General features: G+C 42.4%; 2 protein-coding genes across 2 annotated transcripts; one reads left to right on the top strand and one right to left on the bottom strand.

Annotated features, from left to right (window-relative positions):
* Positions 1–4,893: 4,893 nt before the first annotated feature.
* On the bottom strand, positions 4,894–31,404 carry LOC306943441 (junctophilin-1-like). The gene is made up of 7 exons (XM_079529787.1): positions 30,761–31,404; positions 20,909–21,647; positions 14,387–14,505; positions 9,846–10,091; positions 9,064–9,500; positions 8,575–8,671; positions 4,894–6,762 (listed from the first exon to the last, which is right to left on the bottom strand). Exons 1-6 carry the CDS (start codon positions 31,137–31,139, stop codon positions 8,591–8,593), a joined length of 2,001 nt encoding a protein of 666 aa, XP_079385913.1. The 5' UTR covers positions 31,140–31,404; the 3' UTR covers positions 4,894–6,762; positions 8,575–8,590.
* Positions 31,405–49,430: 18,026 nt separating this feature from the next.
* On the top strand, positions 49,431–57,213 carry LOC306943262 (peptidase inhibitor 15-like). Its single transcript, XM_079529494.1, has 5 exons — positions 49,431–49,695; positions 52,338–52,456; positions 53,755–53,887; positions 55,013–55,128; positions 56,641–57,213. Exons 1-5 carry the CDS (start codon positions 49,489–49,491, stop codon positions 56,774–56,776), a joined length of 711 nt encoding a protein of 236 aa, XP_079385620.1. The 5' UTR covers positions 49,431–49,488; the 3' UTR covers positions 56,777–57,213.
* Positions 57,214–72,089: the final 14,876 nt, after the last annotated feature.

Below are 72,089 nucleotides of genomic sequence, written 5' to 3' on the forward strand. Positions count from 1 at the left end.
ACAGAACCAGATGATGGCACAATTTGATACCAGTAGAAAATAGCCATATACACAGCTGCACACATGCATTTTGGACAATAAAAATGAACTCTATGAGAGCCAGTTCCTAAGGCATACAGCAGCTTGAATCTTCTAGCTTGGCTGTAAAAAAAATAATATATAATACAAATAATAAATTAATAGGCCTACCAGTTGCACAGACATGGATTACCCACTTAAGCCCTATACTTTGTTGTATTCATATAGCAAAGAAATAGCTGATGTACAAGCTCATAATGTGTGGGCTTGTAGATATGCTATTTCTCTATTTTTGAAACGTGTTTTAAAAGAAATTCACAAAATGTATATTTGAACATTTGCCTAAAATAGGGAAGCCAGGATTCATGTGGTTTATAATCCTGATCCTATTCCGAAAACTATCCTTCAGTGAAAGTCTGCCCTCAACACCAGCTTTTAGGTCAATAGCTACTGTCAGCGTTATCTGCATCACTTCAACATTTACGGTATTCATTTCTGCTTTTTCCTCCTGTAGAAGATTTAAATGAGTGACTGTAGAATGAGTCCTAGCTTGTAACCTACGTCTAACCAAACGTTTATCATTACCCCAATCTCTTCTCAAAGCATTTCAAGATACAATCATTCATTAAAAAATAAGAACATAATCTTAACTTGAAATCAAATGTCCATTGCCGTTTTCTCCCGAACATGCTGCACCTAACCGTAATGTATTTCTTCCTCATGCTTCCTCACATCCTGCCTAAACATCTTCAGGTTACCTGTCTAAGATTAGACCTTTCTAAGAATAGCTGTCCAAAAGATCATCTTTGCTGTATTAGCTAGAGTCAACCAAAACGATCTTAACCAATACAGGCCCTCTGGCTCTGACATACCCACAGATAAAGATTTTAATTTGGAACTCCGAAAAGAAAACCCTCAAATCTAAACTTTCAAATAATTAATCTGACCAACATGACTATGCCATGCGAAAGGTTAAGAAACACTAAATTGTGTTACTACCTAAACATAAATAAACATGTTCATGATCATGTAATTTATTAATCCAAATAAATCTGTGGTATATTTTATGAAGGAAAACATTCTCACCAGTGTACATATCAGATGTACCTTGTTCAGATTTCACTTCAGGCAACGTGTGGATGATAATACATTCCAATCAATACGGTCTTTGCAACACAATCTAAATCCTAACCCAATACTCTGCTGTTTCTTTTACTGTATCACACATCCGTTTACAAGATCTCTAAGTCCTTTCCCACTCCTTAGCTTTTGCTGTGCTTTATGCCATTAATCGGAAAGGTCACATCCAGAACTTGACAGCTTTACCATAAATAGAAACGTATGGACTAGTGTTGTGCTCATGCTGTAGCACATTAACCATGCATGCACCTATACTGTAGAATGACCAATGCACCTATACTGTAGAATGACCAATGCACCTATACTGTAGAATGACCAATGTACCTATACTGTAGAATGACCAATGCACCTATACTGTAGAATGACCAATGCACCTATACTGTAGAATGACCAATGCACCTATACTGTAGAATGACCAATGCACCTATACTGTAGAATGACCAATGCACCTATACTGTAGAATGACCAATGCATCTACAGTATACTGTAGAATGACCAATGCACCTACAGTATACTGTAGAATGACCAATGCATCTACAGTATACTGTAGAATGACCAATGCACCTATACTGTAGAATGACCAATGCACCTATACTGTAGAATGACCAATGCACCTATACTGTAGAATGACCAATGCACCTATACTGTAGAATGACCAATGCACCTATACTGTAGAATGACCAATGCACCTATACTGTAGAATGACCAATGCACCCAGACTGAGCAAAGAAAGGCCACATCATTGTAAGCACAACATACAATTAATACGACTAGCTCAAGCAAGTGTGTAATGTTGATGTTGCCATTTTTTAAAAGGACACACAGGCCAATTTAAGGAATTACAGTATGTATACTGTAGTAGTTACAAGAGGGAGATGATGTTCCAAGATTACCATTTGTATCACTAGTGTAAACTGTAAGCACTGTATGGAATGACATTTAACAGTTAGCAATCCTATCATTTGTCCAACAGAGTACAGTGAATCCCAGTTCGAGCTCATAGTTCCCTGCCAAATATCAAAAGGATGAATTGAAAAGCATTGGGCAACTATCTCCAGGCAGAAAAGCTGTCTGATAGGGTTGGAACTAGGAATGGAACTTTGAAAGTGGTTAACTCTAATCATGTGCTGCATAGTTTGAACAGCCTAGGTCAGTCTGAAGCAATGGACAAATTATAGAAATGAGCCAAGAAATAAATAAGATGAAAAAGTTTAAACACTAGCATTTTCCTTCCACTAATAAACTGTCAATATAAATAAGATGGTTGATTACACAATCTCTATACAGTTCATAATTTAATCTGACATCCTAAATACAGGTTGACAACACAAAACTTCAACCAATATACGCATGCAAAACAAGACACTAAAAAGATAATACATGAAAGATAAATAAACTGTATGCTAGATCCAGCAAATAGGGTTAAAACGCATTTAAGACAATGATTTTTTTCTTCCTCTTAAGTAAACTATAATCCTCATTAAGTCTTCATATAATTTCTAAAAACATTCAGCCAAATACTTAAATAAAGTTAGTAGTGGGCAATTTCAAAGGCCAGTTCGTCATTTAAGTCGCCGGCTACCAACACTGGCTACTAAGAACATCTTAACAATTTCTCAAATCGAAACCATTCTTTTTGCACTGCAGTCACTCATGCAGGCACAAAATAAGATTTCTGGCATCACAGGTCCTCAACCTCCTCATTGTTATCTTTGCTTTGATTAGTGATAGCATACTGTATTATGAGTATGCCAAATCTGCATTTTAACATGCAGTTAGCATGAAATACTTAATTCAGTGTGAGAGTTGGGGAAGGCATTTGTAAATACATTCATAATATCAGAAATATTGAATTATGTTCGACCAGTGAAGAGGAAAATTTGTCATTCTATTGACAAATAGCATGCATGATGTACAAAATGGCTTTGTAGTTTTTTGTATTCCTTCCTTGTAAAAACTAGGTTTGTTTTTCCTGACCAATGAGTGTAAAATAACTGAACAAAGAAAAGCAAAATGACGCCCGAATCAACTCATGCACAAGGTAAATATCTAAAGTAAAAAAAACAAAAAAAAACAATGAAAGATTTTTTTAAATGAAAACCCTGTATTCTTGCCTCAAACGTTAACAATATGTGAACGAAATAATCATGAAGGCACCAATTTATTCACATTGTAATGGAGGCATTGGCTCATTAATGACTATGAATTCAAATATGAACAGTATATCTCAAAATAAATAAATAGAAGTGTTGGCATCTTATTGACAATAATGGGAAATTAACCATTAGACCATTGTTATACAGAACTGCTGTCATGTTTAAACTATTCAAATGTCCATGTCTTCTCATGAGAAGAGCTTTAAATAATAATTCTACTGCCGCCAATATTAAATAGCATTCATACATAAATATCTCAGTTAAACTTTCTAGCACAGCAAAATCTAACAAAATATAGCAAAAAATTATAATAAATCAAGTATTGTGATTAGAACAAAAGATTGTAAATACAGCAAAATATGCGTTGATGTCTTTATGGTGGCGAAAGTCATGTGTGATATATGATTGGAGCTACTTTGGCTTCTGTCAACAGGTGCCTGCAGTAGTTCGGAAAGCTGCACTATCAACCCGGCTTTGTTAAACAGAGGCTGCAACAAAGTGCAACATAAATGATCTGCAAGCTGTATCCAGATTGAGACAGTAACCCATAGCTACATACAGTAGACATACAAAGAGGTTTCCTTGATGTGGCTGTTAATGCACAGCATTCAATCATAATGGCCCTTGCGTTGTGTTTCTGAATAGTCCCTCATGTCCTTCCCTAAGATGGCTAGCACGGCTTAAAGAATGATTTACCGTTGGGACGTGTAGTCAAATTACTACTTGAAATCTATTCAGAAGTAATGAAATCTGTGATTGACTGTGTCTGATGGAACCAAATGAATTGTCCCTCCAACAAAAACAGATACACATGTCAGTCAAATCCGGGCAAAACAGAGCAATTGCTAAACACTAATGAGGAGGTTCACGGCATTCACGTTGGTTTCCGAGCTATTTTACCAAACGTTGCATATTTTGGTGCAAACATCTGAGCAACAGCTATTTCATATCACACATTATTGCACACAATATGTCAAGCTAAGTACCGAAGGTAGGCGTTGTGCTGTACTTACTGATTCACATGAGATTGCATAGTATCACATCATAGGGAGAGTGCCACTATCCTTGTACAGTACAAACCGCTAACTTGAAGGGACAGTGGGTATTTCCACACTTGAATGGCCTTTGGAGGTTACATTTAAGATGTTACTCGGTCAGAGAAAAGATCATCCTCAAAGGCATTACAAAGCTTTTACACAATGTTTAAGTGTAGAGTATACTGTACTGTACAGTATATGTGACACTAAACAATGGAGACAATGCTGTAGCTCCTTTGTTACTAGACAAGTTGTTACCATATGATCCATTACATATACAGCTACTCTATTACTTGGCTGGAACACATAGTTCTGAAACTCATTGCAGTGTCTTAAGCTCAATTTAGACTTGCATCTCACAGCACCATTGCTTACTCAAAATAACAGATGTTTTCACAAAGCAAGTAAAAATTAGGCATTAAAAATGTCCAGGAGGCCAAGGCACCTAAAAGGGTACAACGTGGTTATTTTGGTAAACATTTTAGCATCTAAACGTCCTCTCTCTCTGTGTGTGTGTGTGTGTGTGTGTGTGTGAGGTGTGTGTGTAAACATCCTGTCTAGTAGTGTCAAGTAGTATGTCATCAATGTGCTAACTTCCCTCTGTGTGTTAAGCATGTGCAGCAGGTGTATCTGGTTTGACCGTAATGTAACCTTCTTCTGATCAGTGTTTGGATCTAATGTATTGCGCCTCTTGTGCAGATCCAAATAAAATAATTCAAATACCACTTTAGCGTATCAAAGGAAAGCACTATGATATACCTGTAGTTGTCCAGTTCACTCACTCTTTCTAAAAGTGACAGTTATGATGTAAAGTAAACCATCTCAACTTTGGAATATTTAGCTTTTACCATTATCCTATTAACATTAAAACTGTATGCTGTATGTACTGTGTGCTATGGTATAATACAGTACTACAAAAAACAACATTTTAACCAGATGAGGTGTATAATGCTTTCATAATCCTGGGATGAAAGTTTATCCGAGCGGTTGTTAACAGGATACGTAAACCAACTCAGGAAAAACAAACAGAATAATTAAGTGTGCCAAATAAAACCATGCTCCTGCTGTGCGTGCCAACACACTGCATGTGGAACCAGTGAGCAAACTGAGCTGACAAATAAAAAAATAAACTGTAATCGAGCATTTTAAAGATCAAAGTTCATGCAAGCAGGGTCAAGTCAAACAGATTCTTCCATTCATTCATTACAAAAAAATGAGTTTGGTTCCAAAATGACAGGTGTGCCATTTGAAGAATTTACTCTTACAAAAATGATTGCTGTCATTAGCGTAATACCGACTATGGAATTTGCTTGCGTTAGCAGCAATATAATGAGCTATACACTACTGACACAAAATGTTGAGCACGTAATCATCTGTCATTTCCAAAATAACTAACGTCTAACATCAATTCATGTTTCAGAATCAAACCAAAAAAATAAAAAGATAAAATAGAGATTGTCTGAACTGCAACTGGCATTGTCTAAATCTGCAACTGACAAGTGCTATGACCCACAGACAGAGACAGGTAGATACAACATATATTGATAAACTGATAGAGCGAGATAGAGGCACTCTCCCAGGCCCATTACAGAGAACGAGAGAGACCACCCATATCACCTCGCATTCCTTCCTAGGCAGCCCCTCCCATTGGCCCTTCTGCCCGGGTACTACGTCAGTCAGTAAAATAGTAAGGCAGCTGTCGGCTTCCATCAGCTAAAAGTGCATCTCCGAACATATCCAATCCACCACCAGTACCACAGACACACACACGCGCACACACACACATGAACATGCACGCACGCACACACACAGACGTGTAGACGCAGACTAATGTGCACCTTACGAGTTGACGTAGATGCCATGACATTGGCACACATACACAAATATTATGTACTTTCCATCCCTTTTTTTCCTCCTTCCAGCCTCCCTCCTTCCTACCCACCCAACTCCACACACACCTATGCTTTTTTTTGTTCTTCTTCTTCTTCTTCTTTTTTTTTATTTCTTTTTTTTTCTTTTTTTAAAGCTTGCCTCTTCCCGACCAACGACTTGCTTGCTTCAGCTTTCACAGCCCTCTGGAGTGGAGTCACAAATCATGGCCCGTCCAATCAGACTCGACCTCAGGCACCGAAAGTCAATCAGTCAGTCCATGCGCGGGGGAGGTCTGGTGGTCTCATCTTTCTCTCTCTCTCTCCCTCTCTCTGCTTTCTTTTTCCTCTGTCACCCCCACCCCCCTCCCCCGTATGTGTTTTCCTCCTCTTCTTACCCCTCGTCCTCCTCCTCCTGTCTATTTTCAGTCCTCCATTTTTTGCCTGTGTCTGCCATTCTGACCGGCGCCATATTTAAAGGCCCCATTGGTTGACGTAACTGCTAAGAGTTGGGGGCCTAGGCTGCTAGCTTGGATGAGTCCACTGCAGAGAGAAGAGACAGGGGGGACAGGAGCACAATTATATTTAGCAAATGTTAGGGAAGGTCCAACAATTGAAAATCTGTAACGGAATTAATGGGAACTAACGCGAATCATCATCATCATCGTTATCAGAATATTGGGACCATCATATTTACCTATGCTGCTCAATGCCCATGCTCAAATATGTCAAATTGTTGTGTAGCTTATCTTTGGAGTGATATTTAGCATCACTTACCATTTACTGAAATGTCAAATAAAATATAATTCAACATAGTAATGTAATGAAATCAATATGAATGCACTGTGCGTGCAGAGGCCAGGGTGGTACTTTTACTGAATTCCTGTTAAATGCTAGCCTGGCTCCAGTCCTGAATCGCTACCCACACCCATTAAAAAATAAAAACCTATATGTTCTGGCGATCCAGGTCTGGTGACTCGGTCTATGGTGGGCCTAGTCTCGATCGAAAATCTGATCGCAGAAGCTGATTGGCTATCAGTCACTCGATGACGTCAAGCAACAAACATGGATGCCCCCACTGTGGTAACTTGCGACCGTATCGGTCTGGATCTGAATAATAGTGAAACTAAATGAAAATTCAGACTGCGTGTCAGGCTAGTTAAATGCTGGGAAATTATTTGCACAATATACGTACGGAACACTGTATGTACAGAGCATTGCATTTCCATGAATTTGGAAGCACACAGCGCATCACTTGTAGTCGGCTATTTTTGGTACTTTTGCACAAGGCTGTCATACGACGACATAACAAAATAGGGCATTCATTTATGAAGATTAAATATGGAGATGGTTTTCTGGTCCAACAGAAACGGAACCATCTCTGATTAATGTGGTTTATCAATACGTGGATCCAACAATGTGTATTCAACTAGCATTGACCTTTAGCAATAGTCAATGCTAGTTGAATATAAATTCATAAATCGATAAAATGATAAATGGATCATGAAACATTGAAATAGAAGTGAGCCGATTATAGCTGACACATGCTATTAATTAGTAATCAGTGAGAAGAGAAATGACTGTAAAAGTCACTGTGTAACAGTTTTATTTACATTATTTAAAGGTCACAACATCATAAAGACATCATGGATGTCCCTCTTATTATTATTACCAGTAAGACGCCTGAGGGCGACTAAAGCCGGCTGCCGGGCGTGGCTGCACTAATAACTTTGGGGCAGGCTCGTCTAGAGTTGAAATTTGAATGGACAGGTATCAGTCAAAAGGGAGACATCGAAGAGGAAGGATGGATGGGGAAGGATCAACATATGCAATGTCAGAACAGGTTCTGGAGATCTAAGGGTTTGAGGTCAGATGTAGAGTTGCTGGCCAATAGTGATGACATCAGGGAACTAAAGCTAAAAGGGTCTCCACATCTCCATCCCTGATGATGTAAGTAAGTAAGTAAATTTGATTTATAGAGCACATTTCACAGACATCATAGTCACAAAGTGCTTCACAACAATAAAAACAAAACATGTCAATGGTAGTAAAGTAAATAATAAGAATTAAAATAATAGGAATAAAGCAAAGAAAAAGACAAAAAAAGAAGGCACTGGTAAAAATCAAGAAATCAGTACAGCCCTATGTTGCAAAGGCCTGTCTAAAAAGGTGGGAGGCCACAGATTTCAGGTGATCCGGGAGGTTGTTCCATAACCTGGGGGCGACACTATGTCACATGATGTCACGAGACCTTGGCACCATATGCAGTATGCAATTATTATTATTATTATTATAATTATTAAAATACAAATGCATCTGTCTGCTTTTCACTACTGAAGAAAAAAATACCCTTACCTTCATTCAGATTAGGTCAGGTGAGAAAATGGACAAAAATGATTGCTAGTCCAACATTCAGCAGCATGACAAGAGCCACCAGGATAGAGTTGGGACCCTGGAAGTAGGAGAAGAGTTTAACATGATTAGGATTTTTCTTAGATTAGTGTGGATAATGCATATCGGTACATAGCCTACAGTAGTCATGGTCTCCCCAAGAAGCTTTCCAACTTACAAGACAATTTATCCCTCTGTCTGTACTTTTTAAATGACTTAATAGTATGTGGTCTACATGTACCTGGTGAGCCATCAGCACTTTCATTAAAAATTACATTTGGATAGTCCGAGCTGCTGCGAGTGCAAAACATGACCTACAGTATAAGGGCCTATTTAAGTTCAGGTAAACACTGAGGATTTTGCTGTGCAGGCACTTGTGGTCAACATACTGTATAACACACTGGTAATGTCCCCACATTGACTTTATAAAAATATGGTTGAGATGACACTCACTGACTCCTCCACCACAATATCGTTGGTGCTCATTTCCATGCTGGCTTTCTTGGTTTCCGCAAGGCTCATTTTTGGTTTGTGTGAATCTTGTTTTTTCAACGGCGCTTTGGCGCTCTCTTTAGCCGGAGCTGGTGAAGGCGCACACACACGGGGCGGTGCAGGCGACGCGCTCGGCGCCAGAAGCTTTGCGGATGGCGGTAAGCGAGCGAGGCACGACGGGTGGAAGTCCTCCTCCATGCCGCTTGGTTCCTCCGGCGGTGGTTGCTTGACAGTAGCAGTATTGACATAGTAGCTGTGGAACTGGGAGTGAATTTGCCCATTGCTGGGGACACTACTGTTTGTTGTGGCGGCAGGGGCGGCTGGTTTGGGCGCTGGAGGAGGCTCTGGTTTTCGCCCTTCCTGTTTGAGAGACAGCTTCGATGGCACCCTTGGTAGGCCTGCAACATAGAGCAAACAAAAAGAATGGAACAGGAAGGACAGAGGATGAGGAAAGAAGGAAATTGAGAAAAGATGAAAGGACATATATAAACAACATAAAAAACAAATAATATAAAATAATAATTCTAATAAAAAAATATTTTTTAGCAGAAAAATATTGCCCAACTGATTTGTCAGGCTGTGTAAAGTGGGCAAAGAGACAAAGATTGTTTGTTGCTGATGAATTGATGTTTTTGTCATCAGGTCAATGACATTTAGGATCACTTTAAGAGTAGTGTTGGAGATTTAGTTTTTCATTCCCCTCAGCAGATCATTTGACAGCAGACATCCCAGTTGAAGCCTACCTGCACTGTGGTTCTGGGCAGCAGGGGCCACAGTGGGTTTTGGGGCCACAACAGCAGGAGGTTCCTCGACAATGATTTCCTTCTTGGCAGCGGGAGGTGATGAAGTGGGGGTCTCAGATGGAGATGAGTCGGGTGTCGTGCCCTTGCGATAGAAATGGGGGCTCCCCGACGGAGATTTCTCCTTCTCCTCGGGAACCTCCTGCACCTCCAACGGCTCATTGTATTTCTGTCGTATGTAGTCGGGGCCTGGAATAACATGGAAGCACAGGCTTTCTCAAAGAAAATGTTTTGCTGGTGGCATTGTCATATTGTCAAGCACTGATGCTGTGCCCGTCAATCAGTATACACAACTTTGTGTGTGCAGTGACGGATCAACCCCTCCGAGGGCCCTGGAGCTACATCAAATGAAAGGGCCCCATGCTTGCGCGTGTAACACAATCAAGAGTGACACTTTTTGCCTTTGCGCGCCCAGTGAATGAACGCGTGCGTGTGCGTTCAGCGCACCGCCAGCACTATCGCCGCTGCTCCCATAGAGTTATATATAAGGCTGCTTATCAGACCGGATCTGCTATTTTCGAGTCTCCCCCCACCGAGTGGTTGAGAAACTGTTGGGTGACCAAAAACACTAGCAGGGGTTCCTGTGTTGCGTTACATTGAAATCGGTGACCTATGAATACGGTTTCGACAGAAGCAACAGCTGTACCTGCCGGCTACATTGATTCTGAGACCATTAAGCCAGCTGGCCAAAAGTAAGTTTATAACCCTGATAGTACACACGTTTACCATTCTTCCATCCATTCTTAGGTCATACTGTCATTACTGTCATACGGTCATTTAAGGCTAACTGTAATGTGATTAAACCTAACCCGTCCCTAATACCTGATATCATGTTTGTCTACCTGTCACTTTTAGCCTGAACCATAATTCAAGGTTTTATCCACTGTCAGTTAGTTCATGGTTAGGATGCCGGTATTGGCCTCCATGATTTCACAGTGGAGGCATTTGCCCGACCTCACTGAGCTTTCAAAGTGGCCCCTCTGCCCTCCCTCAGTTTATGAAACCTGTAAAAGGCTTCCAGGCATTCCCTGCATGCTCTGGGTCACTGATGAGGCCCCGCAGCAGTGCTATCCTACCACCGGACACCAGCCCTATAACACCCCGCCAACATCACTGATGAGGCCCCGCAGCAGTGCTATCCTACCACCGGACACCAGCCCTATAACACCCCGCCAACATCACTGATGAGGCCCCGCAGCAGTGCTATCCTACCACCGGACACCAGCCCTATAACACCCCGCCAACATCACTGATGAGGCCCCGCAGCAGTGCTATCCTACCACCGGACACCAGCCCTATAACACCCCGCCAACATCACTGATGAGGCCCCGCAGCAGTGCTATCCTACCACCGGACACCAGCCCTATAACACCCCGCCAACATCACTGATGAGGCCCCACAGCAGTGCTATCCTACCACCGGACACCAGCCCTATAACACCCCGCCAACATCACTGATGAGGCCCCGCAGCAGTGCTATCCTACCACCGGACACCAGCCCTATAACACCCCGCCAACATCACTGATGAGGCCCCGCAGCAGTGCTATCCTACCACCGGACACCAGCCCTATAACACCCCGCCAACATCACTGATATACCCCACAGTGCTTTTCAACCCTTTTCATATCAAGGCTCATTATTTATTCTGCATTTGAGCCACGGACCACCATTTGATGAGATTTAGCCTTGCAGACCCAAAATTAAAGAACATGTCCGCATTTCCATGCTGTATTGATTGATTGTAGGAGAGATATCAAACGTTGATCAAAATAACAATTCTTCTCCATTCTCTAATTGTGTAGACTTCTTGTAAATTAACTTAAGTAATACAGATGTTTAACAATAATAATATTTAACTCTTGAGAGTGTAAAATGAAACCAAATGGACCCGTAAAGCAAAAAAAAACGTGGGTTGAGGAGTCTTTCAGTTCACAAATCACCAGAACTCACCAAACTCGGAACTCACCAAAAACCGATAACAAACTCTCATTGCATCTTGGTAAAACGGAATCCATTCTTTTTGGGTCCAACCATTCCCTTCATAATCTCTAGCAAAGAAGAGGTTACATATCTAGGCTGTATCCTTGACAATAAACTGACAGGTGAAAGCGTGGCAACAAGGGCAATCACAAGAGTATATCAAAGGACAAAATACTTGGGCAGAATGTCCTCTTTTGTTATCAAAAGGGCTCTCAAGACTTTAGCTGGAGCCCTTATACTGCCCATTTTTTACTATGCTTGCACATCCTGGTTCTCTAACATCTCAATGGCACAGAAAACTAAGCTCCAAACCTCATAAAACAAACTAATTCAACTTCTTCTAGGCCTGGGGCCCATGACCCACTTTTGTTCAGGGCATTTTGATAGCATAGGCTGGCTCCGGGTAGAAGATAGAGTCAAGCAATTGAAAATGGGTCTGACATGCAAAATTATAAATACCGGTACAACTCTGCCCTCCATGCCTTCAATACCCATTTACTTGAATAATTACCTCAAAATAGTGAGCAACATCCGCAGCCACAATATTAGAGGGAGCGTGAACAATGATCTGGTGCCACCCACTTTTAAAACAAATACTGTATGTGTAAATTCATCTTCCACAACACTGCCACTCAAGTGTGGAATGCCCTGACCCCTTCCCCCAAAACAAGCAGATCACTGGCTTCCTTTAAAACAGGCCTGAAATTTCACCTGTCAGCAGGTCAAAGGGGGAGGAGGTGATCACCCCTACCTCTTTATCCCCCCTCCGACTTTCTTCTGCTCCAACCTGTATATAGATTCCATATTTGTGTGCATAGGACCCGAATGGTAACAAGACCGCAAGATCTTTCTTCGGTGGCCCGGATCACATGTTGGGCTCAGAACTTCAATGAGCCCACTATAGGGCCTGCTGGACACATTTGGCTCTCCACAATGCAGAGTTGGTTTTGAGAAAATGTCTTTCCAAGATAACTTGACAATACTCTTTATTAAACGCATGACGTAACGTAAATGTAAATTGTCAATTTGATCAATACAATCTCAATTGCCATGGTAAAAACTAATTGTAGGCCTATTTCAAAATGCTGATTTAGGACACATTAAGGTTCATGTTAAAAACATTAAGATTATACTGATAGCATCCTTAGGATTACCATAAAGTCTGTGGAGTGAAGGCAGATTCTTCTGAAGGATTTGGCCACATCTCCTTGACGTTGACTGGAGTCCCCCAAGGGTCTATACTCTACTCTATGCTATATATAGAGTAGACTCTATACTCTATACTCCCCCCCCCTTTCCCCCCTCTGAAGCAGCCAGCAGTCAAAAAGCAACCATCTACAATCTACAACAACAACTGATCTACAAGCTCACAAGACATAGGGTTCCAAGTAGCCTCGGTCCCAGCCTTTTTCATCTCCAAAGAGAAAAGCCTGATCACGAGTCTCACGACCTAAGGCAGAGAGTGCCTAGCCTAGCCAGAAGCGGGGCTTCCAGCGTTTGAACTTCCCCTGGAAGTTGTCACTTTTCCGCTTCCGCCAAATTCCAGCACTTCCGTTGAGGCACTCAACAGTGTAGGTCTTGCCCAGCGTGCGTTCCATGTGAGTAATTGTCAAACAGAGCAAAGCTATAGTCCACCACTTCCAACCCGGGTTTATGTGGAGCTACCAGGCAACATGCCAGTACCTTCATTGGAGCTCACAGATCTGGTTGCAGTGGCTCTTGCTGAGATATCTATTTTGTATTACAGTGAAGTGACCTTTAACATCTCAGCCTCTTGTTTTGGTAAAGTTCGATTTACACTGTATATTTTTCCAGTGGCAGTTTTCTTTATATAGGACACAGGGCTATTCCAAATGCGGCCCGCGGAGCGCCCCCCTAGTGGCCCTTGGAATAATAATAACATTTTTAAAAAAACGTATCAAACATTATCATAATGACAGTAATCCTAAATTATATTCTATCATATTCAAGGGCCTTTGGAGAGAAATTAGACAGACTCCTGCAGTGTGTGTCTGTGTGTGTGTGTGTGTGTGTGTGTGTGTGTGTGTGTGTGTGTGTGTGTGTGTGTTTTCAGCTAGTGCTCGTTGACGCTCGTTCTGTCAAATAGGTCTATTCTAAGATATAGCATATACTTGTATAGACATATATCACCCTGTGCTCATACTGTGCACAAATGTATTAGCCTACATAAATCTTGTGTGCGGCCCTCCACACACAATCATTCTACAGTTGTGGCCCCCAACCTAATCTAGTTGAATACCCCTGGGCTACATAATGTATTCTTACTATTCTATGCATGTACTGTATATGTTGTATGTACAGCATGCATGTGTACATGCATGTACAGTAAGTGTACAGCAGAGATGTGCAGATGTGCTGATGTCGCCTGCCTGAATCTGCATGTATAAATAAGAAAGCTAGCTCAACAAGATAGCAGAAGAAAAGGGGGAGATTATACAAAATAGAAAGAGTGGTCTACGTATGGCATGTGTTACTGTACGTACCTGGCTGGTGGAAGCTTGGGGAGAGCTCCCTGGACACGGCTCTGGCGATGTCTGAGTCCTGACCAGCAGACCCGGCTGCCTGGTCTGCAGTATCCCCTTTGACACGAGCATGGGCTGTCCTGTGAAAGACACGCACACACGCACACACACACGCACACGCACACACACACACACACACACACACACACACACACACACACACACACACACACACACACACACACACACACACACGTCATGTCCTGTCCTGTCCAACAGTAGCTGCCATTTATCTAACTGCAGGTGTTATAGACTAAGAGACAACACAGCCATGATGAGACAGTATTTGTTTGGAAATGTAGCAGAGTGGAAGCAGAAACTAAAAAGGTTTGTTATGTGCAATTTGCGCCAACATTAACCATTTCCTAAATGCAAATCCAGTCCAGCCCAGTTTATTTATTTACAAATGCATTTTTTACCAACTATTAACACCTGGGGTTCTATGTGGGAATTAACCCAAATATCTACCGCTCATTCTGAAGGGAATCCTTCCATGGCCAGGGGATATATTGGGCTTATTAGCTTCTTCAGGCACCAGCATGTGTCCTACCAAACACCAGGGTTAAAAGATCTCAATGGAGAAGTAGGGAGGGGAAAAAGAACCTGACAGTGGGATACAGTGTGTGATGTAGACAGAGAGTCACTAAAGCGGAAAGAGAGATGCAGAGGGGGAAAGATGTGCAGGCACTGGGACGGAGGGACGGACGGACGGACAGACGGACGGACACTAGACAGACAGACAGACAGACAGACAGACAGACAGACAGACAGACAGACAGACAGACAGACAGACAGACAGACAGACAGACAGACAGACAGACAGACAGACAGACAGACAGACAGACAGACAGACAGACAGACAGACAGACAGACAGACAGACAGACAGACAGACAGACAGACAGACAGACAGACAGACAGACAGGCAGGCAGGCAGGCAGGCAGGCAGGCTGCTGAGAGAGAAATGTAAGCGAACAACAAGTGAACGAGCTGTGTGTGTCACAGACAGACAGGCAATGGACCTTTTTGTTCACTAATCAATGCCAGTTGTGAAAGGAGTTGAATATGACAATGAGATGCCGGAACTACATTGTCCTCTATAATTGAACAGGCCGCAATCTACAGAAACACCTCCAACAGATGGACCGAAGAGCTGAATAATTGAAAGAAACAGGAAATGTGCTGCTTTACACCAAATTAAATGTAGTCACACTGAGAATGAGATTGTGTCCATCTTTTTCGTTCATCTTTTAATCTGATGAAGATGCGGTTCGGCCGTCCAAACATTCATACTTTACTTTGTTAAAGCATGGAAGTGGCCTGTTAAACTGTTATGTTGTGTGTGCGCACGCGCGCGTATGAGTGTGTGCGTGAGTGTGTGCGTGTCTGCTAACTCCGCTTGCAAACCAATCAACGCCAATGTATTTGTGCACGCTAGTAGGTCAAGGATAACACTCCCCAAATGATGTTTCTATGTTATGACAACTATGTTATTTAATATTGTTTTGTGAATGCATGCTACGGGACATAATGTCTGTGAAGCTACAGTATAGAGTGGAACAAGTCCACACACTCAGTGACCAACAACACACAAACAGACAAAAACACAGAGTTAACTATGCATGCACTCTTTCATACAGCCCGCAACACAGACATAGAGACAATGCGGCACCAATGTGTGCACATGTGCATGGATCAGACAGTGGCGTAATGGGAGATGTTAACATGACAATGTTAACATCTGCATGCACACAAGTGACACGACACCAGACACAAAGAGAGGGACAGATGGACAAAGACACATTTTCCTATAGTGAGTTTGTTGAACTGCTATTTTCAGCGTCCAACACAGTATAAATTTACCCTGCTAGCTTTTTTGGCTACAAAAAAGAACTTTTGTCCCCAATGAAAGCAATCCACAGACAGAAGATATGTATGACGCTATTATGCTTAAATCAATACGTTTTTCATGAAGGTCAGTCAATTCGTCTTGGTCTGATGGAATTAAAACTACATTTCTAAGAACCGGCAGCCAATTTTCTGCTATGCCTATGCATGTGTCTTTACTAGTCAGCCTACATTTACTGTGCTGCATGCATTATTAGCTGTGCATATATTGTGGTCAGTGCATAGAAATGCTGTTAAGAACATAATAACATTGTCTTATACTAATAGATCAGTGGTTCTCAAACGTTTTTTGTTTCCCCTGAATTACACTGTTATGTCATACGGTATGTACATATGTTTCAATTACGACAGATTGAAAATAACTTCATACTTCATCACTATTCTGGGGGGAACATTCACCAATAATAGCAGATATACAAGCTCTCAACACGTCATGTTGTGATGTGTTGAGTTGTGATGTGTTGAGAGCTTGCAGATCTCTTATAAGGAGGTTTGGTGGTCCTACTAAGTATAGAGGGTTTAATTGATTAAACTGAGGTGATATTGATAAATTCCAAATATTATCAAAGTATTCTGCGGCACCCCTGGACTTCACGCGTCACCTACCTCAAAATTGCACTTAAGTACCTGTACAGTGCTTGAGTAAATGTACTTAGTTGCGAGCAGTAAATGGTCACGCCCTCCTACTAGTAGTAGGGGATAAAGTACAGTTTTAGACCGCGACAGTCAGAGAGGGGCGCCGTCTCGAGCCATGGGAGACACCACCGATCAGAGAGGGGCGCCGTCTCGAGCCATGGGAGACACCACCGATCAGAGAGGGGCGCCGTCTCGAGCCATGGGAGACACCACCGATCGCGGTAAAGCACGCTGGTTGCCGCGTCGAACGTTGCGAAGTTCGCTTAGCCGACTCAGCCCTGTGCGAGTTGCGACCCGATATGGACAAAATAGTAAATCATGTTCTGGCAAGAGCGTTTAATGCCCCGACTGCCACTCAAAGTGGCTACTGGCCAATCACAGCTCGTCCTTACTCAGACGCGAAGAGGATTCCATGCTCGCTACTTAGTTACTTCGCACCATTGCTGAACAGGACACCAACCTGTATGAGTTGCTAATGCAGCGACAGAGCACGCCATTGCTTGCCGGGCTGGCTTTCCTCCACAGACACAGTCAATTAGATAGATAGCCCTTTATTGATCCCACAGGGGAAATGCAGCTGTGTGTTCAATTGTTTTTGTTGGAGCGCCCAGCCAAGCCGGAGGCACGAGGGACTCAAATCCCAGTCTCCATGGTGGTGGGCAGGTACGTTACTCATGGAGCGCCCAGCCAAGCCGGAGGCACGAGGGACTCAAATCCCAGTCTCCATGGTGGTGGGCAGGTACGTTACTCATGCGACACCTGGATGTTTCTCACAACAGAATCTGTATTTTATTTTCATATCCTGGACATTATATGGCTGTAGTTCATTTGTTGCCGTTTAGGAATAGCGTGATTAGCGATTTTTTTGGATTGATTGATTGAAGTATTTATTAACAGTTTGCAGAACATTTCAAGCACAACTCAATACAAAAACTGTTAAAGGAGCATTCAGTGATCTAGGTGATTTGGAGAAAAAAACAGTCCGCCCTGGTAACAAGATGTGCACATGCACACGCTCTACAGTGAGGGAAGTACAACAGACCAACAGCACACACACCAAGGCCCGCCCCACTCGATCATGATTGGAGGAAGGCCCCTCTCATCCTGATTGGATGAAAGCTTTGCCACCCAAAGCCCAAAACTGAAACTAGGGTTTTTTGACCCCAGGGGCTCACTGGGGACAGGGAGGAACTCCTTATATGGTCAGCACACTTTATAGTAGGGAGGATTATCCAAAAAATAAGAAAAAATAAGTGATATTTGAATTAAGTGAAATCACTGAATATACCTTTAACTGTGGACGACACCATAAAGCATTACACTTGTTTACAATAGGGTCCACCATTTTCAATTCATCATAACATTTAGGGACGTACAAATATAGATAGATAGAAGCCTGTCACAGATTCTGGCAACAAACAAACACTGCCATTTATATCTCTCTCTTAAGTGATAATCCGAACATGATGTACCAGTGATTCCCAAATGGTGTGCCGAGGCACACTGGTGTGCCGAGAGACTAGTCCAGGATTGCCTTGGGATACTGTGTCAACCACACATTATTACTGCAATATACAGTGAACTATACAAAGGTATGTTTATTTACTACATCAGTATTTGTGTGCACTCATTTCCGAATACATTTTTACCACTTTCAAGCTGGTGTGACTATTTTGGCAAATATTGCTTATGTCATTATAGGTGTTCCTTGGACACAAAAAGTTTGAAAATTACAGGCTTAAATGAGCAACCAACAGTGGCAACAATAGAAACCAAAAGACTTGAGACTGGACCACTGGCTTCTATGATTTAACCAGAGACAGTGCAGTACCAGACGAAGCACCCAACTGAAGCAGTGTGTGTGTATGTGCGTGACAGTATTCCTGACAGCTGTTGATAAGCATAAGCCTCCTTCTGCCTGGCCTTATTTAGGCAGACCCCACTTCTCAAACACACACACACACACACACACACACACACACACACACACACACACACACACACACACACACACACACACACACACACACACACACACACACACACACACACACACACACACACACACACACACACACACACACACACACACACACATGTGCGTTCCGTGCACAGTCATACGCATACATAAACATACACGCCTCCACGTATACACCCAGACACACTCAGACAAATAGTGCTGCTGTGGCAAGCCAACATAGTCACACGCATGCATGCATTCACAGACAGATGGACATTCACACACATGTACTCTGGCCTATAGGACCTGCACACTCTCTCCCTCTCCCTCTCTCTCTCTCGCTCTCTCTCTGTGTCTCTGTCTCTCTCTCTTTCTGCCCCTCCACCCCTCCCCACCCCTCCCAGATGATGGGGAAAGTGACGCAAGCTGAAACCCTTCCACACGTTCCTAAGCTCTTACCAACACTTGTCAACTATGGACATACCGCAACCTTCAAAGACTCGCCCGACTCTCTGCGATGGATTAGTGTGCCTGTGTGTGCGCACGTGTGTGTGTGTGTGTGTGTGTGTGTGTGTGTGTGTGTGTGTGTGTGTGTGTGTGTTATGCCTGTAAAAGATAACTGTTGAGAGACTGTACTGTACACAGTCAAATCCTCAGTGTTCATTTACACATGGACAGGTCTATTTGGTTCCATATGTACACTCTCAGTAACAAATAACAAATGGATAGAATTTTACTTCACTCATAGACTGTGAAGTAAAACGAAGTGTGTGTGTGTGTGTGTGTGTGTGTGTGTGTGTGTGTGTGTGTGTGTGTGTGTGTGTGCGTGCGTGCGTGCGTGCGTGCGTGCGTGCGTGCTTGCGTGCGTGCGTGCGTGCGTGCGTGCGTGCGTGCGTGCGTGCGTGCGGAGAAGGCGTCGTTTACTTGATCCATGATTTATGTCTGCTGTGTCTGACAAGTATGTCAACTATACTGTATGTAACAACGTTCTGCTGTCTACAGTATGCATTTTGAATTGTAACAATGGCTGTTCTCCTATTGTCTCGTTTGACTGGACTTAGGCAGTGTTTATGTCCTTTGTACAAGGCATCCTTGTACTTCTGTTTATGTGGACATAAATAAACATTTAAAATGTGTGAGTTTTCTTTTTCTTTTCGTTTTTTCTAGTTTTCAAAGTTTTCTAGTTCAAACTTTGAAGTTTGAACTAGAACACACTTCAACACAGTACAAATGATGTAAGCTGACACAAGTTTCATACATATCCGTACACCAGATCATACAGGGTAGTGGTGGGCAACGTTGAAGATGGAGAGGGCCACTATTGTTCCACACTGACTGTATCACAAATAGCAGATCTACAAGCTCAAAGCTTGTAGATCTGCTATTTTGTATATATTTGAATTTAAATCCTGTTTTTATTGTAATCCTGAAAAGTAACATTTCTGTGTTCAAGCCGGATCTGCCCGATAACATTGGCTTTCAAAGTTGGCAGGATTGGCCCGTTTTGAACAAAAAGCCTCAAATCATGAACGCAGCGTGCAATTTACGTTAAATCTTTCACAGACTTTCCTACTAGGCTGAGGAATATATCCCACCCTTTTCACATTGGTCTGTTATAGCGCCACCAACCGGCCACCAGGAGGCCACAACCTAACCTGCCCTGGTGGAGACCTGTGCACCGAGGGGCACTTTATTTAGTTCAGCTACTAATATAGACTCAAATAATGAAAGCGGGTCATGTTTGCATGTTTAGAATTGTAACAGCTGAAATCAGTAATATATCAATATTCGGATATTAACCTGAGGGCCACATTAAGTGTAGGTGGGGGCCGCATGTGGCCCCCGGGCGCCACATGTGGCCCCCGGGCGCCACATGTGGCCACCGGGCGCCACATGTGGCCACCGGGCGCCACATGTGGCCACCGGGCACCAGTTGCCTATGCATGCACCAGATCATACAGGTCATAGATGGATGTATTACCTTGAAGTGGCGATCTCCACTTTGGTTTTGGCGATGGCCGCGGCCCTGATGGCTCCCTCCACGGCACGGTCCACCTTCTGCTTGGTCTTGGTGTTCCTCAGCGGAATGAGGTGCTTCTTGATGCCGCGGGCCAGCAAGTTGTTCTTGTACTTCCCTTCCTCCTTGGTACCGTCGGGGAAGACGGTGCAGCCGTAGCCGTGGCGCTTGTTGTTCAGCCACTCGCCCTCGTACTTCATGCCGTTGGAGCGCTCCGAGACGCCGAAGCCGCAGCGCTTGTCGTTCTTCCACTCGCCCATGTACGACTCCGTGGTGGTGGCGTCCACGTTGTCCTCCAGGGGCAGGAAGTCGTCACCGCCGTCGAAGCTGATGGTGGAGTTGGCGTCGCTGCTGCTGATGCGGCTCATGGTGGCTTCGCTGCGCTTGCTCGAGATGGACGAGCGCGAGTCCGACTTGCGCAGCCGCTGGAGGCTGCCGAAGAGCGAGCCGCGGCGGAAGAGGCCCTTCTTCTGCGAGCCCTCGGCCTCCGAGTGGAAGTTGAGCACGAAGCCGCCGCGCGTGCCAGCCGGCGTGTCGGAGGACACGGAGTCGTGGAGCGCGGTGCTGTTGCTCTGCTCGCTGCGGAGGGAGGCGAGGGAGGTGCGGAGGGGGGAGCGGATGACGGTCGCCATGCCGTACGGGACGCTCTGACGTACGCCATAACCATGACGCATCCCACCGGTCCACTGGCCCTGATATGTACCTGCACGAGGACACAAGTTAGGCAATGAGTTGAATGGAGGAATAATGTGTAAGAATACATCAAGTAGCAGATGTAGCAGCCTATGGTAGAACAAACAGGGGCCAGAGAAGGCCAGGGCAGAACCACATGGCAGGAGGGGAGGGATGACACTATGTGTTGTTGTCTATCATTGAAGGCTGGCAACTTCTTCTTGACAGGCAACTTTTGAGGATGAAAATCTTTTATTTTTTCCCCCGTATAAATAAAAATAAAATTGACACAGGGGTGAAAAATGGGTTACAAAATCGTGGGATAAAAATTATAAAATAAATAAATAAATACAAAATAAAAGCAGTCCCAACCTTCCACCTGATTGAATAACCAAAAAAAGGGAGTGAATGAATGAATGAATGAATGAATGAATGAATCACAGAAGCTAGAGAGCTAAGAGGTAAGAGTGCTGACCTGTACCCCAATAGACACACACACACACACACACACACACACACACACACACACACACACACACACACACACACACACACACACACACACACACACACACACACACACACACACACACACACACACACACACATGTGAACCTCAGCAACACACATCAGTATTGAGACGTCAGGCATGGCCATATATGGATTGTGAGGCCATATGGGTGTATTTGTGCTATGCACAGGCAGGTAACTGGAACTTTTTTATAGAGAAGATAATTGAATCAGTTAGCAGAAGAATATAGGCTTTTGGCCTAATATTCCTAATTTTCAATGAATGCAATAAGCAGTTTTTCCCTCAACATTCATTCATGGTGATCTGTTTCCCTACACAGCCAAGACAATGGAAAATCGATGAAAATGAAAATACATCTGGTTAAATTTTGCAACTGAAACTGGAGCTACCCCTGTGCTATATAACTATTATATTACTGAACTCCATGACAGTCACATTGTCTGTGATTGATGATGATACACAATCCTCTTTCCAACCTGATAGAATCATGAGCACATGCAGGCACAGGCTTGGAAAGATGGTCAAATGCCAGTGGTGGAGAAAGTAACTACTCACATGTTTTACTTAAGTAAAAGTGGCAATACTGCAATGTAGAAATAAAAGTCTGGAATTCAAAATAGACTAGTAGTACTCATTATTATACAGAATATCCCATTTCATTAGTTTTCAAATGTGTGATTTTCCCCCCGAAATGTATATAGGGCTGAAGTGTAGGTTTGTATAAATAATCACTTGCATCATTTCAGTGAGTTGTAGTTTATGCCATCTATGTGGAATTAAAGATCCAGCTGATGATGTCAGTAAAAGGGCAATATTCAACTATCATATTACCTCATCCAATTTAAATGTAATTAATTAGTTATTTCTATAATCACATTATAGAAATAAAGGCAATTTTTATTCTTGCTATCCAGCCTTCATCAGTGATGAAGGCTGGATAGACGAAACGTCTGTCATTGATCCATCACGCAAGAATAAAAACTAGACCTATCTCCTCCGTGATAACATGAAAGGGTTCACAAAGGTATGGGAACCAGTCTTAGATACAGTGGACCCTTCTAGACTGTGCTTCAATGTACCTTATTGAACGGTAGTGAATAACAAAGACTCTGGTGACCTGTAATGTAATCATGTCAAGACTGTGGTGTGCTCGTTTTGTCTTTTTTGTTGTGTTTGTTTGTTTTTTGTCTGTGCATTGTAATGTCCGTATTGTGGTTCTTGTTGTTTTCCTATGCTATGTTGAAAAAATAAAAATGTGTGGTTCTATATACATTGAATTGTGATTGAACAGTTGTGAAATCTCAGAGCCTCAATAAAAATACATAAAAAAATAATAATAATAATAATAAAAATTAAAGCACAGTCTTGGTGTGTGCGACCCATTACCTTTATTTCTATAATAAATGAGTCTAAGACAGGGTGGCTGTGTGTAGAATATGTACTCTTTTTTGTAAAATCTTCCCTTAGTCCATAATTAACCTATGGCCTTTTCAGCTGATGATAGCTACTCATTCCCTGACACAATTTAAATATAGTCTTTGACCCTAGAAAACTTCTATCCATCAATCATCCATGTGGTGAATGGTGCATTACAGTTGCACTTCCTTCATCCAAAGCACTTATCAATGTGCATTACATTTACACGCACATTCACACTAACGACGGAGTCTACCATGCAAGCCTCATCAGAAGCAGTTGGGGGTTCAGGGGCTTTTCACAGGAACCTTGACATGCAGCCAGAAGGAGTATGGGATGTCGGATCAGGAACCTTATGATTCCAAGACAGCAACAGGGGTAGGCAACTGCCCTCCCCCCCGTAATATCTGGCCCGTGAGATAATTTGAAGAATATGATATTTTTTTCAATCAATCAGACAGACTCACATGTACAGTAGGCTATTATGTCCAAATTGAGAAACTATCTTCACATAAAAGAAGGATTATTATACTTATTATAATATACTGATACTGATATGTTGAGAGTGGCAGTGCAGGGAGAGCAGCTGGCATGGGGGTGAAAACAGTCTTATGTTCATTTAAATTGAGATATTTCTCTAATTTGGCCGTTAAAAAAGGTTTCTCGCAACTCCGCCCTGCGGGTGGCGCCTCAGTCCGGCCCCCCATATAAAGTCCTGGACAGATATTGGTCCGAGGACAAACATAGTGGCTGACGCCTGGACTATAATATCTTAAATATTTGTATTGATCCATTTTCTGAACACAAAGTGAGCTGATGAGTGAGACTTCAAGCCCAGGTTGGTTGAGAATATCAAGTTCCATCTTACTGAGCATAGGAACTTTCCTAGGAATCAGAATCAGCACTCATCAAAGCTGGTGAATTTTGTCTACAAGTCTAGTACTAGCCACCGCTGTGGCAGGCAGTCAAACGTGATCACGGATCAACGAATGCCTTCTATTCTTATTTTGGCAACTAAGAAATAAAACTGTTGTGATCTTATGTTTATATCTACCATCCGTTATGACCAGTTGAGGTAAACGTTAAGAGTCCTGGCAGAGGGCTTGTGCCTCTCTGTGTAGCCCTGATGCCTTCAGTTGGAGGGAGAGTGTGCTATTTTAAAAGATGGAAGTAACTTGAGATGCTGGGAAGCCTGCCTGCACAGCCAAACATAACTCCAACAACTATCTTGCTATGTCAAAGAAGTCTTCTGCATATGACTATGGAGAGGACGCTGGATAAATCCCTGGAAAAAGAAATGTAGAAAAAAATAAAACTTGGAAATGGAACACCCCTGAAATCACTTACCAAGCCTAAGCCTACTCTATTGTCTCATTGAATAAGAACAAGAAATCATATAGGCATACTGGAAATTATTTTACAACTTGAATTCATTAGCAGGCATTCCAAATCTATCACGCAATGTCTGGCTTCACAGTGAAACCAAATCAACAGATTTTTTTTAAAAGGGGACAGGAAAATAATTTAGCCCATGGATCTCCATATTATAGACTAAACTGCATAGTTTACCTTCTGTCTGTGCAGTGTACCGGCAGTAGACATTTGTCCACTCCACACAGAGAAATGTGTCAAAATGTGTCAAGTAAACTAACAAAAATACACAATCAAATACCAAAAGACACAGTGACACCACAACAGAACAGTCCTTTGAATCTGTCTACAAATCCCCAACATACAGTACAGTGCACACATACTGTACACCAGTGTTCTCAACCTGTGGGTCGGGACATCCAGGGGTTGATTTTGAGGGGGTCCCCACTGACAGTGAAGTGACATTTTAAGGACTTTTAAGGCCTTTTTAATGCTCAAAGAAAGAAAGAAAGAAAGAAAGAAAGAAAGATAGAAAGACCATTACTGCATCCAAAGTAATCAACAAACTAGATAAAACAAACAAAAAATATTAGAAAGAGGCTAAAATGGCAAAAATAGCAGATCTACAAGCTCTGCTATTTTCACAAATCTGTGGAACCGAGTCAAACTGAATGTATTGCCTACAATTCCAAGTGCATGTAGGGTGGCAGGTCCCCAGTTTAAATATGATACATTTGGGGGGTTATGTCCTGAAAACGTTGACAACCACTGCTGTACACTATAACTAGAAAAGTGTGAGGTTCTACCGTGGCCTACTGAGAGTGTGCGTGCAGAGTTTTATGGTAATCTGACACGTGCCATGAATCATGCGTTCATGATTCATGGCATTTTGTGCAAAATGGGCAACTGGAAGATAGGCATATAGGCCAATAGGAATGAAAATGTTTAAATCTGATCAAAATCTGAAGGACCTAAGAGCCACTTAGCAAAAAGTGTGTTTTGCAAAAATCGTCTTGTTTATATCACCACCATGAGGCAAATTTGAAAAATAAAAAGGTTCTACCATGGGAGTGTGCATGCAGTTTCACGCCAATCGGTCCAGCAGTGCCCGAGATCTCTGCTCACAGACGGAGGGATAGACAGTGGTACTCAGCTTGGCTAAAATGCATCTTGTTTATGTACTACGCCCTTACACACCTGTTTGCTTATAATATCAATCTTTACTTTTGAACTGGCAACTTCTCTCTTCTTGTATCTCTTCATGTCACCTTTCTTTTTGATAGATGCTAGTTTACTATATGCAGATCTTGGTCACTTTTTCGTGTGCGTTTTTCTTTTTTTCTTGGCAACATGCAGGTTCATTATTAACCTGCTATCTTAGTTTCTTTAGAGTACATACATGTGTTCTCTCTGGATTCTACTATTTTTGCACCTTGTTTTTTGAGTTCATGCATACTTATTCATCAACCCTTAAAGTAAGTAAGTTGGTTTGTGAGAGCAAATTACAAAATAATGGAGCAAAGAATCTTTGCTTTTATGCTTTGCAAAGGAATAAATGGACACTTCTCTACACAGAAAATGGGTCCATTTACACTCTCAATGTTAAATTAGATTTACAGCATTTAAGTGAAAACGTGTGTACCAATTTGTGTGAGTTTCGGACCAGATCTGTAGCAGTAGTACTAGTAGCAAAAACTGTGTTTTGAAGTAAACACATTATGGCTGTTGCCACGGAAACAGTCGAAATCGGCATTACAATGGCAGTAATCTGGCACGAACAGGGCCTATACTGTATGTACGTTGTGTGATCCAAGGAGTTTAGGGAAAGAAATATGTTGATTGTGCGACCTACGGTTCAAGAGTTAAGCCCTAACCACACCAAAGGGTCAAGACGGTTTTAGCATTGTCCCTGCGGTGTGATGTCTTGTTGCACGTTGACCCTAGTGATTCAACGCATGGAATTCAATGGCCCAAACCACACCAAAGGGTCGAGACGGTTTTAACGTTAACTCCTTGCAACCGTTTGGATCCAAGGAGTTGCATGGTGACCCTTTGGTGTGGTTAGGGCTTTATAGGCCAAAACATGAAGTAGGCTGTTGTAGCGCCACCATCAGCAGCTTTGACATATTTGGGTTGTAAGTTCTTCCTTGGCTTAGTGGCAATGTGCGTGCAAAATTCCCAGCAATTGGGCACTGCATTCATGATGCGTGGCATTTTGTGCAAAACAAACAGCCACCCTCACAAACTTTGGAGACCAATCATAGCCAATCGGAATGGAATGTGAGAAATAAGTGTTGATCACATAACTACAGAGATAACGTATACCAATTTGCATGAGGTTTGGACAAAATATTTGTTTTGCAAAAATCTGGTGCTGGTCGATTTGAAAACTTCTACTGGGAGTGTGCGTGCAAGGTTTCCCACCGATCAGTCCAGCGGTGCTTGTAGCATGTCGTGCAAAACGGGCTCCTCCAGCAAAGTTTGAAAGCCAATCGCAGTCAATCGGAATAGAGTCAGATACATTTTGTTCACATGACTCCAGAGATAATGTGTACCACTTTGGTTGAGGTTTAGATAAAATCAGTAGGAGAAGTAGCAAAAACTGTGAAAAAAACGCAACATGGTGGAAACCTGTCAGGTGGAAATTAGCGTGGCTTATTTGGGGAGTTCTGTAATGATCTAAGCAATCCAAGGCAAAGGGAATTTTGATTATATGCCTTATGGTTGAAGTTATAGGCCACCATGAGGCTGATTTGAAATTTGTAGTGTGGCATTTGTAGAGTGGCATTTCCTCCTTGGCAGTTTCACGGCAATCAAACGCTGACACTTTGTTCAAAATGGGCCACTCCTGCAAACTTTGAATGCCAGTTTTAGCCAATCAGGATAAAATGTGTAACATCAGACAGATCCGTCTTTATCACATGACTATAGATAATGTGTAGTGATTTGTGTGATGTTTGCACAACATTTGTAGGAGAAATTGGCCTATAACAGGCGCTATAACAGGCTTATGTGAAATATCTATTATCTAGGGCAGAGGTTTTTACTTGGCCTCCAGGAAGTGTGCATGCAAAGCTGCATGCAGACTAGAGGCGAGTGCGGAATCGCCTTCGTGTCTGAGTAAATGGCCACGCCCCCCTCCTACTAGTAGTAGTACGGGATAGAGGGGCGCCGTCTCACTCTCAAGCGAACTTGAGCCACGAGATAAGCGATAAGCGCGCAAGTTGCTGTGTCGAGCGTTGCGAAGTTCGTTTAGCCGACTCAGCCCCGTTCGAGTTGCAACCCGATAAGCACAGATATTAAATCATGTTCTGGTGAGAGCGTTTGCCCCGACTGCCACTTAAAGTTAACCTGACTCCGCCAGATGGCGGCAGCAGTGAGTTCCTCTTCCTGCTCCCATCTGGTCCCTCTCGGGCAGAGGCGATCAAATGCTGATCGGAGCGATATGCGGCCGCAAGAGGCGGGATCAGCATGAGACTGATGACGTATTGAATCGCTGCCACGGCGCAAATGTAAACACAACCTAACAAGACTACAACTCGAAATGATTATGGAGATATCAGATTTTTGTCCCGTTGCTTCCAGCTCATCGTCTGCTTGACCAGATGCAGGCAGGAGGAGGGAACTTAATTGTGAACTCAATACTGCCGCAATCTGGCAGAGTCAGGTTAACTCAAAGTGGCTACTGGCCAATCACAGCACGCCCTTACTCAAACGCGAAGGCGATTCCGCACTCGCCATGTAGAGTTGTCCAAAAGTGCCGTATATTGGCTGCTCACAGAATGACACGGACACATGGATGGACAGAGGCGAAAACAACTTCTCTGCCACGCCTTCGACAATAAATACTACATATTCTCTGACGTCATGATTCCCACTAGGCAAAGTAGGCATGGTCCTGCATGGGGATAAGCTTTCTGACAGATCTCTTACACCTGTCTCCTTTCCTTCTAGAAGACTCTACAGGAGGTTGGACAGACCTACTGGCAAAATATGGACTGGAAACTATGAAGATGGTCGTTCCAAAATGAGGTAGCCACAATTTAAAAACAAAAAAGTGACACCTGCCATCAAATTATGTGGCAGGCTTATTTGGATCCATTTCATATTTTAGAATTATTCAATGATCATTGTCGGGTAAGGAATAAAATATTAAAATATGAAATTGTTCCAGGGATTCCCCAGAATCAAAGATTTGAAATGTTCACTTTAAATATATATATTCAAAGATTTGCATGACACGAAGTGATGCGATATGAGTTTGCACAGGTATATCTCAAATTTTGAATAGCATAAAGCTCAAATCTAAAATGACACGCTTTCCTGGTTTTAATAGCTGTGCTGTAAAGAGGCAAAAAAAAAAAAAAAAAAGAGGTTTCCAACGGAAATGTTTATGCATCACGCCACATCCAACTAGAAAATAATAAAGGGGATACTGATTGGAGGTAGGCGAGTGACAGGGACAGAAATGACATAATGTGTGACAGAGAGACAGCCCATCCCCCCCCCCCCCCCCCCCCTCCATAGTGAGAAAGCTCTGGCAGGTTGTGTTGTTGGGAAACGTCAACTTTCGTCTACAGTAGCTACATACCATAGTCAATTATCAACACAAATGATTTCCTTAAAGGACTATTCTGGTATCTTGCATGTTTAGCTCTCGACTTGTCTTCAATTGACATATGTGGTAATCCTAAATCGCATATTTTTAATTCACGCTTCTCTTGAGGATGTGTGGGAATGGCAGTTTGCATTGATTAGATTGATGCACACAGGTGTGTAGTCACTCACACACCCAGCCCAGAGTCTAATTAGTTTGACAGACTACTTTTAGAGTTTAGTGCCATTTGCTTCTGCAGGTCCCTGGAACTAAATATTTTCAGATTGGGGTCAGCAGCCAAATACATATCATGTTGGGGTTCCTTGACAAGTTTTTCAGAAAACTCTTACGATTTAGAAGACATTAGAATCGGCCTCAGGTTTTAATGGATAATGTGCATTTTGTCATACACATAGGTTTGGTCACATCAGATTTTTATTGAAAACAGTCACTAACGCGTAATATTTGATAACTATCTTGCATTCAATCATACAGCTCAACTCATCCAGTTTTCCTTAGGAGCTTATCCTAACCATAATTATGTCCACGACAACATAATGACTGGCTATAATAGTTGATACAGAGTCAGAGATGCACTAAGCAATTTACTTCCATTTTCATGTTTTTTTTGGTAATACAATTTGAATTGAGTTGGTAAACATGTATACAGCATAGTAACCTGCAGAATTGTAATTTGATACAGATCTACTTTATTATTCTTATAGGCTACTGTTAGGATACTGTATAAAATACCAATAATTCAAACAAATGATTCTCCTGCTACACCTGATCAATGCTAATCAGTGTAAAATCCCTCTATGGCATTCTACAAAATAATTTGGTACTGTTTTCTACCTAGCCATGTTCAGCGATGAGTCTTCTATTTTAAGCCATGACCTCTGTGCTCTCAACCAGTTCAGTTACAATCTTGCATGGAAACAAACTTAGCCTATAGGTTATAACTAGCTGGTGCAAGCTGTCTCAGTGTACACTCTGCAAAGCAAATAAAACCCATGTGAAATATATGGCATCATTAACTAATATGAAATGCAATTCATATTGACCCTATTCATTATATATATATATATATATATATATATATATATATATATATATATATATATATATATATATATAAAGAAGCGTGGGCTCCACATGCAGCTGAGCCTGTGGGCGGCAGCAGCTGAGATGTTGCACTACTGTTGCTCTAGCTGTCTCTCTCTCTCACCTCCATCCCCGTACGTTTCCACGCCATATCCATCTTGCAGACCGTTACTCCACGTCCCCTCGAATCTGGCCGGCGTGTTCAGGCTCTGTCGGACTCCGTAGCGACCCTTAAATCCATGCGTCCACTCTCCTCGGTAAATCCACCGCCCCTTCGTCTCCACGCCGAGCCCGTGGCGTTTCCCCTGCGCCCAGTAGCCCTGGTACACGTTCCCACTGGGCCAGGTGTACACGCCGACCACCTCGAACCCGTTGGACCACGAGCCCGCGTACTCGCCCTGACCCTTGGGCCCGGTGCACAGGCCGTGTCCGTGGGCTTTGCCGTCCTCCCAGCCTCCACAGTATGTGCCACCATCGTCAAAATCGAACCGGCCGCCCGTCATTCAGAAAACGAGGATGTTCGAGGTGGAGCACTAGTTGCGCGGCGCCCGGGGGGATTCTGCAGGTTATAATACCTCCCGTGGTCCAAGTCGAAGTCCGAAGGTGGGAAAGTGCGGCGAGCGCAACGAAAGTGGGCGTCCGAGTGAGAGAGCGACCTCGGCGGGGGTCTGAGGCACCGACAAGCGATGAGTGATGGTCGCTGGGAGCATTGGTGGTTGGTTTGTTGGAGCGGGACGTGGGAGGGTGAGAGGCGGCCGCCACGGCTGCCAGAATCGCTCCACTGACGTGTGTTTTATGACTTCCCACACCCCCCTCTATGTCTGCCTGACAGAAGGAGGGAGGAGAGTCAGAGAAATGATGATGGTGGTGGTGGTGGTGGAGGAGAATACAAGAACCTTTTCGGAATCGGAAGCAAGTGAGCATTGACTGAGCAATGTGGGTCACACTCACATTAATGATATTATCCACAAAATATGATGATGATATTGATAATAAGATGATTTAGGCCTATATACAGACAGTATATATGTATGAAACCCACAACCACCCACAACCCACTATTGTATCAATCAGCATAATAGTGGTATGGATTTTTTTTTAAAGAAGAAAGAAATAGGCTAGAAGGTAAACAGGTTCGGAGAGGGGGGGTTAAAGGCTATTACTTTAACTACCCGCTGAGACAATCAAGTTAGAAATGATTTACAAAAGTGTAATAAAATAGCCTACTGTAATGTAGCCTACAACATACAGTCAGTTCAACACTTGTATTGGATCAAACAGGTGTGCTGACTGCTGAAGACTCAATAAAATAAATTGCATATTAGCGACATCCTCTGGTACTGAGTGGGACTGCTCGTTCTCATTTCTAATCGACATGGCCAGGTTAGGAAACTTGAGACATACGCAAAATTAGTACTGCTTTGAATGCATGCCCATGTCTTAGTTCAGATATTCTGGACAGACATACCAGATGGAGCCTGTAGTAGGGCCTACATTATGCTGTCATAAATAAAACTCGTGATCATAACGGTGTCTTATTCCTTTTGTGATGTTGAATTTAAAAACCAAGAAGCCAACATGTAATTTGTATAAATCCTGTTTAAATTAATACACATACATTGTGGCTAGCGCCCACATAAAAAAAAGAAAGCAAAGCATAAAAAAACAATGCAATTTAATATACAATGTATAATGTGTATAGCCTAATCCTAATATAAAAAGACGTGACCTAATGAATGCTAGATGCTGCAGAAACACACGTTTGAAACTGTTTTACAATATTGTAGAGAATGTAAACTTTGCTGCTAGAATGGTGCCCATATTCTGCACAAGGATGAGCAGGAGAATCTTCCTAAATGGCCTCACGTATGAACTTATGTGGAAATCAGATCTGCTGACGACCACTGATATTCTTCACAAACTTAATAGGCGAATTTGTTGCGACTGTAGGTCGCATTTACTATGAAAACCTACATCTTCCGTTCGTCAGCTTCGTGACATCACGCCTCCATATATGGTCACACCTCGTGACATCACGCCTCCATATATGGTCACGCCTTGTGACATTACGCCACCATATAAGGTCACGCCACGCCACCATACTGTATATGGCCATCTCCATATATGAAGATCACGACACGGACCTCATCTAACCCTGGATAATCATACAGGAGAAGGTTGGATCATCGTCCTAGATCTGCATATATGGAGCCGGCCAGCAACTCTACTACATCTGACCTCAAACCCTTAGATCTCCATATATGGAGCTGACCTGTTCTGACATTCCATATGTTGATCTTACCCCACCCGTCCTTCCTGTTCTGACATTCCATATGTTGATCTGACCTCATCAAACCCATGTACACTGTCAAGACACACTACAGAATTCATTCCATATGTTGATCTTACCCCCCATGCCAAAGCGCCAGCGCTCGCCCAGCAGTCTGCCGTCACCCAGGCGAATGCGTGCAAGCGACCTTGCCCTTTAGGGCGATGTCGCTTCTCGCCTTCAGGGCGTCTTACTGGTTTTTACTATACTTCAATAGATTTAGCTTAGTCATTATAGTTTATTTTGTGGTGTTATGATCATTAATGGTCAACTCATTAAGGTCTACTATTTGCACTATGATTCAACTTTTATATCTGCTGTGTATATATATATATATATATATATATATAGGCCTTATATGCAAAATTATAATTATGCAATTATAAATAATAAAGAAAACGTTACCACTGACCACATTCTGTGGTTGCAGGGCTTAAACATATGCTACTCGTCACAGTATAAGCCAAGAACAGAGGTGCCAGAGTACAAATTTATAGCGCTATAAATATATGTAACACCGCAAGGCGTCACTACATGGACTGTATTGGATTACTGTACTAAATCAAATGTAAAACTGTGTGTGTGTGTATGTGTGTGTGTGTGTGTGTGTGTGTGTGTGTGTGTGTGTGTGTGTGTGTGTGCGTGCGTGTGCGTGTGTGTGCGCGTGTGTGCGCTCGCGCGTGTGTGTGTGTGTGTGTGTGTATGTGTGTGTGTGTGTGTGTGTGTGTGTGTGTGTGTGTGTGTGTGTGTGTGTGTGTGTGTGTGTGTGTGTGTGTGTGTGTGTATGGACTAGCTGCCACAGCTACCAGGGAGAGGGGAGAAAACATATCCTGTGTCTCGGCAGGGTGATTTGGTGTTGTTTGAACTTGCACCACCTCCTAGTGTAAATAAGACATTGAATGTAGCCAATATCATAAGCAGTAAGTCTGTCCATCCATCCTCTTACAAGGTTAGGCCAGGCTATACCTGGTTTTGCACCCCGGCCCCAGTCTATGTGTTGAGGTGTCCTTATAAGCAAGACTTATAACCCCTAACTGCTCCCTTAGCACTGCCCACATGGTGCCCACTGCTCCTAAATAGCCAGTTAAATGCAGAGGACAAACTTCACGTATGTGCAAATGTACGGCGACAAAACAAATGCGCCCCCATAAATACAGCTGCTCCTGGGATCCATAACAGTTACCGTTGCCATTTTAAAAATAAAGGCAACACATTTACATTTTGACATTGTTGTAGGTATCTATTATGCTGATATTCTTATATAGAGCCTGTATTAGAGTTACTGACGCAGATGCAAGAATAGATTAACCTTCAGTTATTAGTAGGAGTCCACTTCAAGATGCCATGGTATGGGTTCATGGGCTGTAGCAGCATTCATTCGCACAGAAGCACATATACTCTAAGGATACAGTAGATACAGTGGGTAAGGGTAAGGGTTGACGTGTTTAATTTGACCCCTTTCATTCAATGACCAATCAAGTCCTGCAGGTGGAGCCATTATCATGTTGGGAGAAACAATTTCCATGAAGTGCCTTGTCTCACTGTGTGAGGATGAAAGTCATCAGTCAAAATATTTGAATTAATTTACTTTCCAGGACAAAGTGGACATACTGTAAAGATTAATTCTATAATTGTACCATATAGCCATATAACTCAATTCGGTAACACAGACAATTGTAGTCTATAGGTACTAAGGCATTTCCCTATTGCCAGCAATCTGTAAATCAGCTAAACTATGGCTTTTACCAATGTGTACTGGCGCATTTATGCTATATTATTACCTATGCTGCTACAATGTCTGAAGGAAACTGAACAAATATACGGTTTACTCGTATGTACCTGCAAGGAGAATCCTGAACCTTTGATGATGATGATCTTCTCCATAAACACTCTTTGTATTCATAATGCAACACCAACCTGTGAATGGTGGGTGATCCCCAAAATGAACCATAACCTCCAATGGTGTCAACACTTTCAAAATAATTGACACAACTAACATGACATAACAAATCCCAACACATTCTCATGGTATAAGTAACAATGGAAATAAGCTACAGTTGGAGGCCATCGATATTGTCCTTTTCTTTTTGCTGAGGTTTGCGTGATCTGCGCAAAAGGACAGTTAACCCATTTTGGGCGGGAACCCCTTTTGGTGTTTTAAACATGTTATAATTTAGCTATTGAAAAATAGCAGATCTACAAGCTCATAGCGCGCCACCGAGTGGCGCGCTACGAGCTTGTAGGTCTGCTATTTTTTTTAAATCGTGAAAATATTTATTTCAGAAAACTGGAGGATTTAGAAGGATTTTTTAAAATTTTGAGGTCAGGCCTAAATGGGTCAAATGATAAGGGACAATATCGGTGGCACCCAACTGTATAAGCAAACAACCACAATTTGTGTGCCCTGAGGCATGCTAGGGAATCCCTGTACTGTATGCCATTTAGCTGGGACGTTACACTGTTGCTCATATCCGCTGGCTGAATAACTCATCTACAATGACAGAAAATTGCAGCTCTATCAAGGTATTAATCTGGCTATAGTACAGTTAAACCGGTCATTGTTTTGTAACCAAGGGAGGTGATAATTATTTTCACTTTCACTTGGCGGCAGGGGCCACGCTAAGAATGGTAGGAAAATACTGTACAAGCTCAAGGGAAAAGAAAAACACACACCATGGTGCCAATATGGCTAAGAAGACAAAACCATCAGTCACTGCATTTGTTGGAGAACAGTTCTGAGAAAAGAGCAGCTCGCACCCTTACATCTCTCTCTCTCTCTCTCTCTCTCTCTCTCTCTCTCTCTCTCTCTCTCCCTTATCAGACCTGGTGTGTGAGCTAGTGTAAACATTTGTGAGTTGCGTCATCTACTTTTATAGAAAGAGTGATTTCAGCAGTTCAGCAGGGCTTTTACCATTATGTCACATGTTGTTGTTGTTGCAGCAGCAGCCTGCTATTGTTAAAGCTGAACACACACACACACACACACACACAGTCTTTTAAATGTGCTTCTCAAATATTTGCATGTCAGGATCTGCAAATCAAATAATCAATGTATTGGCCCCAGACCCCATGTTAATAGATCTGTCAGGGACCCACATACAGCAAGAGAGGTTTTGTCAACACCAACGCCTTTTGAAAAACAGACTCACAATGAGTCGCTTGGCAACTTGCAGCGTGAGCTTATAGAAATGATAGGGTTTACGGGCAGTGTTGGGCAAATTAAGCTACATGTAAGTTACGGGTTTAAACTGTTCCTTGTTTTGTTGGGACTCCTGAAACCCCCTCAAGGACCCCTGACACCACTTTGAGAACCAATGTTTTAAATTCTACACTCCAACACTCTATTTTTGTGTCTCTCCCTCCCTTCATTCTCTCTTGGCCTGTCCCTAACAACCACTAACAGAAACACACCGATACCTATCTCTCTGTGGGTAGTACACTAAACTCACTATAAGAAAAAAAAAATCACACCCGTGTGAAGTGAGTGGTGCAACTCTGTGTGGGGGTCCCCGGGGGGTTCCCGGAAGCTCCAGACCCACAGGACCACGGCCAGGGTGCCGGCGAGCCGCCCCACGTCCGAAACGGTATCGAGAAATGAGAGAGTTACCATGTGGGGGTCTCCGGGGGTCCCCGGGGAGTCCCCGGGGGGGTCCCCAGAACATCCAGACCTCCAGGAACGCGCCCAGGGGTCCGGGCCGATTCCGGCGAGCCGCCCCACATCAGAAACGGTTGAGAAATAACAGAGTTACTGTGTGGTGGTCCCTCTACTGTACTGTACTGTACTGTACTGTACTGGCACACCCGAAATCATCATATATACAGTTAACTACGTGTGTGTTTGTGTGTGTGTTAGGTTGCGCACAGGTGGTGAAAAACAGCCATGCTGTTTTCATGCTCAGACCCAGGCACCCAGGCACCCAGGCACACACATAGCTCCGTAAGGGAGTGGTTGTACCACTCAAAAAAGTTCAGGCAGTGGTGAATGGAATCTCATCAGATGCCAGCTTAGGAAGTGAGGCCTAAGTATGAGCAGCCTGTGCAGATTGTTGTTTTAGCAGGTCATCCCAGTCTGTCTCCTGACTGATGCTCTGCCCTATAAATTCCCACTAGCTACAGCCATTACCCAGTCAAAAACGCATGCTGTACTGTACATTGCTGATGCTCGTGTGCAGTTGTGCACCCACTCTATTACACCTGTAATCGTGTGATGTGATGATTTTGTGTGTATACATGTTCCGTATGTATGTAAATTGTGTGCGTGCGTGCGTGCGTGCGTGCGTGCGTGCGTGCGTGCGTGCGTGCGTTAGATGATTAGACAGTAGTAGACACATCATATGTTTGAGCCAGATACAATTAAGTCTCCGGGTAAAGCTTGACAAAGATATCTGAACAAATATAGAAGTTGATGAATATATGCATATAGCATATATGCACATGTATGTGTGCATATATAGATACAAGTCTCTGGGTAAAGCTTGACAAAGATATCTGAACAAATATAGAAGTTGATGAATATATGCATATAGCATATATGCACATGTACTGTATGTGTGCATATATAGATACAAGTCTCCGGGTAAAGCTTGACAAAGATATCTGAACAAATATAGAAGTTGATGAATATATGCATATAGCATATATGCACATGTATGTGTAGCATATATGCACATGTATGTGTGCATATATAGATACAAGTCTCCGGGTAAAGCTTGACAAAGATATCTGAACAAATATAGAAGTTGATGAAACATCTGCCTTCAAACTACTGTAGTTTTGGTTTTATCTTTATATGGTAGCAAAGAAACTTGGGTCTTCTAACTCACATGCACGCACGCACGCAGGCACGCAGGCACGCACGCACGCAGGCACGCACGCACGCAGGCACGCACGCACGCACGCAGGCACGCACGCACGCTGGCACGCACGCACGCACGCACGCTGGCACGCACGCACGCACGCACGCACGCACGCACGCACGCACGCACGCACACACGCACACACATGCACACACATGCACACACATGCACACGTACACCGTACGCACGCACGCACACAGCAAATCATGTTTCTCTAAAATCAGACACTCCAAGAGGTTATGAACTCATGTGAGTAATGCATTTCTAGGGTTGGATACGGTTTGGCTTTTTAATTACTTTTTGGTCAAATATACCATTACATTTTTGTGCACTTCTGCTGTCATTATTGTCATGAGAGAGGGCGTTCTGATTGTCATATTGAGTAAGTAAATGTGCTTGCACACAACCAGGAATGTTGTGCTTCTGAGATCACAGCATTATTATTGATAATATGATTTGACATATACAGTAAATAGCCTATTCGAACCTCCATCTGCATTCGCGGGCTTTATCAACAATGAGTTGTAGTTTATGATTCCATTACAGAGAAGGACAAAAATAGTATTTTCTAATCAACAGAATATTTCAGGAGACTTCAAATAGAACGTGAGTCCAGGAATAGAAAGTTACAGGCTGAGTTGTACACAATGAGTTTTGATTTGGCCCGCCCTCCGCCACACCACAATATAAAAAGTCAAGTTCATGACAGGTTGCTTTGTCAAATTGCCATACATTCATTCAGTAACTGTAACCATGGAAAGGAGAATTATCAATATTATTATCAAAAACATAACATTGGATAACTCTTGGTAAATTACTTTCATTTTTTAATACATTAACATTCTGATTATTTCTACATTATATACACTCCTATTTGCTTTTGTTAAAAAGATATATGCATGAATAATACAAAAGAAAGAAGAAACATGCATGTTCTATTTCAGTTACACATTGTTTCACTTTCACGCACCCATGCACAGTCCCACACACATTTAAAACTGGGAGCTGTGCAGTACAAACTAAATTCTTCACATCTTTAACCATTTTGTACTGTAGATCCATTGTACTGTGGGCCTTATTTAGAGGTATATTGGTGATATTGAGGATGGAGAATCTCCCCAGCCATGGTTACATGAACCAAATAAGCCATTGATTACCGTATGTGGAATGAAAATGAATGAAGCAAACACACAACAAAAGACATATAATATAAGCTATACAAAGGGAAGAGGCACACAGCTAGCTCCATTAGGGCCCATTGCCCAATAGTTGCAAAGGCTGGCTCGTCAAAAATGCTGATTCGCATTCATCCCAAAACCGCAGAGAGATGGACAGCACTCAAGCTGGAATCCCATATTAGATACGTGATTATACTGTAGTGTAGGATAACCACACATCATTCAAATTAGCTCAAATGAGGATTGCTGCCTTGGGTTAAGCAGGTCATTATTTGGGAGATGCATTACTTGAGACCAGAGTATTAATCTAACTATCTCTACACACAGACAGAGCCACGTCTCTGTCTGTGTGTGTGGGTGTGTGTGTGTGTGTGTGTGTGTGTGTACGGTTGTAATGCACGTAACTCGAGAACCGTTTGTCCCACCGACTTTAAGCCGGTGGCCGACGGGCACGTACAGGTCTAGTAGATAGAACAAGAGAACAGAAATCCAAGCCTGTTTGAAAAGTTAAAAGACCTTTTTTCATTTCATTTTCTCTCTTCCACGCATAGGTTTCTGAGCGTTCGGTTTTATGTGCTTTTCGCAAAAAAAAACAAAAAATAAAACCTGCAATTGACACAGTTGTACTGTGGTTTGTATGTTGTACACATACTTAGAGCATTAAATGCCAAAGTATATTTGATGCATTAGTGTAATTTTGCTTGCCAGTTAGTATTTGCACAAAGACTCTTGCCTAGTTTACTTCAGATGTTACTTGCTTCAATCCATCACTGCACTCAACTAATTTATACTGCGTCATGGTTTCATGTAAGGGTTGTATGAAAACATTGGCTTATTTTCAACTGAAAAAAGTGTAAGCCTTATTCTCTGTCAACAGCTCTGAATCAGCTCTGAAAGCATTTGCAGTACCAAGCCAAGGTATTGTTTCCTTTTGCAGTGCATGGACATAATTTAACAAGACACAGAGAGGATAATAGTGAAAAGTGGTTGTATGACTAAAAAACATTTGTCCTATATCACTAACAAACTCAAGATGAGTGCTTGAGTCATTATGAGGACTGCAGGCGTTATTAAATAAACAAGCTGTTATTATACAGCAATGTGGACATTATTTCACTTCAGGATGTCTTCTATTCTATTCAGGAGCTAACTAAAGGGAACCTGGATTTTGCTGGAGAAACCGGATCTGAGTCCAACTAATATTCCACATTAGAGAAAAAAACAAGAAAGTGCTTTTCAAGTTTACTCATTTGAATGGAAAAGATTAATTGGCAATAAAAACTGTTTGCATCTTTTTGTGCATCACCTTTACGACCATTACGACTAATAGCATTTAAACTCAACAGACAATGTAGTCGGATAATTGCACTGTTGCTTCCCTTCACTGAGTTTGTGCCCTGTGCCAACTGCCAATCTATGAAAAGGGCAAAGCAGGCTATGGACTAAAGACAAAGGGTGACACCATTGTCTTCATTCCCTGTTAGGCAAGTAAGGACGGCACATCAATGCCAACTTTCTTTGTCGAGAGCTGGATAGATCAAGATCGATTACAGATCAACAGAGGTCGTTCCGAGACAAAGCTGAGATGTAACTAAAATTGAGAAATTAGATTTAATTGAGATTATGCTGAGAGCTCTCTTTTATATCACTCTGAGCAAGTTTGAGATGCAACAATTCTGCTAAATTGAGCAACATTTGAGCCAGTATTGAGATCTCCTGTCTAGATCTTCAGAGGTTTCATCTGAGGCATGTGTTTCAGCAGTAAACGATGAGAAACAGGAGCCATAGCTGGAATCTCCTATTTGTATCACATTGATCTCATTTATGGCAGTAATAGACGAGCTCTTTCCTCAACCATGCATATTATATTTTCCATTCTTGTCCTTATTTTACCACTTCTGCTTTAGTTTTTGGATGTGTATAGACATAAAATCCATGTGATTTGTCACCTTTCATGGACAACATTTCAAAAACATGCCCCTTTGAAACAAATGCACCTACGTACGTAGCTAGCCAGCCAAACAGCTGAGGCAGGTCTTGGGAATGGAAGCCAAATGGGTGAATCTGCCTCGCATGTCTGGGTCAATGGCCATTAGCCAGGAGGCAACAGTCCATAAATTAAATGAGGTGTATAAACAATTAGATTTCCCATAGACCCAGAACATCCAGATGAACTAATATGAAATAAATTAATAATGCAGATTTTAATCATACTTGGACAACAGTTTATGGTTATTTGTTTGTTTGTTATTTGGCTAGTGTAGGTATTTCACACACACACACACACACACACACACACACACACACACACACACACACACACACACACACACACACACACACACACACACACACACACACACACACACACACACACACACACACACACACACACACACACACACACACAAACAAAACTCTGATGCTGGCATTCTAAGCAACCATGCAAAGGTATGGCACCCCCATTTCTTGAAAGTCTGATCGGACCCTACAAACCCTCCCGCACGCTCAGATCAGCCGACACAGGGAAGCTGAAAGTACCTTCACTAAAGACGCTGGGACAACGCTCCACACGTCCCAAACTCTTCTCCCTTCTTGCTCCAAAACTATGGAATGCACTTCCCATTGCAATCAGAACTGAAGAGTAAAGACTCACTCCCAATCTTCCGCCGTAGTCTGAAAACCCATCTATTCAGTCTCCATCTCAGCCTGTAGCACTTGCCTTAGCATATGCCCTAGCCTCGGCGACCTTACAGCCGTTTGCATACTATGCATAGGCTCAACGTACTGTATGTAACTTAGATAGCATTTGATGTAGACATAGCACTCTATTGTATACGTGTAGTTTCATTATATAGATATTCCACTGTTCCGTACGATTCATGATGACTATTTTTATGTATGTGATGTATTACCATGTTTTTGTTATTGCTTACTGTAAATTTAAACAACATTAAATTCACTTTGTTGCTCACTTTGCCACTCGATCTGCCATTCACTTCATCATGCATGCGCATACCCTCTATGTACAGGATGGTGCCTTGCACGGTTTCCTCCGCCATCGGTGTATGAGTGTGAATGGGTGAATGTAATGCAAAATCTATGTAAAGCGCCTTGAATAAAGGCACTATATAAATGCACCATTCACACTTCACATATAGTATGAATGGGGAAGGTACACTTAATTGATTGACATATTTAATTGATTGATTGAATACTTTATTAGTATAGTTTGCAAAATCAATGCACAGGAAGTACTGTTCTACACAAGGTCTGCCAATAGAGCGTCGCAGTCCTGCCCCCTTTCATGACGACGCCAGGCCCAGGAAATAGTTCCCAATGCATTTTTCCCATAGACATTTCAAAACGTATTTATTTAAAGACCTTATAAGCGTCGTACAAAGCCAACTCTTGTCGTGACAACAAACACAATATTTTGGACCAAAAAAAGAAGAAAAACAACAAAAAAGACCCCTCGGGTCTCTCGAGGGGGCGGGACTGCGACGCTCTATATAAGGAAACCCAAGAAAGCACTGCTCGTTTCTATTGGGGTCCTGTGTATTCAATTCATTGTACTATAGGCTATTCACATTGTACTATTACTATATGCTTGAAAACCTATTAAACCCAACAGCCAACAACATAGTTTAAAAATGCTATGTGGACTTAACTGGATTGTGTCAAACTCTAAACTCTCCCCATCTGTGGCACCAGAATAGGTCTCTGCCACTCTGGCTCTCATCCAGAAACAACCTCATTAAACAGACCACTACACACCCTTCCTCCATGCTTCCTCACACCTTAAAGCCATTGCAAGATAAACACTGCCTGATTGACTGCCCCAATAAAGACTCATTTTATCTGCAAGTCCAAATGCTTTTCCCAAAGGTGTTTTTTCTCTCTCACTTTTTCCACTTTGTACATTATAGTGTTATAGTATATATGTTCATGATATTGTATTTTGGTGTTATTTGTTTTCTATGTTGATGAATTGAATACATAGGACCACATTGGAAGCAGGTGTTTTGTGTTGTCATTTTAGCTCAAATGTTTGACTGTACCTCATGCTGTTTGCATTTCTGTCTAATAAAGTATTCAATCAATCAACAAGTGCCTAGAAACAATCTTTTAAAATATACCTATGCGCCTGATAGTCAAAGAGCACTGCCTCACATGATCACATCCCAAAATGTCCTCATCAAACATTTGATGTATCCACCATGGATAAGTATTTGTCTCATTCAGTGTAGATGTGCCAATTTTTATTAGGGCCTTGTTTAGAAATACTGTTTTCTGACTACAATTACATTTGTGTGGAACAGTTTAATTTTAATCCTCCACAGACATACAATCTAATTGCTTCCAGTAAAACATTGCTTGTAACCTCGAGGACTCCAGCCTAACTACATAGCTGGGTTGGATCAAGCACCCCCCCCCCCCCCCCCCCCCACACACACACACACACACACAAACACACACCCCACCACCAAATGTGTGAGTGCGGGAATGCTAAAAAGTAAAATGTTGTCTCTGTCTCTCTCTCGTTCTCTGCCTTGAACAAATTGAAAAACATAGTCAACCAATACCATAGAACTTTAGTGTGGTGTCGTATGATGACAATGATTTAAGCAATATTTCACGAGAGGCTGAAAGGGTGTGCGTTACCGTCATTAATGGCATGCCTGCGTCGCTGCAGGAATGAGCTGATAGGTGAGTTCCGTATAGGGAGCGCAGAAGTGCCATTAATGATGGTAACGCACATCCTCGAGTGTAATATTGCGATTATACCACAATTACCCTTAAAAAAACCATGTCAACTCAATTTCATTATAACTAAGATATTATTTTAAAAAATCACATTTTTTTAATGACAGATGTAGCCACTATAATTATGACCGAAAAGTCCCATGTTTACCTAGTAGGCCTAGCCACTGCCTGCGGGGACTGCCCAGCACAGCTGTCTTTATGTTTTGATTAGGTGATGCTCGTTTGAAGCACTCTGGTTTGAAGCACGGGTAGAGAGCTATTTCAACCAATCAGATTGCTTTCATGAAACTACCTGTGGTATAATTGGAGTTATCTGAAAAGGCAGTGTGGGCAATGGAGGAAGGGATGAAATAAAGCACTAGTGTCATTATATCATGACACGTCGTCCACCTGCCTGGGCATGTCGGCGCAAAGCTCAACATGAAACTGTTTCACATCAACGCACAATCACTGCACATCGGAGTGAAAGGCCGTTTCAGATGTTCTGTCTTTGGATTTGGCAGATGTATTGAGGTTTCTGTGATTATAACTTAGCTCAAAAACACATACCGTTCTTGATCAACTCCACCAATTAGGATAAAATCAATTTCACAAGTACAATGTTGGTGTGAGTAAGGAATTCTTTACTTGCATAGATTATTAAGTAGGCCTACATTGCAAGAGAAGTGTAGGCTTTCAGTCAGGAGGCCTGCAGGCTTGTGGTGGCGGGACAAGACCATTATGTAGTAGATCCCTGGCCAAACGTCAGGCGGAGGAACAGTAGCTCTGCATTGCTTAATCCACAAAAATGACACAGTTGTCATTCAGTGACGTCACGTGACAAATATTCGGGAATTGTGTTTCGGCGTGCGCACGCGCACACGCACGGTCGCACACACACGCACACACACACACGCACGCACGCACGCACGCACGCACGCACGCACGCACGCACGCACGCACACACACACACACACACACACACACACACACACACACACACACACACACACACACACACACACACACACACACACACACACACACACACACACACACACACTACTCTCTCTCTCTTCGCCCTCCTGGCAAAGATAATAACTACTGTAGCTGTTGTAGCTTCATCTGAGGTGATGAAAGGTGTCTTTCTTTTAATAGTAGCCTACAGAAAGAAATCAAACCTTCTCTCAACCTTGTAACATGGTTGATATGATATCATGTGGTTGTTGGGTTAGTTTAACTCGAATGTAATTTTTTGCACTTGTCACAGATCACAGTCGTACAGGTGGCAAAGTATACATTTAGTGTAGAGTATATTATATTTTTCTCTTACTATGCTGCAGTCACTGTGTTTGTGGGAACCTTCATTTGTGTGGACAATACCACAGTATTTCACTATGCTGTCAGAAACACAGCCAATGTTTTATGTAATGAAAAGCAGACTGGGCCAAATGATTGACCACCGTGTATGTTTATTCTCACAGCCATCCAAACAAAGAGAGAAATGTATTTTAAAATGTGGGAAAAATCCATCATCCAGTCAATTCACTAAAACATTACTTCTTTTAATTAATTAATTCTTCACCATGCTCAGGTATTCATTCAATAGACAATGCTTAAACACAAAAGACACAATCATAATGAACAAATGGCACATTACAGTAGGCTACAGCCTACAGTATGTTACATAAAGTGGACCTACTGACCAACCAAGGCAGGCACATGATTCTGGACCTTGATATATTTCACTTGAAAGGCACACTCAACTTAAAGAGCTTAAGAGGTCAAACTGGGTGCAGGTTCTTGACAACATGAACAACAAAGGATTCATCCACAGTCCACACTCACGGTCAATGTTGAAAGGTCTTTAATATGCCGCAGAAACTGTCAACAACTTATACGTTTTGACCTATTGGCCTTGATGAACATTGTTTGTGAGTGTGGATCATTTCTCTTGATACAATTAACATATATAATATTATATACTGTATACATGCTGCTGACAAAATGTGTTGATTGTGCAACAAGCTTCACACTTTACAGATTAGACAATATTAGCTTTTGAATACTTGTGTAAACCATTGTCTTATTTTGGACAACAGCACGTAAAACATATTCCCCTGATAAATAATCTCATCACTGGAGGAGTGGAGGATGAGGACAGAATATTTTGGGAGAACAGAAAGGCCAGAGCACTGAATCAGTCAGATTTAATTCATTCTGTCACTTGCCAAGGACAATTATAGTCCATTTAAATATTCTTTCTTTCTTTCTTTCTTTCTTTCTTTCTTTCTTTCTTTCTTTCTTTCTTTCTTTCTTTCTTTCTTTCTTTCATTCTTTACTTGGCAGAACCTCATCTGGCCTGAAGTGGAAAACCCTGTTGGACGGATACGCATTACAACAAAATCTCTGCAGTTGCTTGCTTATGGCAGTCCATCGTTGTCTTCGATGACTTCATATCTCCTGGGGGCAAAGGAGGGTTTTCAGCGCTTGGTGCCTCGTGTGGCTGTGTACCAACACACTTTTCCACACATGGGGCAGGTGTGTGTTGAACCTGGCTGGACAGTCCACTTCTCGCAGTGTGCTTATGCTGCTGTCTGTGCTTCTCTGCACGTCTCAGGGATGTCTTCTCCTACAGGTGGGAGACTCCTGAGAGGCAGTAAGAACGCCAGCTGTCTCGATCTGCTGCTATCCTTTAATCCTTTCCATGTTGAAGGGTGGTATGTTGCAGTTCTTGAGTAGCACCTTCATGTGGTCCTTGTCATGGCCGCGGGAAGATGTTTACAGCAGGAGGTGCTGAATGCTTAGTAGGGGGTGTGCGCCAGCACCCCTACTTCCCTCAGCCATGGTCCTTGTGCAACCACAACACCCTTAAGACATAATAGCCCAAGACTGTAAATGTTGGACAGGCTGCGGTATGCAACAGTTAAAATCAAGTCCTTTCCTTTAAGCCCTAACCACAAGGGTCGCCATGCAACTCCTTGCAACTACTTGCTACCATTATTCCCAATGGCATATTTGCAAGGAGTTGCATTGGTGTGGTTTGTTTGTTGCAAGGTGTTGCAAGGAGTTGCAGTTGGTGTGGTTTGTTTCTTGTTTGTTGCAAGGTGTTGCAAGGAGTTGCAGCTGGTGTGGTTTGTTTCTTGTTTGTTGCAAGGTGTTGCAAGGAGTTGCAGCTGGTGTGGTTTGTTTCTTGTTTGTTGCAAGGTGTTGCAAGGAGTTGCAGCTGGTGTGGTTTGTTTGTTGCAAGGTGTTGCAAGGAGTTGCAGCTGGTGTGGTTTGTTTGTTGCAAGGTGTTGCAAGGAGTTGCAGCTGGTGTGGTTTGTTTGTTGCAAGGTGTTGCAAGGTGTTGCATGGAGTTGCATTGGTGTGGTTTGTTTGTTGCAAGGTGTTGCAAGGAGTTGCAGCTGGTGTGGTTTGTTTGTTGCAAGGTGTTGCAAGGAGTTGCAGCTGGTGTGGTTTGTTTGTTGCAAGGTGTTGCAAGGAGTTGCAGCTGGTGTGGTTTGTTTGTTGCAAGGTGTTGCAAGGAGTTGCAGCTGGTGTGGTTTGTTTGTTGCAAGGTGTTGCAAGGAGTTGCAGCTGGTGTGGTTTGTTTGTTGCAAGGAGTTGCAGCTGGTGTGGTTTGGGCCTTACAGCACTTCTCAGTGCTCTATGGCAGGGGTTCTCAACCCGTGGGTCGCGACCCCTCGGGGGGTCGCCAAATTATTTTAGGGGGTCCCCAAATTATTTTCAAAAAAAAAAAAAAAAAAAAGATTTTTTTTAAATTTTTATTTTCACGATTTTTCAAAAATAGCAGACCTACAAGCTCGTAGCGCGCCACTCGGTGGCGCGCTATGAGCTTGTAGATCTGCTATTTTTCAATAGCTAAATTATAACAATGCTTAAAACACCAAAAGAGGTTCCCGCCCAAAATGGTTTAAGGTTATTGTAGCAGTCAATTTATATTGGGGGTCGGGAGGGGGCGGGGCGGGGGTCCCGAGACATTGCCAAAGCATTTCCGGGGGTCCCCGGACAAAAACGTTGAGAACCCCTGCTCTATGGTGGCCAAGTCTGGCTGCATCCAGCACTTTTTTTTCATACACACGACGTCATGTTCAAGGCCTCTGGTATATTGATGTAAATCTATATAAGGGCAAGAAGGTTTGTGTGGGGCTTCAGAGGTTTTAAAAGCCACAATAAAAAAACACTTACAGAAAATTATGCTTTCTATACAGGGATTTTTCATTGCTTGTCAAAATTGACAAGCACTGACTCACTGTGTGCGCGCATGTGTGCGTGCGTGTGCGTGTGCATGTGCGTGTGTGTGGGTGGGGGGTGTGTGTGGGGTTCTGCACTGCAACTGTCCCCTCAGCAGTGTTAAACTAAATTACAAACATTTTGATATACAACATATTTGGATAGGCCTATATAAAAATGTTGGTATATAGACTTCATGAATACTGTACATGAAGAGTATAGGCACCAAAACATTGTAAATCTGGGGACCCAAGTAGTATGAGCATTTAGTAAATATGGACACCAAAATAGATTCGGCACCAGGAATACTGGGCACCAAAACAGAGTGGGCCCCTGGGAAGTCCCAGAGGGACTGGGTAACATTAGGCATCCGTATTACATCCGTATAATATAATATTATATTATATTATATTATATTATATTATATTATATTATATTATATTATATTATATTATATTATATTATATTATATTATATTATATTATATTATATTATATTATATTATTTGTATCTAAACATAAAAACGAAAAGTTTGAATTGTGTTTGGTGGATTGCATCAATTGTAAATTTGCCAATATGTCTTATTGTTTCTTCCTGGTTAATGATAGACTTCAATCGTTGTCAGCCTTCCGGAAGCACTATGGGTACTTGATTCTTCCGTAGCTGGACACTTTTTGAGGAGAAAAGTGCCTACTCTTGTTTTGGTTTCCCTGCATTCACACTGTTTTGGTTGGTACACCGCCTTAATTTGATCAAATACATCTGAATCTGATAGGCCTAGTCTTGATAATCATAGTCCATGGATAGTTTCTTTTTGCCTGGATTTACCAGTGCCCAGAGTGTTTCACTCTTCATGTGTTCTGCCCCTTGCTATACAAGGGTTTCTCTCATTAATGACTTTCTTCCTCTCGTTTCCAAATTATGATCAGGGCTTAAAGATGACTTTTTTTAAGCCAATATAGTGAAAGTTGTGACAACAAACTTCAAATTTGTGTAAAACTATAGCCTAAAGATAGATGGCTAAAATCCCATGCAGAATTTCCTGCATGGGTGTTAATGAAATTGAACTGCAAATGCATCTGGCTATAGCCTATATTATATGACACTTAAAATGACACGGAAATTATGATAGCTCAATAGCCTGTAATTTGTAATTCGTGATGCGTAATGACGCGCAGCCTGCGCCAGACCGCGGGGCCGAACCCAGCGAACTTGAACGCCTCCTCTTCCTCTACGAGCACGTTGACCAAAACATACAGTAGATAGTGCAGAGATCTACTGTAAACTCTACAAGACAAGCATTCATCTGCAGCCTGCCGTTGTTGAAGGACATTGGACCTTTTTCTTTGAGACCGTTGCGACGCGCCGTGGTAGCCTATTTGCATGGTGCTCATTTCCCCCAGCTACACATTTAATTGACCTATAGCCTATACTTTTAAATATGATTTATTTTTTGTGTACCGTGGTCCTGCTATGCGCTACATGCGGAACAATAAGTGCACGGGTTATGGTTATCAACGCGACGGAGTCTCCCGAGACTGTCGGTGCTGCTGGTATCCGTGACCCGCAGTCCTGCACGTCGCCATCTATCCAGTCCATCATCAGATCGCGGAGGAGACGCTACATTACGCAGAGCGACATGATTGCAATCCTGGACTACCATAACCAAGTGAGAGCCAATGTCTTCCCACCTGCAGCGAATATGGAGTATATGGTAAGTTATTGCAGGAAGTTATTGTTGGACTATATGTCTGGAAGTTGCAAGTGTGTGAAATTGCAAAGTTATTAAAGTAGGCTATATGTCTGGCGTGACTGACAGCGAAATAGAGCTTTTACAGTATAGGTGACCTGACCACACAGTTGTGACTGTACTCACAGTAGGCCTACTGTAGCATACTCACTGTACTGTAGTCTGACTCTGCACACACACATTGTGTACCCCCCCCCACACACACCACACCACACCACACACACACACACACACACACACACACACACACACACACACACACACACACACACACACACACACACACACACACACACACACACACAGATGGAGAGAAGGGGGAGCCAGAGAGAGAGAGAGATGGAGCAGTTAGTTAATGTACACAGCATATACACATATTATTCATGATTATAGTCATTATACTCAATTTATTACCCATTCATGATTGCAGTTATTATACACTGACTCATTCATACAGTAAATACTGTATGGTCTGTGGTCAATGTTAAAATGGCGAATTGTTTACATTGTTTAAAATATAAGCAGTTTTTTGTCAGAAACAGGTTCTAAGGAAACTAATAGATTTGAGTATCACAGATGTATACTATTGTGAGCAGTACTACTTGCTCACTTAGCACTCAAATTTTAATAATAATTAATAACCAAATGTCGGAAACCAAAAAGAAAGGGATATTTATTGACTTGTTGTGACCCATAAAAATGTGTCCACACTCTACTAGACTGGCTGGGGGTCAACTGAGTTAAAGTGGTTAACCCTGTTGGTGACAAGGGTTCATGCTGCTTACTCAGACATTGTGAGTCTCTCTGAATGAGAGTGTCTGCTACAGTTAATACCTAAATTGTAATTGTAGTTGTAGGTGGATCAGGTTAATTTGTAATAATGAGCTGTATGGTATCATTTGTAATGTTGTTTAAAGGCAGAGTGAACATAATGCATATGATTAAACATCATACTATAGACTACACAACACGACCAGGAAGCGATGGAACAACTTAATACACATTATACGCTGCACTAAAATCATTCTGTAGATGTCATTATGTTTAGTGCAGTTTGAAAGTATAAAGCTTGCAAGAATTTGAAGATAGAAAGAAAACATTTACCCAGAATGGACACCTATATGACATGAGCCTAATTTATACTTTGTGACACAACCATGAAACCACGACAAAAACTGACTTTCAAGAAAAAAATGTAATGCCAATAATCGAATAATTGAATAGCACTGGAGACAGTGAATCTTTGGAAATGTAAAGTATGGTTTGGATCTTAAAGCATGGCAAACTTGGAATTATTTAGTTGTGCATGGCCCTATGACATAATGTCAAAGTTATGGCCTATAACTATATCATATAACTATATCCCTATATCACAATACAACCTCACATCCCATGTCCGCACTGTGGATGAAAGCCACAGACTGATGCAAAACTCGCAATCAAACAGTTACGTTTGATTGATTGATTGATTGATTGATTGATTGAAAATGTTATTAACAGTTTGCAGAATTACAGTACATTTCAAGCACAAACTCAATACAAAGGCTGTTAACTGTGAGTGGACGACCCAATTAAGCATTACACTTGTTTACAACAGGGTCCACCATGTTCAATTCATCAAAACATTTAGAGACGTACAAATAGACACTTCTATATAGACAAAGAACAATACAGGAATTCATCATAATGGAGGTAAAAAGGGAAAAGAAACATATACAGTGAGGGGAAAAGGGGGGGGGGGTGCGGTGGGGGGGGATTCAGATTTTACGGGGGCCAGTTTCGAATTGCAGCCATCCGTAGGTGCCCTTTGAGAGCGGTTTTGAAGGAGTCAAGGGATTCGCATGTCTTAATGACTGTTGGTAGGGCGTTCCACATTTTGGTGGCATAGGAGCGAAAATAATTTAGTCCCTTGTTTGTGCCGAATCTGGGTTGAACATGGTTCGTTGCACTCCCTCTGGTGTTGTGGGTGTGGACTTCGTTAACATTAAGGAAGTATCTACACAGGTACATGGGTATCTTGGTGGAGTATCGAATCTTGTGGACCAGACCCATCGCAAGATGCTGTACTCTGTCGCCGACCCTAAGCCATGCCAGTCTGTCAAAGTGGGCAGGGGTGAGGTGGGTTCGGGGGGTGAGGCCAAGTAGGAGCCTGACCAGTTTGTTTTGGGAGGTCTGGAGCCTAGTTTTAAGGGCCTTTGAGGTGCTGTGGTACCAGGAGGTGCATGCATAGTCAAAGAAGCCTTGTACAAGGGCTCCTGTTAAGGTCTTCAAGGTGTTTTTGTCGACCAGTGAGGAGATCCTGTAAAGGAATCTTGTTCTTTGGTTGACTTTTTTGATTACGTTGGTGGCCATTTTATCACCGGAAAGATTAGCCTCCAGGATGGAACCGACCTTCAGTTGAGACAAACTGAGCTAAATCAGCTTGCTCACATCTTTTTTTGGAAAGAATCAGCTTGTCAACTATCGGCCTGGAGGATAATGATGCCTGTATAATTCACCCCATGCCTGACCGTTCGTTTGTCCATACAGTATACAGTACAGTACCCCTTATGTTTTGTAGTTCAAACTATCTCACTGAAGGCAATGCATGCATTATAATCCAACAGTTATGGGACGAAGGACTGGCAAGAACAGCTGAAGCTTGGGCTGCTACCTGTCGCTGGGAACATGGACCTGCTTACCTTCTGCAATTCTATGGACAGAACCTCTCTGTCAGGACGGGAGGGTCGGTAGACACGCACACACACACGCACACGCACACGCACACGCACACACACACACACACACACACACACACACACACACACACACACACACACACACACACACACACACACACACACGTGCAACTTTTTAATGCCTGATCTGAAACTTTGCCCTGAATCTTCCTTTCCTTGTGGGGGCCAGCACTAAACCCTCTCCCCTGACCTATAAACCAGTTGCGACCTGGTCGACCCATAAACACCTAGCTGCGACCAGGTCGCAACAATAACGACCTGGTCGAGACCAGAAAACAACTGGTCGCGACCATTTAACAACTAGCTGCGACGACTATAATGGGTCGGAACCAGGTCGAGGAAACAATAAGGTCACGACCAATAAGGTCACGACCAATAAGAAACTAGTCGAGACCTGGTCGTTGGTCGCTACCAGATCCTTCCTGCCTGTTGTTTTCTCTGCGTTTGTTCCAGATATGTGGTGCATACAAACTGAAATTGAAGCTTCTCCAATTTTCTGATTCTGGGGACAGAAAACAGATCTGTCCCTGGTGACCTGAGACAAGATCTTTAAAAAAAAAAGTATAATCCAACATTAGTATTTTGAAATAAATTATTTGACAAATAGGAGCTAGTGTAAACTAAAGATCTAAGAACTGGAGTGATATGGTCCATTTTAAAAGGTTATGCAAAGCAACATAACAACATTAACACCTTAACAACCTTAAACACCTTATCAACATTTCCAATTGATATGTCCAGAAGTCCCAGTCTAAATTGTCTTTCCTTTTCATGCCTGGATTATTACTGAGATGGCATATGGCATATTCAATGTGGTATGCCTAGCCTATGTTATAATCATGTCCCTTTACTATAACTCTAGGACTGTCACAATTATTACATAATCGCCTAATCGCAATTATTTGAGATAATCACAATTATTTGAGATAATCGCAACTATTTTTTGCATAATCGTCAATCGTTTCCATGTTGAAAAATGTCCATACATCTTTAAAAAATAGCAGAAATAGTCACTTTGTGTAGATTCAACTATTTCCACTATTTTGTAAATGTTTTGGAAAGAAACACATTATAAAACATTATTAAATGTGTCACTGATTTCATTAAGTTATTTGTCATGTCTGCCGAAGCCTAAAAGACAGAAATACAAATTGTATTAATATTCCAATGTTCAATGCAAAAAAACACAATGAAATCGTTAATCACAATTATCTGTGTGACAATAAATCATAAACTTTAATTTGCAATCGTGACAGCCCTAATGAACTCTTCTTCTTCCTCCCAGTTTTGGCTCCATTCTGGAGTTCATCAAGCCGTGGTATGATGAAGTGAACGACTATGTCTTCCCCTACCCTCGCTTCTGCAACCCCAGGTGCCCCAATCACTGCTATGGGCCCATGTGTACACACTACACACAGGTAGGGAATTGACAACCAATTATTCTCTGACAAAGTGTTTGCCCATTAGGTTTTTTTGCTTTCCTGCACTCAGGATCTCTTGTTATAGCAGAATCTCACATACGAATACATATGATTGGTTAAGCCTGACTTAGTTTTGTGCTGGTGTTGTGGACCGGAAATATCAGATCTACAAGCTCACAATGACATTTTATATACAGTATTTTCTGTTATCTGTTTGATACGGTCATCTGTGATCCGTTACCAAATCAAAATAAATGTGTGACATACAGTAGAGTTACTATAAGCACTATAAGCATATTGATTGATTGATTGATTGATTGATTGTGGATATTTGCCCTGGGCCCTGGCTGAGGGGGTGTGGATATTTGCCCTGCCCCTGGGCCCTGGCTGAGGGGGTGACCGAGGGCCCTGGCTGAGGGGGTGACCGAGAGCCAAAGGTGAAAAGCTTGCTCAGCTGCCGTATCTTCCGTCAGGATAACAGCCAGCAGCATCTGGCCAAGCGCAGTAAGCTAATGTTGTGGACTTGTGGTCAGTTGTCCAGGGGTAATAGAGGGCAGCTGACCATGAGATGAGATGAGATGAGATATACTTTATTAATCCCCGAGGGGAAATTGAAGCGTTACAACAGCACAATGTGACACATAGAAAGCTAAAACTACTGGACAGACAGAAACACAAAACAGACACAAATGGACATAAACCACACAAGACCAGCACCACCAAGGACCATATGCCATTTTGGGGGGGGGGGGTTCTTATGCATTCGCATTGTATAGTCTGATAGCAGTTGGCATAAAAGAGAGTCTGTATCGTTCCGTGTGCATCCTCGGGGGGAGTGTGAGCCTACGGCTGAAAGTGCTCACCCTATCACCAATCGGCACTAATGACCTGACAACCTGACCTGATTACGCTTTTAAAGTGACGGTGCAATAACCAGTTAACAGTTTCTTCAATATTATTTATCAAAAGATAAAAGGTAAATTTCCTTCTGTCTGTTAGAAAAGCACTGTATTTGAAGGCACTAGCTGGCTCGATAAGGTGTTCGTTATCAATAAAAAATGTATGAGCTCCATCCCTACACTCTTATACTTTCCTTTCTCTTCTTTTTTTCTTCTTTTTTAGATGGTTTGGGCTTCCACCACCAGGGTGGGCTGTGCAGTGCAGACCTGCTATAACATGTTTGTGTGGGGAGAGCTGTGGAGAGAGGCCACCTTTCTGGTCTGCAACTACTCACCTAAGTAAGTATACGTTACTCTGTGATACTCTTCGGTTCTTAAGGTTCACAGCGGGGGAAAAATGCAGACAATTAAATAAACTAGAAACGTGAGCTCCTCAGAGTGATCATGTACTGTAGCAAAAAGTACATTTTGAAGAAAACATTGCATGGCCGAAAATCTATTACAGTATACAGTATGTGGAGTTGCAAGATCCAAGGAATCAAGTTTAAAGAAAGATTTAGATTGTATGTTCAGAACTGTACAGTAGGTCAGGGGTTCTCAACGTTTTTGGCCGGGGACCCCCGGAAATGCTTTGGCAATGTTTCGGGACCCCCTCCCCGCCCCCTCCCGACCCCCAATATAAATTGACTGCTACAATAACCTTAATAATAGAGACAATACACCATACCGTAAATAAATACTGAAACCAGATACAATCATTAGGGAAGGTGTATGTACTACATGTGTACTATATGTAAACTGGTCCGGCACAAAATATTTTCAGATGGCCAAATCCATATTAGTCCTTGACATGAAAATGTAGGAATCACCTACAAACAAGAAATTATCACATAGTGATATTTGTCAGGTGAAAGAAGCGCTGTCTCCGTTGTGTTCTATATTAGTATGATTATTGCGTGTACCGTATGTTTGTGTGTCACAACCTCGCGCCTCGTGGCCGTTGTTTGCGTGCGCTGTCTCTGTTGTGTTCTCCCCCCTGAGCCGTGTTGGGGTGCGCTCTTCCTTCCCCGTCACCCTGTGAGTGTGAGCATGCTTCTCTGCTGCGTTGCTCTGTGTCTGCAGCCTGCGTGCCTGCAGTGTGAGCATGCTTCTCTGCTGCGTTGCTCTGTGTCTGCAGCCTGCGTGGCTGCAGTGTGAGCATGCTTCTCTGCTGCGTTGCTCTGTGTCTGCAACCTGCGTGCCTGCAGTGTGAGCATGCTTCTCTGCTGCGTTGCTCTGTGTCTGCAGCCTGCGTGGCTGCAGTGTGAGCATGCTTCTCTGCTGCGTTGCTCTGTGTCTGCAGCCTGCGTGGCTGCAGTGTGAGCATGCTTCTCTGCTGTGTTGCTCTGTGTCTGCAGCCTGCGTGGCTGCAGTGTGAGCATGCTTCTCTGCTGCATTGCTCTGTGTCTGCAACCTGCGTGGCTGCAGTGTGAGCATGCTTCTCTGCTGCGTTGCTCTGTGTCTTCTCTGCTGCGTTGCTCTGTGTCTGCAACCTGCGTGGCTGCAGTGTGAGCATGCTTCTCTGCTGCGTTGCTCTGTGTCTGCAGCCTGCGTGGCTGCAGTGTGAGCATGCTTCTCTGCTGCGTTGCTCTGTGTCTGCAACCTGCGTGGCTGCCAGGGATATTTGCCTCTCCCCTTCCCATTGGCCAGAGGCAGCTTTTCCGTTGCTTGGTGTTCCATTGGCCAGAGGAGCAAATCAGATCGCGAATTGGTCGCTTACATTCCATGAGCGTTCATAAGTCAGGTTTCACCTGACAAAAAGCTCTATTTGGAATCAGTCCGTTTTTAAGTTATTGTTCTCATTCTCTTCAGGGGAAATTGGATAGGAGAGCCACCGTATCAGGTGGGCGTCCCATGTTCAGCGTGCCCACCCAGCTATGGAGGCTCCTGCAGCAACAGTATGTGCTTCCCAGGCATCCAATCCAACTACATGGCTTGGTTCAAGTGAACGGAGTGTGAGGTAAAGCGATCACAGCTCGGGAACTAGCAGACTGGATTACAGTAATTCTAGTACAATAATTTACATCCAAGTACAATACATTGTAACTGTAGTCTTGCAGTATTGATGCTGTATCATTACTGATACTGGATGGTTATACGGTATTTTAAATTACTGGCATATTTGAGACAGACACTTTGAGATTGTAGACACAACCTATACTCCTTTCCTTTTTTTTACATGAGCTATTACATCCCCGTTTTAGATGAGTCACAATTATGCAGTGTGACGACGATGCAGAATTAATTTGTGCACACCTAACTATAGGATTTCACCATCATGCTCAGAACACACACTTGGAAACACTTTGGAAACTCCTTATATGGTTTGTAAAGAAAAGGTGTGCCCTGTGCTCAATAAGAAAATAAATAAATAATCAGATCCTAAAAGTCTAGTTTACAAATCTGTCTAGTAAATCTATTAGTAACATACTTATTGAGTAAACGATATGGACTTTTCCTGAAAAGCTGTTGTTAATTGTTCTATTTGACTGTGATTATCATCAGCAGGTGCACTAGTTATAGTATATTAGCATACTCTACCATAGTAACCAATGTTTTATTCATTCAAATAAGTTCTGCATTGCAACGTTCTATTAAATGCCATTGTGTATTAAATGCCACATTCAGTTTATTATTATTCATGGAAATATATAAAAAAATAATAATCTGACAGGGGATGTGAACCCTAGCATCCTGAACATTTGGCAAAAATGGAAAATACATAAGCTCACAATGTGTTACGACTTGTGAGCTTGTATACATCGTCTATTTTAGGTGAAGCGATTTGGTATAGAGGGCAAAAAATAGGGCCCATAGAGCATAGACCCTGGGAGGATCCTGATCAATGAAGTGTGGTTTAACTGTTTAAAGGCGTATATAAACAGCATATCCCAAAGAAGACAAAAAGTGGGATTTGAGTCACAGTCAAGATACTGGGTGCATGTACTGTAAACATAGCCATTACTGGCTGCTGGGAAAGTTCTTCAAAAACCCAACACATTTTTTAAATGTCATTTGATGGAATTGGAATTTGTCATCTCAGAAGTGCATCTGCAAAATGATCAACTCACCCCCAACCTAATGCTAACATATCTACAGCATTGTGTTTTTTTTACAGACCAATTATTTGTCATTATTTATCTCTGACAGAAATGTTTTTCTTTTGCATTTTCTCTGCCTGTTTAGTTGTTTTCTTTTGTTCCCTTGTATCTGTTGAAGTGCATCTTGAGCAGTGTGTGCCACAGCATGCTGACATTTCAAATACAGAATACTGGATCAGTCTGTACCGATTTCATGGTGCTACATGTATGTACTGTAGTTTAGACATTTGTTCCACATCAACAAATACACTACTGTATCTTTATATCTTTTTGTCACATAAATATTAGAACATACGCAATTGTTTTTGTGTATGCACTATATTGTTATTATGTTTTGATTGTTCCATTAATAATGAAATATTCCGGTGCTAAACAGTTACGAGGCTCTTTTTGTTCCACATGCAAATGTGGCAGACTGAGAACATTTTGTGAGGTTTGTTTGTTTGTTTATTTCCTTCTGTCACATAGAGTATCAGATAATGAGCATCTTGTTTGTGTCTATTACTATGCTGTTTTGAGTTTTACAATTATTTTACAAGAATAAAACTGCATGAGGCAATACAGCCTTTAAGCTTGGTCCCATATTTGTATATTTATGTATCTTTAAATGCCTTTTCATGCCTTATGTAAAGCACTTTTAATTGCATTTGTGTATGCACTAAATAAACATATCTTGCCTTCACTGGTAAGATGATGTGACCTATTGTTCATATTGTTTCATGACCTTAGTGATTAGTTGCATCATGTATATAAAAAGCCTGGGTACCGAGGCTATTGCGTGTACAACTTTACAGCTAACACTAAACCTCTTGATACGCTATCACAATCAGCATGTTACTCTTGTACTGCTGTGATGAGGCAGAGGGACTGCTTGGGTTCCTGGGACACCACAGTTGAAGTTCCCTGGCAGATCACCTCCATCCTGGGCTCATTCAGAGTCAGGTAGCAGCCTCAAGATTATCTTGTAATGGAGAGATGATTCCAGAGAATTGTAGTCACGCTTTTCTAACTCTAGAGGGAGACATTTAGCCATTGTCTGCTTAATATTTGCCATTTCTGGTGCGAATTGACCACAGCCATTTAAAGTACTGTATGTGTTTATTGGATTTAAAAAGTATTAACCTAGCTCCCCACAGCTGTTTATAGAATCACAAATAGGTTCATGGATCATGATACTGTAGGACTATAATAGGTCCTCACTAATAATCATGAAAAAATTGAACACATTTTTCTACTCGGTCTGTGTCTCATAGGAGGGCTGTGGGCAGTTCAGAAACCGTCTTCCAGTGACATCATCGATGGGGAATCCAAGCTAATTTCTAGTCCTGAAAAGTTGCAATGTGAAAATGGAAGCCATCTGCCTAATGATGATGTCACTGGAAGACGGTTTCTAAACTGCCCACAGCCCTCCTATGAGACACAGACATTGTACTGCAATGTACAATGTTACAAAAGGTACAAATGTATTGGTATCAAAATATACATAAAGTACAAAAGTAGAAAGTACTAATTATGCAGAATGTCAGAAGTTTCCAAATTGAGACACATTGAGAGCTAGTTCTGCCATTTTCAAAAGGCCAAAATGTATATAGGGTGTGTGCATGTTTTCTGTAATAATAATCAAAATCTACAAAGTAGTAAACTATGGCAAGTTGTTGCCACAAGGGGTCACCAAGGCACAACATGCATTAGTGACTGCAGGTCTTCACTGCAGAGAAACTGGAAGAGCTCAGCTACACCAGAGCTCACAGACTGGACTCAACAAGGGAAGTTCCATTTAAAGGTATATTCAGTGATATTCAAATATCACTTATTCTTTCTTCGTTTTTGGATAACCCTCCCTACTATAAAGTGTGCTGACCATATAAGGAGTTCATCCCTGTCCCCAGTGAGCCCCTGGGGTCAAAAAACCCTAGTTTCGGTTTGGGCTTTGGGTGGCAAAGCCTTCATCCAATCAGGATGAGAGGGGCCTTCCTCCATTCATGATCGAGTGGGGCGGGCCTTGGTGCACGTGCTGTTGGTTTGTTGTACTTCCCCCACTGTAGAGCGTGTGCATGTGCACATCTTTTTACCGGGGCGGACCGGGTTTTTTTCCAAATCACCCAAATCACTGAATGCTCCTTTAATATGGGACTACTTTTATTTGTATATTAAAGGATTGTTGCATTAACAATTTGTAATATAATCACTATAGAGGGTATGCGTGTGACATCATCAACAAACCAGGAAGCTACTGAGTGGCAAAAAACTACTTTCTGGCCTTGACAGCCCATACATCCACAAAGAAAAGTCTTATCTGATTGCATTAAACAACATTAAACAATGTTAAACTCACTTTGCCTGTTGCTTTGCCACTCAATTTGCCACTCGATGTGCCATTCACTTTAAGCATGCGCATACTCTCTATTGTCAACAACAGAATGTGGAGGGGTGTTGTCCATTTAGCTTAGTTGACTGCTAGTTGTGTTTTGTTTTTGTTTGTTTTTAAAAATGTATACATAGTAAACTAAAGTTTTCAAATAATTATAGTGGAGTAAAAGTATAATATTTGCCTCCGAGATGTAGTGGAGTAAAGTAAAAGTATAAAGTAAAATACTCCAGTAAACAGTACTTGAGTAAATGTACTTTCCACCACTGCAGAAGACCATAAGTTCAAGAGAGAGGTTATAGAAATGTAAAGCTGTGCAGGTTTGTGTGTCCTTCCTTGTCAGGTACAACTACAGTTGTAAACCTATTACAAGAGACCAAGTGGTCTTCTGCTCTTAAAGGACTTACACAGACTAGGCCTTTTTCCAAAGCATGCAGTCTTTTTTTTGGTTTATTTTCAATTAATCCATTGGATTCAGCTAATTTCATTGATTTCAGATTTGCTTGAGATTGATAATCCAACAAACACAGTTCCATTGTTGCCTTAGTTTTAATGCATGTAGAGAAATAATTTATTTGAAAATAGTCCCTGGAAAAAGGATCGATTTACTTATTAACTGTGCAATGACCTTTAGCCAACACTGAATTATTCAACATTCAGGTATTTTCGGTAACATTTTAATCACTATGGACAAAATGTACACAAAGTAAAACACAAAAACACAAAAATAAAGTGGTTATGAAAATGGCCTTTATGTGGGCCTACTACAATATTGCCAAAGCTGTGACTAGACATGATATATGGTAGGCCTAAGGTCGTTTAAGTCATGAAGTCTTAAGACATATATTTTTGAGTGGTGTAAACCACTCCTACAACTGGCTTTTGTGTGCATAAAAAAATGACCATGGTTGCTATGTTCAAAATAATTTCTGACGTAATTAAATCACACCCGGGTGAACTGGATGACCGTAGCAACCGTGGTCATTTTCTCTGCGCAAAAACAGCCAGTTGTGAAATCACATCCAGGTGTGATACATACATTTATCAAAAATGATAGCTTTTTTTACTTAACATATTTTGTGTGATTTCATTACGTCAGACATTACGTCAGACCACAGCTGATCATGCTATATAAAACCTTACACCACTCAGTTCACACGGGTGTGATTTTTTAAAAGTGAAAGTGATGTATTCGTCAAATAACTTTTGTTAGTCAGTCTAGTACTCTAGTTGTAGTAGTCTCATAACTGGAAAAGTGTGGGAATAAAGTCAAAACAGTGTGCAGCCATCAATCTATTTTCCAAGGAAAATAGGTTGACGTTGTATCACGATGTATTCCCACACTGCAAGTTCTGTTGAATGGTTGTCCTACTTTCGGGAGAGCGTGAAAGGTGAGCTGGTCATTTTCTCCCCCGTTAATTCACACACTCCATCTTTCGATGGTTCAACAGGATTGACCAGTGGTTACGTGCTCTTCAGACAAGGCACTTAACGCCCCCAACTGTTCCAGTGAAGATGCTCAGTGGCCAACATTTGAGCACTGTCTTTTTTTTCTCCTACATAGTAGTACATTTAATTTGAGCATTTCTTATGCTTTATATTATATATATATTGAAAATCCAAGACTAATCTCAGAGGGGTGCACACAGTCAAAGCAATGTGTAGCCTTTATTGAGGCTACTTGTATGACTGTGATCAAAGGCAGACAAGATAAAAGCTGTTTCCAATTGAGTCGTGCCGAACATCAATCATTTGGGTTAAAAAGAAATGCAGGTCAAGAAAGAAATTGCCTGCGCACGCGCGCACGCACGCACGCACGCACGCACGCACGCACGCACAGTAGTGCAATTGTCTCCAAAATGTACACAAATCAGTAAGTTTGTCATAAGTCATAGGTTAATTGGAACATAATAGGCCAGCTTTCATGCTTTTGGGTTCCCACAACTTCCCAGTACCAGTGGACAGGTGAGCTCTGTCCATGGTTCTAAACCACTGGACAGGTGAGCTCTGTCCATGGTTCTAAACCAGTGGACAGGCTCTGTCCATGGTTCTAAACCACTGGACAGGTGAGCTCTGTCCATGGTTCTAAACCAGTGGACAGGTGAGCTCTGTCCATGGTTCTAAACCAGTGGACAGGTGAGCTCTGTCTATGGTTCTAAACCAGTGGTTCTTTTCAGGATGAGACCCAAAAGTGAAATTAAGTTTGCCTGGGACCCAAACGAGTGAAAAAAACATGTCGCTTCGCCCAGCGGTGAGCTTGTAGATCGGCTATTTTCACTACTTGTTTAGAAAGGGAGGCTCCGGGCACACTCAGAACTGTGCAAAATCAGATTATAATGAATGAAAACATCTGAATCACATGAACTATGCTCTGTTCATGGTGCTGAGTAGTACACTGGGCTGGTGAGATCTGCCCATGGTTCCAGACCATACAGCACCCTTATCCATGAAACCAATCATTGTTTGTGGCATCTGGTATGACATACAAACAGTAGACTGTAGACTGTTTTCACTGTTCACCATCACAGTTGTGACCAATCATCAAGCCCACATTTCAATAACTAACTGCTGTCATAGAGAATAAACACATTAGAGATGCATGTGTAACCCCCAGCCAAGAACCAGCACGCAACACCCCTGCCAATCGGGCTCAGCTCTATTGGCACGACAGGTTGCGCGTTGGTCTGGCGAGTGGGAGGCCCGGGTTCAATCCCCGCTTCCGCGCAATGCTACGATATGATGATAATTTACAAGAATGATGCATGATGGGCAAATAAGCAAGGGATAATATTGCCAGCGCTCCGGTCGTTGAGAAATAAAAAACAAAAACAATGACTGTATATTGTATACAACAAATTGTATACGGTTACACGGTCGCCTCGGACAACAAGGAAGTGTTGATCAAATATAGAATACATTTTCGGTTACTGCATTGTCTTTTCCTCGCTTCAAATGTTTTGAATGCTGTAAATTACATTGTGCTTTTGTTTACAATGGCTGCCATGTTGGATACGGCATAAAACCAAACAGCGCAGCAGGTGCTCTGAGTCTTTGATTTGACAGCGGCCTGCTATACTGCCCTACAAAGCCAAAGTGCAGTGACACACTGACTTATTTCCCAGACAGTTTGTTTATTTTTGGACCACAATGCTTATGTCATTCTCCATATAGAGAAAAACATCTGTGACCCAGGGGATGAACGAGTGACGTCAGGACTTTATAACATGCCACTGAATTCAATGATTGATCAATCAGAATCAAGCATTCAACCAAGCTGTACGTGTAATAATGGTCACTAATGGTTTTCACGACATACAGTCGCATTTTTGTCACATCTAACCATGCGTGACTCCCTGTCCACTTTTGAACTATCACAATAGCTGATCTACAAGCTCACAACAACGCGAAAAGACGCATTGTGCGCTTGTAGATCTGCTATTTTCACTAGTTTGGGTCTAATCTCTCTTTTGGGAAAACTTTTCGACCTGAAAAGTTTGGGAACCACTGGTTTAGAGTGTACAGTTGGAGGCCATCGATATTGTCCTTTTCTTTTTGCTGAGGTTTGCGTGATCTGCGCAAAACCCCTTTTGGTGTTATTTAGCTATTGAAAAATAGCAGATCTACAAGCTCATAGCGCGCCACCGAGTGGCGCGCTACGAGCTTGTAGGTCTGCTATTTTTGAAAAATCGTGAAAATATTGAGGTCAGGCCTAAATGGGTCAAATGATAAGGGACAATATCGGTGGCACCCAACTGTATATAGTGTACAGTAAGTTGTAGGAAACAAATCTCTCCAAATGATCGCTGCTGGGATCCTGGGAATATGTTCAACAGCATAATGAACCGGTGGGTCACAAGAATATGCATCAGTTGGCTGACAGGAAACACTGTCTTATCTAAAAAAACATCCAGGAAGGATATATTATAGTCAGAAAGAAAGACAACGCATCAATAGAACTGAAAATGAGATAGCAATGTGCGGGATATTACCTTACATCCTTCTCTTATCCTACCATAAATCAAAGCTATATATAAGCCCTGGTTATTGGAGAAATATTCCACACCAAACATCTGCACACTTTAATCAAACCTTCATTACGATGATAGGTCACAGTTAGCGTTGCCAGATCCTGTGAGAGAAATAAGCAACCAGGTGTATGAAAACAAGCCCAAAGGAAGCCACTATAATAGGCTACATGAGCACGTTAAACCTAATATGCATTGGATATTTCAAAATTGCCGGTGGTCTGTGATTGTTCAAATACCAACAAACTCGCCTAAAAACACAGTCGCCCCGGCGAAACTGCTCAGGCTGGTATTCCTAAACGTAACCTATAAGTAAACTATGCTTAAACGGTTAAACCTAACCTTATTCCTAACCTTATAACCTCAGTAAAACGGTGCAAAAAGCTAACCCTATTCCTAAACTTAACCCCAGTAAAACTATGCTCAACCCATGAACCTATTTCTAATTTCTAACCTTATTTCTCAGTAAAGCAGGTACAAGAATACCAGAACGCCCCACTGAGTGGTCGGCGTGAGGTTGGCGGAAAAAACCCGAGGGCGAGCGTGTTTAAGACGAGCATTCCGGATACTGTTTGTTTGTTCTATGGCTGAATACCTTGTATAGCAAGTAGTTGCAATCACATCACCATATTATTACTGTAGATTTTCCATCATATTGAGATTAATTTAATCATGTATAAGTAACCTGTTTATAGGTATTTGAAATCCTTCTAGTAATTGTTTATTGAAAAACAAACAGATTTGTTCCTTATATTCGCTAATTAACTTCAGTCTCGCACAACAGGGACTGAAATGACACTCACAGAATAATATGCTGTGTAAACACACGCACACACACACACACACACACACACACACACACACACACACACACACACACACACACACACACACACACACACACACACACACACATCATGCACACACACAAAATGGAGCAAAAAAGAGTGGTTTAAAACAATTGCCCCAATAAACACCCAATGCTGGATTTGGGTTGCCAGGCAACAAACAGCTGTGCTCTTTGCCTTCAGACTGGTTAATTAGTGCAGGGTCGTTCGCTTTTGAGACAGTTTGTTTGTCTCTAAGCTTCTCTCTTCAAGGCCATATGCCTCTCCAATGTTTCCCTCTCACTGCAGCTAATTGTTTCTGTATGGCCCACCCTCATTACGTCTATCCCTATACTGTACCTACATGACTCTCATCATCACTGTTCACCCTCTTTGTCATCTCTTTACTTGTGCTTGAATACATTGACCTCCAGATGTGGCATACAGTATTATTCGTTTCAACAAAGAAAGCTCTCATATGCTTTTACCCTGTATTATGTCTCTTACAGTGTAACAATAAGTCAAACCCTATACCATCCTGAATCAAAACACCTGGGAATCCAACATGGGTCTCCCGCATGGAAAGCCAACATCTTAACCACTTATCCAAAGGGAATTGCCTATGGCTCGAGGGAGATATTAGACTTTTGAGGCCATCAGCGCACACGCACACACACACGAACACGCACACACACACACACACACACACACACACACACACACACACACACACACACACACACACACACACACACACACACACACACACTTCTAGAGCTTTGCTGAGCTGATTTCCAAACGCTGGTAGGCAAATTAAATGCGCCAATGCTGCGTGCGTGCATGCGTGCGTGCGTGTGTGTGCTTGATGTACTTTTTTAATTAAGCCAGTTAACGCCCCTGGGACAGTATTATTACAGAGGTGACAGAAGCCGCCCGGACAGAGACTAAACATACAGACACAAACCACCATTTTAATGTACCCTGTCACACAGCATGTGTATGTGTGTTGGAGGGTGTGATAATGGCTTCAGGTGTCACACCATATCGTTCGACCCTTTATTGGACCCTGACTGGAATGAGTAATTAACTTCCCGCCGCGAACATGTTTGTTCCTCCACTGATGTCATAAAGGCAGATATTAGAGCTATATGAGACGGTCAGACTTTACTTTTCCATGCTGCGGGGGAAGGGAGAGGAATGTGTGTGTGTGTGTGTGTGTGTGTGTGTGTGTGTGTGTGTGTGTGTGTGTGTGTGTGTGTGTGTGTGTGTGCGTGCGTGCTCGGTGCGTGCGTGTGTGCGTGCGTGTGCATACGCATGTGTATTTAAAGGGATCTGGAGACTGTTGATATTTAAAACAATACCTTTTTTCATAATTATACACTGTAATACCTTATTAATAGGCCTGAATATAAGACTATACGTTTTTTCCAATGGAAATGTCCTAAAAAACGGGGTCGTATTATAATCGGGGACTAGACTATTTGACTATTTTTCCACAAATGAGTCTTGAAAAATGGGGGTCGTCTTATACGGGTTTCTGAACTGCCCACAGCCCTCCTATGAGACACAGACTGAGTAGAAAAAAATGTGTGAAATTTTATCATAATTATTAGTGAGGACCTATGAAGATTGGTTGAAAAGTGGTGAAGTGGTCCTTTAAGCCCTTAGCAGGACTAGAGGTCAATGTCAATGTTGGAAGGTCAGTGTTGCGCAATCCCATCGTGTGCATGCATCCTCTCCAGTCTTTTGACATATCACCAAGATCAGTGTCTACAGAGCTGTTGTGATTCCAACCCTTCTCTACGGACCAGAGAGCTGGACCCTATACCGAAAGAACAGGACCCTGGAGGTTTCAGCAGCAAAAGTTGCAGGCAATCCTGGGAATCAGCTGAGAAGAACGCATCACTAACAACGTTGTTCTAACCGGTGCCGGACTCCCAAGCGTGGAAGCCATCATTGCCAAGAACCAGCTGTGTTTCCTTGGTCCTTTATGTCACAGGGAAGACTCATCCCTCCCCAAACAGAACCTGATTTGTGAACTGGCCCATGGCTCTAGGCTGCTAGGGGGACCCAAGAGATGGCTGTAAGACCAATTATAACGGCTACTCAAAAAGACCAGGATCCCTGTGGACAACTGGGAGGCCCTGGCAGCGGACCGCTTTTCCTGGCGCGACACAATATTGCCATTGGTGTTCAGAAACTTGAGACTGATCGAGTACAAGCAGCGGAAACGAAGCGTCAATAAAAGGCACCAAGGTCACCCTGTCCCACCTCCAACACTTACGCGCTCAGACTCCCCGCAATTACACAGACACCAGGAGACACACAGACGGATAGTCCAGCTATTCAGCTAGCGCAAAAGGATGGATGAGAACGGATCCTCGTTTTCAAGGCTGCCATGATGATGATGATGATGATGATGATGATGATGATGTATGATGTGTCATGCCGCAGCGATAGAGAATTTGACTATGTAATACTGTAGCAACACACATGAGTGTGTGTGTGTGTGTGTGTGTGTGTATGTGTGTGTGTGTGCATGCACTGTATATGCACGCACGCACGCACGCACGCACGCACGCACGCACGCACGCACGCACGCACGCACGCACGCACGCACGCACGTGTAAGATATATATATTAAGGTGTCTGTAATGAATAATTTAAGACAGGAGTCCTCTCATCATCTCAGCCGTTTTAACTGGATCAAAAGATACCTTGGAGAACTTTCTTATACCAATGATAACGTTTAATAACTTGCACTGCTTTAATAACTGTTGGCCCAACCAATTCATCTAATCGTCCCAAAAGTCACAGCTGAGGAATACATTTTATTCCATTTTTAGGAGAGCCTGTAGCTCGGAGCTCCCACCATTACATGACTACAACTCCTGGCGCTGCAGTGAACAGCACAAACAAACCGTATTGGTAACAGACATAATGCCTCACAAATAACGTATTAATAAAAAAGCAATAACTTCCTTCTGCCATGCAGGATTTTGTTGTGTTTGGAGGGTTCCATGCTCTGGTCAATAAGTTGTTTGTAGTTTGTTTAGTCAAGTGTGGGTGCTGCTGCGCTTGGTCTTCAACTAGCCAAAATGTTCACATGTCTCCTCCCTTCTCCGCTCCCACTTGGTTCCCAGTTACTGCCCACACGCCCGCACAGAGTACAAAACACTGATGTTGGCCAACATGCAACCAAAGCACCCAACCCAACTCCAGCTCACTCTGATTGGCTAACACACAGGAAGCTGTCAGAACCTAAAACATCCGGGACAACACTCCCAGATTCTTCTCCGTCTTCACCTTAAAGGGGCATTCCACTCATTTTCAACATTTTACTATGTCATTAATATACCTTAGACTAGAGCTTGTAATAAAAAGGTCCCCCAATTCTGTGTTTCCTAGAACTGTAAGTATGAAAGAAATCATAGTAAAATGTTGAAAATGAGTGGAATGCCCCTTTAACTGGTAGCATGCACTTGCCGTAGAACTTGCCCTAGCCATGACAACCTTGCAGGCTTATGCAAAGTCTAAAATGTAAGTCAGGTAGCATGTTATGTAGATAGAGGACAGGTTTCATCTGTAGACCTGACATCCTTTGTGTGCATATAGTTTCAATGTACAGATTATATATATTTTGATATTACTGTTTAGGCTGATGATAGGTTATTGGTTTACCTATGATCCTATAGATGACTATTTCAATGCATTTGATGCTAATACCTCGTGTTTACCTTGCTTACTGTAAATCACTCTGGATTAAGAGTGTCTGCTAAATGCCTAGTAAATTGCAAATTGTAAATTGCATTTTGTGTGTGGAGGCTGTGTTTCTGTGTCTAAATGTGAGACTGTGTAGGTCATTGGACAGTGTAAAATCCTCAATGTTCATTTATCCATTTGTTACTCTAAAGCCCAAACCACACCAATGGGTCGCCATGCAACTCCTTGCAACCAAACGGTTGCGATTACACGCATGTAGTTGCAAGCAACCATTAAATTGAACCAATGAATTCACCTTGGTCGACTTTCGTTGACATGCGCCGACCTGCTACAGGACATATCACACCGCTGGGACGAACGCTAAAACCGTTTTGTTCCGTCCTGCGACCCATTGGTGTGGTTTGGGCTTAAGTGTATATACAAATCTAACCAAATGGACCCTACAGGTCCACAGGGTTACATATACTCTCAGACTTAACTCAACACACAGGATTTTATATGCATTCCCAAGGCCAGTGCTCTAGTAATTATCCAAGCCATCTGTGTGTCAGAGGGTGGCAGCCATGCACCCTCTGCCTCTGAGCTAGAAAGCTACTGAACTACAAAGTAAAATATTCTATTAACACTCACAAACACACTCACACAAATATCCTCACAAGTGAGTCACCAGAGTCAAAGTCAAACTTGGCAAAGGTCTTGAAACTGATGGACAGAGATTATTTCCTTCTTCTTTTTTTCCTGTAACCATGCAGCTAATCTGAGATTGAACTTTCAGGACAGTTAAGAGCATGTCAGCTGACAAATATAATGAATACAACCAGTAAGACGCCCTGAGGGCGAGAAGTGACCTTTGGTATGGGGGGTCAGATCAACATATGGAATGAATTCTGTACTGACATCCATATATGGAGCGTGTCTTGAATGTACAGGGTTTGATGAGTTCAGATCAACATATGGAATGTCAGAACAGGTCAGCTGTATATATGGAGATCTAAGGATGGCAGCGGGGGCAGTGTCTTGAGTGTACAGGGTTTGATGAGTCTGGCCATATATGGAGCGTGTCTTGAGTGTACTGTATAGGGACGTGACGTGACACGAGGCGTGATGGACTGACAACCATATATGGAGGTGTGACGGATCGACGGATGGACAGACTGACATGTTTTGCAGGTTTTCATAGTAATCTGCGACCTACAGTCACAATTAAAATGGAACGAACATAGGCCTAGAAATAAATGTCGGTAGTCCCACTGTAGGTTGAAACCATGAGGACTATAGGCTGGACCGGGAACCTTCCAATTCACCAGAGATGACCTGAGTCACTGCTCAACTGTGTGGCAGCATATTTTGGTGCAGCTGGTGGAAGCATAAGAAGTAGGCTACTTTGTTTACTGGCTAATTCTATGTGTGCATGGCCATCTGCATCCTTTAAAAAACATTTGTCATTTGTCATGTTGTTTGTTGCCCAGTAACTGCTTTTCTTTTTATACACCGCAATGCTCTCATAGAAATACCTGTATGTGATTTGGTACTTGTCCATCGGTGAAATTGAAGTGCTTCTATTTCCATATACCGCCTACAAGCCTGTAGGGGTCTCTCTCTCTCTCTCGACCCTCGTCATTCTCTCCATTTCGTTTCTTACCCTGAACTCATCTATCTTTTCCCCTCTGTCCTGTGCCCCGTCTCTCTCTCCCTCTCCCTCTCTCTCTCTCTCTGTCTCTGCCTCTATTGATTTCAATAGAGGCATAGGGGAGAGGGAGAAACAGAGATGAGTTAAGGGTGAGTGCTAAAACAAAATGGCGAGAAAATGATGAGAGTATGAGAATTGAGAATGTTGATACCAGAGAAGAATGAGGGAGGACAGTGCAAAAAACTTGAAGTAGGAGGGACCCTAGGGAATTAAGAAGCGGGACCATAGAGGAGAGAAGATAATGGACAGAGAGACAGTGCCCGTTTAGAAATAACCTGTTGATTGCAATATCTAACTTTTACTGTGGTATACTGTACAGTGCTGGGTACTCTAAAAACGGTATACAGAGATACTTTGAGAATGGGTACAACCGTACAGCATAACCAGGTGGTGAATGCACCGAACTTGCATCGTTCTCAACTTCACGGTTAGGCCGGTTCAGTTTTACTTTAATTTCAGAATGGTCTATGGAAGTAGCTACAGTATGATAGGGCTGAAACCGTGCCCAAATTTGGAGCCATAGATACTTACTTTATGTATCGACTGGCGATTGACGTCATATATGACTGACTTTAGTCTGAAATCACGTCGATTCCATTTGGATCCCGAGATCCACATTTTGTTTTTGATAGGCAAGACTTTTTTTGTTAGACTTTTAGACTAGAGTCTAAAAGCATTGCCAGCAGCCCTAGACTCTATGCTACTCCTTTACAACAGGATATTAGCTGAAGGCTGGCGCTATAGGAAAAGCCATGAATCAATAAGGTCCATCCTGGATTGGATTATGAGATATCTTGTGTGGAAAAAAAGATATTTTTTTGCCTGAGGGTGACACTATAGAGGAAAGGTCTGTTTCATGGCAATCTGACCATTAGATTTTGAGATGTGGCCTGAGGGTAATGGCAGCTAAAGAAAAGCCCATGGGGTCACCAGAATAGGTAGGGGCCATAGGATCCAGAGAGTGGCCCTGCTACCAGAGGCCAGTTTGAATGGGACTCAGGCAGACAGTATATCAGTTTATGGGATATAGAGTAGCACTGCTAGATTCCAGTTTGTGGAGCCGGAGAGAGAGAGAGAGAGAGAGAGAGAGAGAGAGAGAGAGAGAGAGAGAGAGATGTTAAGTTACAGACAGGAAGGATCCAGGAGGGCTAATGGGGAACTGAGGAAAGGAACTATGGATATCATCAAAAGTCTTCTCAAAGTACATGACAACTAAAATAGAAGAGGGAAGAGATTAGAGAATGTGGTGTGCGCCTTGACACTGTATGTCATTCTGCCCTGCCCTAAGATGCGTCACTGGTGACTGGCCAATGGTTATGGAACCCATCATTGTGCACGTTTATCCTCTCTCACAGAGAGATGTGATAAACATTGGTATTTGTTTATTTCAAGCCATTGCAGCATGCAGGAATTATCCCTTCTTATATTTGTTCAATGACTGAACCCTATACAATTTACAATTTAGGCATTTAGCAGACGCTCTTAATCCAGAGCGACTTAATTAACTTACTTTTTAATGCTCAAGGT

Source organism: Electrona antarctica (genome assembly GCF_951216825.1).
Source record: "Electrona antarctica genome assembly, chromosome: 19".
Lineage (NCBI taxonomy): Eukaryota > Metazoa > Chordata > Actinopteri > Myctophiformes > Myctophidae > Electrona > Electrona antarctica.

Bases quoted from the DNA above. Each gene is read 5' to 3' on its own strand.
- LOC306943441 (XM_079529787.1), bottom strand. From the start codon at position 31,139: ATGACGGGCGGCCGGTTCGATTTTGACGATGGTGGCACATACTGTGGA. The intron at 10,092-14,386 runs GTACGTACAGTA...ATGTTATTCCAG, and splicing joins CCCAAGCTTCCACCAGCCAG to GCCCCGACTACATACGACAG. The intron at 8,672-9,063 runs GTGAGTGTCATC...TCCTACTTCCAG, and splicing joins ATATTGTGGTGGAGGAGTCA to GGTCCCAACTCTATCCTGGT.
- LOC306943262 (XM_079529494.1), top strand. From the start codon at position 49,489: ATGGTTATCAACGCGACGGAGTCTCCCGAGACTGTCGGTGCTGCTGGT. The intron at 52,457-53,754 runs GTCGGTAGACAC...TCTTCCTCCCAG, and splicing joins CTCTCTGTCAGGACGGGAGG to TTTTGGCTCCATTCTGGAGT. The intron at 53,888-55,012 runs GTAGGGAATTGA...CTTCTTTTTTAG, and splicing joins TGTGTACACACTACACACAG to ATGGTTTGGGCTTCCACCAC.